General features: G+C 37.3%; 2 protein-coding genes across 4 annotated transcripts, besides 2 other annotated features; both read right to left on the bottom strand.

Moving 5' to 3' along the window:
- SERPINB4 (serpin family B member 4) lies at positions 6,476-13,473 on the bottom strand. 3 transcript variants are annotated; one of them, NM_175041.2, is made up of 8 exons: positions 13,426-13,473; positions 12,630-12,820; positions 12,378-12,434; positions 10,977-11,105; positions 10,091-10,208; positions 8,851-8,993; positions 8,402-8,494; positions 6,476-7,340 (listed from the first exon to the last, which is right to left on the bottom strand). In NM_175041.2, exons 2-8 carry the CDS (start codon positions 12,792-12,794, stop codon positions 6,936-6,938), a joined length of 1,110 nt encoding a protein of 369 aa, NP_778206.1. In that variant the 5' UTR covers positions 12,795-12,820; positions 13,426-13,473; the 3' UTR covers positions 6,476-6,935. The 3 variants fall into 3 exon arrangements, with proteins under 3 accessions (NP_778206.1, NP_002965.1, XP_011524440.1); NM_002974.4 differs by having other exon boundaries at positions 8,402-8,557; XM_011526138.2 differs by having other exon boundaries at positions 8,402-8,557; positions 12,630-12,839.
- Positions 10,003-11,202: an enhancer, noted in NCBI's record as "MED14-independent group 3 enhancer chr18:61308020-61309219 (GRCh37/hg19 assembly coordinates)". NCBI's record gives its function as "activates an origin of replication core promoter dependent on BRD2, BRD4, P300/CBP and CDK7 cofactors, and independent of MED14, by STARR-seq in HCT116 cells {active_cell/tissue: HCT116}" and the evidence as "EXISTENCE:reporter gene assay evidence [ECO:0000049][PMID:35650434]".
- Positions 24,414-31,110, bottom strand: SERPINB3 (serpin family B member 3). Its single transcript, NM_006919.3, has 8 exons — positions 31,063-31,110; positions 30,269-30,459; positions 30,017-30,073; positions 28,616-28,744; positions 27,730-27,847; positions 26,487-26,629; positions 26,048-26,203; positions 24,414-25,278 (listed from the first exon to the last, which is right to left on the bottom strand). Exons 2-8 carry the CDS (start codon positions 30,431-30,433, stop codon positions 24,874-24,876), a joined length of 1,173 nt encoding a protein of 390 aa, NP_008850.1. The 5' UTR covers positions 30,434-30,459; positions 31,063-31,110; the 3' UTR covers positions 24,414-24,873.
- Positions 28,034-29,233: an enhancer, noted in NCBI's record as "CDK7 strongly-dependent group 2 enhancer chr18:61326051-61327250 (GRCh37/hg19 assembly coordinates)". NCBI's record gives its function as "activates an origin of replication core promoter dependent on BRD2, BRD4, P300/CBP, MED14 and CDK7 cofactors, with strong dependence on CDK7, by STARR-seq in HCT116 cells {active_cell/tissue: HCT116}" and the evidence as "EXISTENCE:reporter gene assay evidence [ECO:0000049][PMID:35650434]".
- Positions 31,111-66,805: the final 35,695 nt, after the last annotated feature.

A 66,805-nucleotide genomic window follows, 5' to 3' on the forward strand; every position in this document is an offset into this window, starting at 1 on the left:
ATGTGGGGACATAGATTAAAAGTGCAGAGGTTTTCAATGCAGACAGAGTTAAACTGTTATCAGCTTAAAATAGCCTAATGTAAATATAAAATATTTTCTATAATCCTCATTGTAAATACAAAGCAAAAACTTAGAGTAGATACACAAAGGAAAAAAAGTAAAGAATCAAAGCATGTGACTACAGAAAATCATTCACAAAGGAAGACAGCAAAAGAGGAAGAAAGGAATGAAAGATCTACAAACAACTGAAAACCAATTAACAAAATAGTGGTAATAAGTCTTTATTGATTAATAGTTACCTTGAATATAAATGGATTACATTTTCTAATCATAGACATAGATTGACTGAATGGATAAAAATAAACAAGATCTAACTATATGCTGTCTACAAGAGACTCACTTCACCTTTAAGGACATAGACTGAAAGTGAAGGGATGGGGAAAGTTATTGCATGCAAATGGAAACCAAAAGAGAGCATGAATAGCTATACTTATATCACATAAAATAGGCTTTGAGTCAAAAGCTGTAAAAAGAGATGAGGAAGGTTATTCTATAATGATAAAAGGATCAATTTATGAAGAAGATATAACAATTATAAACATATGCATCCAATGTCAGAGCACCTAAATATATAAATATGAACAAATCTGAAGGGAGAGATAGACAGTAATACAATAATATTAGAAGACTTCAGTACCCCACTTTCCTCCATACAGAAAATCAATAAGGAAACAGAATTAAACTAAATCTTAGATCAAATGGACCATTCAGAACATCCCATCCTCCAGTTACAGAATACATATTTTTCTCAGGCATAGAAATTTGAGAACATTGAAATCATAGTAAGTATCTTTACCAACCACAATACTTGAAACTGTAATTCAGTAACAGGAGGAATTTTGGAAAATGCCCAAATATTTTAAAATTAACCGACATACTCCTAAACACTCAAGAGATCAATGAAAAAAATTTATTAAGAAGTATGTTGAGGCAAACAAAAATAGAAAAAAAAACATAACAAAACTAATGTATGGGATGCATATAAAAAGCACTTCTAAGAGTAATTTTTCTTTTTGAGACAGGGTCTCACTCTGTCACCCAGGCTGAAGTGTAGTAGCACAATTATGGCTCACTGCAGCCTCAACTTCCAGGGATTAAGGAATTTTCTCACCTCAGCCTCCTAAGTAGCTGGAACCACAGGTGTACACCACCAAGCCTAGCTACTTTTTCATTTTTTCTGTGTAGAGATGGGGTTTCCCTATGTTGCCTGGACTGGTCTTGAACTCCTGGGTACAAGCAATCCTCTCATTTTGGCCTCTCAAAGTGCTGGGATTACAGGCATAAGCCACTGCACTTGGCCAAGAGTGAAGTTTATAGCAATAAACACCTACATCAAAAAAGAAGAAAGCTCTCAAATAAACACCCTAATGTAATATCGCAAAGAACTAAAAAGACAAGAACAAAGCTAAGCCCAAAATTAATAGAAGGAAGGAAATAATAATAATCAGAGCAGAAATAAATGAAATAGAGATTAGAAAACAATAGAAAAGATCAACAAAAGTTAGAATTGCTTTTAAAAAATTATACACAAATGATAAACCTTTAAAGGCTTAGAAAAAAGTGGAAAGATGCAAATAAAATCAGAAATGAAAGAGATTTTACAACTGATACCACAGAAATACAATGCATCATAAGATACTGCTAAGACCAATTATAGACCAACAAATTGGATAACCTAGAAAAAAACTGATAAATTTCTAGATACGTATAATCTACCAGGATAAATCTACGATGAAGAAACAGAAAATCTGAACAGACCAATGGTGAGTTAGGAGATTGAATTAGTAATAACAATTCTTTTATCAAAGAAAAGCCCAGAACCCAGTGGCTCTACAGCTGAATTCTACCAAATATATAAGGAAGGACTACTACCAATTCTTCTCATACTTCCAAAAAAACTGAAGTGGAGGAAATACTTTCAAACTCATTTTAGGAGGCCAGGATATGGAAATACTAAAGCCACACAAGACCACTACAAGAAAAAAAATTATAGATGAATATCCTTGATGAGCATAGATGCAAAAATCCTCAAAAATTACTAGCAGACTGAATTCAATAGCACATGTAGTTGATCAATTGACATAATGAAATAGGATTTATCACAGGGATGCAAGGATGGTTTAATATATGAAAATCCATAAATATGATAAATTTTATTATCAGAATAAAGGACAATGATATGATTATCTCAAGAGATGCAGAAAAAGCGTTTGAATAAATTCAACCTGATTTCATGATAAAATTTCTCAATAAATTAGGTACAGGACTGTATTTTAACATAATAAAAGCCATCTATGACCAACCCACAGCTAAAATCATATGCAATTATGAAAATTTAAAACTTTTCCTCTAAGAATAAGACAAAAATGCCCACTCTTTTATTCAGTTTGGTACTAGAATTCCTCGTCAGAGCAATTATGCAATAGAAAAATGTAAAAGCCTTCAAAATCAGAAAGAAACAACTTAAATAGTCTCGTTTGCAAGTGACATGATATTTTATATAGAAAACCCTAAAGATTCCACAAAAAAATCTGTTAGAACTAATGACTTCAGCATAGTTGCAGAATACAAAATCAACATACAAAGTATTAGTAGTGCTTCTATGTACTTACAAGCAACCACCTGAAAAAGAAATCGAGGAAACAATTTCATTTACAATAGTTCAAAATATACTTAGGAATGAATTTAACTAAGGATGTGAAAGACATTGAAAAAAATTGAAGTAGACAGAAAGCAATGGAAGGATGTACCATTTTCATGGATTGGGAGAATTAATATTGTTAAAATATTCATACTTCCCAAATTTATCTATGGTTTCAATTCAATACCTACCAAAATTTCTTTAAAAATCCTAAAATATGTATAGAACCACAAAAAACCTAGAATAGTCAAGCAATTTTGAACAAAGAGAACAAAGCAGGAGGCATCACACTACTTAACTTCAAAATATCTTAAGAATCAATATTAATCAAAATGGCATGGTACTGGCATAAAAACAGGCACATAAAGAAGTAGAAGAGAATACAGTCCAGAAATAGATCCAGATATTTATGGCCAAATAGCTTTTAACAAAGGGCCAAGAACATTTAATGGGAAAAGGACAGTCTCTTTAATAAATTGTTTTAAGAAACCACATACACATGCAGAAAAATGAAATTAGAACCATATCTTACACCATATGAAAAATCAATTCCAAATAGATTACAGGTAAGACTTAAAACTGTAAAACAACTAGTAGAAAACAGAGGGGAAAAGTTTCATGATATTGGTTTGGGCAATAATTTTTTGGTTATGAAATCAAAGGCAACAAAAGCTAAATTAGACAAATGAGACCATATGGAATTAAAAAGCTTCGCACAAATGAGAATCACCAGAGTGAAGAGACAAATGGGAGAAAATATCTGTAAAGCATACATCTGAAAACGGATTAATATCCAAAATATATAAGGAACTGAAAAACTGAATAACAATAAAACAAATAACCCAATTAAAAATAGGCCAATGATCTGAATAGACATTTGTCAATAGAAAACATGCAATATCAATAATCATTTGAGAAATGCCAACTAAAACCACAATGAGCTATCACCTCACTCCTGTTAGAATGGCTTTTTGTCAAAAACGCAAATGATAACAAGTGTTGACAAGAACGTTGCAGAAAAAGGCTTATTTTACTCTGTTGGTTGGATTATAAATTAGCATAGACATTATGGAAAACATCATAAAGATTCTTCAGAAAATTAAATACAGTACTGCCATATGATTTAGTAATTCCAGTTTTGAGTATATTTCCAAAGGAAATAAAAGCAGTTATGTTGGAAAGATATCTTTATTCCCACGTTCATTGCAGCATTATTCACAATAATCAAAATACGGAATCAACCCATCTATGTAATAATGAATGACTGGATGAGGAAAACGTGCTATATACATGCACAGTAGAAAACTTACTATTCAGCCTTTAAAAGGAAGGAAACTCTGTCATTTATGACAGCATGGTAAACCTGGAGAACGTTATGTTGAGTGAAATAAGCCATGCAGAGAAAGACAAATATTGCATGATCTCTCTTATATGTGGAATCTAGAAAAGTTGAACTCATATAAATAAAGAGTAAAATGGTGGTTACCAGGAGCCGGGATGTGAGAGGGAGTTGAGGAGATGTTGGTCAAAGGATACAAATTTCAGTTAAACAGGAGACATGAGTTCAGAAGGTCTATTTTACAACATGGTGACTATAGTTAATGCATTTTATTTTTGAAAATTGCTTTGCAGTGTTCTTACCACAAAAAATTATGTGAGGTAATGTATATATAAATTAGCTCTACTGACTCATTCCACTATGTATACATATTTCAAAACAACATGTTTTACAACATAAATGTATACAGTTTTTATTAATTAAAAATACATTTAAAAACAACATTTAATGAAGAAGATTTTTTCACCTAAAGATGTGTGTTTTGGACAATTCTCTTTTTCCTCTTTTGAGTCAACTTTATAGAGGCATAATTAATTAAAATAAAATGTAAGTGTGTAGTTCAGTGATTTAAGACTGTTTTCCAACATGGTTGCACCTTTTGTATTTCCATCAGCAGTTTGTGAGAGTTCCAGTTGCTTCACATTCTTTTCAAAACTTGCAATGGCCCAGTATTATAAGTTTTAATTTTGGCCATCATAATTGGTACAAAGTGGTATTCCATGAGGAGGAGTTTTGAAAGCACTTAAATTTTGCATTTCTTATGAAACTTTTAATTTAGTCATTTATTTTATATGAGCAGGGACTCGTATTCTGTTTTACTCAATAGATTTTAATTCATTATTTAAAAAATCAAGACAAAAAATTTGGCTTTCCCTTCAGTGTCTCTTGCAGATGGCTACAATGCAGGGGCAACTGGTTTTCTGGTGGGCCTAGAATGTATGTAAATATTTCAATTCTCCTAACAAAATATCAACTATGCCCTCTCCTCTATAAGAATCTAATGCTTATGAGCTTTGTCTTAACATTTTCATTATTAAAAAGTACCTTCTTTTAAACCCAGAAAAATTAATAATAGTTGAAGGATATGGTCTAAAGTGATTCTAACAATCAGTTCTTCAAAACTATCCACTCTACCATTTTCAGCTTCATTGAATCATTAGAAATTAATCCTCACCTATTGGACAGAATTTGAGCTTTATAATTCCTTACAATTTATCATTTTAAAGCATACTTCAAAATCATAGGTCCTGGCCCAAACTTCTGACCTCTTCATCTTTCTCATAAACTCAATACCATCCTTATTTGACCTCAGTAAGTATTGTAATGCACATGTGTTCTTCAAGACTATTACATCCTTCTTTGCTTTCTTTCCCCAGCTGTATTCACTGAACAGATTGTTGATGTTATACACTCTCTGGCTAGTCTGTCAATTCCCTCGACAACTTGACCAAGTCTCATAGTTAAGTGGTGAAACATTTGTTTCCTCTGCCTTCATCTTGGACTGCTGAATCTTGCTGAAGAAAACTTCAACCTTGTTCAAATTCTCTAAAACTTATGTTTTATGAAACCAGGTGGGATTCAGTACTGACTGGGAAGAATCTATGGGAGTAAATATGGAACCCTAAGAAAAGCTACTTTCTGGAAAATAAAAATGATCAATTCCTGATCTTTACACATGCTGATATACTTCAAGGTCAATTCTAGATTCTTCTTTCTTCTAACTTTATCCTTTCTCCCTAGTATCTTATTTTTGCTTTTAGCTACAACTACCATATTTATCCCAATGACTCTAAAGTATTTATATTGAATATCACAAATTTAGAGCTTCAGATCATATTCTGTTTCTGAGATTTAGACTAATATCTTCAAGTGCCTGCCAGGCAAATCCATTTGAATATTAAAAGTACCTTAATTCATCAAGTACAAATTTAAACCCAAAGTCTTTTTTTCTCTCAGAAACAAGATATTCTTCCATCCATCCAGTCAGATAGGTCAGCAACTTAGATGTCTTTCTGTAACTATTATTTCCTAAATAATTCCCCCAGGCTCTTTCTTTCTCTCCATTTCCACTCCCAATACTCTAATGATTTCCTAATTTATATATGGTAACCACACTGTTCTTTCCTCGCATCCATTGATATCAGCGTAGCCAGAGATGTATTTTCTAGATGTGGATATGATAATTTTATGCCCCTCTTTGACAAACAACCATCAAAGCCTGTAATGAGTTTCTTATCCCTTTAGCATAAAATAGGAAGTTCCTATGTGGTTTACAAGGCTCCTCCTGTTCTGGGATATGCCTTCTACTCCAGGCTCATCATGAACTACTCTGTTTTTAATTTTCCTTTATATATGATTAATATATCTCTAAATTATCTTTCCTATGTGTAACTGGACACTTGCCCTTTCCAGAGAGAAAACAGGTAAAGCAAAAATGATTTTATGTCATTATTTTATTGATGATGTGTTTTATAGAATCACAAAATTTAGAAACATAAGAAGGATTTAGGTATCACCTAAATTCAAAGAAATGTGTGTTTCTAGGTTGCTAAATTTGAAGAGAAAGTATGATTTGGTTTGGTTCATTTAAAACAGGTCAGAAACAGAATTATATTTCAAATTTAGAAGACACGGTATTAAATGATTCATCTTATCTTGGACATTTTTCCTCAAGGGAAATTTTTCTGGAAGGAAAAGTACATTTATATGTGGGCTTATTAAGAGAAAGAGAGAAAGGCATGCTATTTTAATCATTAAATTCTTGATGATGACTATCATCATCAAGATGAGATAGAAAAGAAATATGAGCCAAGAGAATCTGTTGTTGCCAGCAATCAGTTTACCAGAACACCTCTAGGTGAACATTTTCTAAATGGAGTGACAGACTAATTGCATCTATGGGGATGAGAATCTGCCATAGAAGAGGATGCTGTTGGTCTTATTTTGCCTTATGAAGAATAGGAAAGGGTGATTACAACAGAACTCTTCATTAGTTGAAGGAGATGATAATTCGACTACTACTACAGCGGTGGCAGCTGCAGCTTCCACTCCCTCCTCAGTGACCTCCACAAAGGCCTTGTGTAGGACTTTAGATACTGAGAGACCGTGGCTCCAGGTCATGCCTGAGAGGTCTGCATCCCCATTGAAGATATTCACCATTCCCATGGTTCTCAACGTGTCCTTGAGGTCATAGCTCTCTTCCATTTTGAACCGAGGTAAGTGTAAATCGACACATGTCTCTCTCATATTCTGCAAACTTGTCCATTCCATCAATTTCTCAGCAGTGAGTTTCTCTTCAAGCTATACAAATGGAAAAAAGAAACTGATATGACTAACTGTCGATCTCTAATACACCTTAACAATGAATTGACTATGTGGAGATTCGTTATTTTGGCAATAAATGTGAAATACAGAAGGTTCACTTTAATAGACATTATTATTCTAATAGGTAAAATATGAGTCCTGAATATATAAATACATTGGGTTATATGTGTATATGTATATACATGTATGTAAAAACAGAATCATGTTTTTACGTATATGTATATGTGTACATATGTATGTATACAACTGTATGATACACATGTAAAATATGATTACATTATTTTGTACACAATGAACTGTATGTATCACTATTTCTTGTGCCAACAGCCTACTACATGTGTCAATTTTTAATAGGCTCATCATATTTTTCTGTATACATTATTTAGTACACATTGCAATTATTAAATTGTAATTCCCTAAATTCCTAAATTTGTATTCCCTTTTCTACTCGGCCTATTTGTAAACTTTCCTCACATTGGTATATATTTCTCCCAGTCAAGTTTAAATTGCTGCATAATAATATCATCAAATTGATATCCAATGCATGTAACTCTAATAAATTAATCATTAACTAAGCCATAGATGGAATTAAATCATAGATGGGAATTGAACAATGAGAACACTTGGACACAGGAAGGTAACATCACACTCTGAGGACTGTTGTGGGGTGGGGGGAGGGGGGAGGGATAGCATTAGGAGATATACCTAACGCTAAATGACGAGTTAATGGGTGCAGCACACCAGCATGGCACATGTATACATATGTAACTAACCTGCACATTGTGCACATGTACCCTAAAGCTTAAAGTATTATAATAATAATAATAAAAACAAACAAACAAACAAAAACTAAGCTTTCAGTTTGTGTCAGGCCCTATGCTCAAATATTTGTAATATGAAGGTGAGTCATCATTCCTCATTTAGAATTTTTCATCATTTTGAGGCAACTCGGTCATAAGCTTTTACCTTGTTTAAACTTGGTATCTTTGGAAAAATGTCCGGCAGTAGAAGGAAGAGTTGTAGATGCAAGTTCTTACCTTCTGCAGACCATCGATTTCATTTGGCAGCAGCACAATCATGCTTAGATCTTTGCCTTTGTATGGTATTTCCAGGACCTTGGCCTGTACATCCTCCAGCAAGGCAAAATTAAAGGAATTGTATTGCCTCATCATCTGTACAGATTTGTATGTATTCTGCAATAAATCAATGTGTCCAACAAATAACACGTGAAACACAAGACAAAAAAGATAATATTATTGAGATAGCAACACATCCTTCTTCTTCTAAGAAATAACCCAGGAATTCCATGAGTTAGAAACAATAGTTTTTCAGGTATTCCTAACTAAATAAAGTTATAAGAGTAAAACAACAAAATAACAGACATGAACAATTTTTATTTTTTACTTATCATGTTACATTCCATCAGAAATGTTTAACATTCCATGTATTAACATATTACACTATATAAATAAAATATAGACAATACCTTGTTTGGCCAAAATTTTTCCTCTTTAGTGTTTTCTTTTTTAAATTTATTCTCCCACTGCCCTTTGAAATAGATTGCGTTCACAAGAACCAGTGTCGTATCATTGCCAATAGTCCCATCAGGAAATAGGTTTTTAATTTTTTCTGCAAGGGAAAGAATAAAAGAGTCTTTTACACAAGCTACAAATGGCTTGTCTGGAAGATGCTTTGCAAATGTTCGTGACTGATCGTTAATTATTGACCCAAATCCCTGCTTGAGACTCACTGACTTTGATCTTTGAATTGTTAGACTCACTGACCAGTGGTTCACCAGATGCAGCTTTCTTCAAGGCTCCAGTCGTATAAAGTTACCCTTGATGGAGACATCACTTCTTGTGATAGAGAAGGAGTTCACGTTCTCTGTGTATGAATGTCTCCAATCATCTGATTTGGAATACTGATAAACTGATTTTGTCTACTCTTCCAACATGTGTCTTTCCTTTCTCCCTCCCTCCTCTTCCTACTTTTATTTTTTTTTAACTACGGGGTCCCCATTCAGAGGAAGGAGGCCCTGATTGCATTTTAGGATGAGTGACTTGAGCTCTGTAATATGAAACGCATGTCCTGTGCTGTCAGACACTACTTCCGGGGGTATCTTCCTATTCACTCTCATGTTGAGTTGCTGTAAGTTTGGCCTGTAATGAGAGGTGGGAGGTAAGAAAGATGTCTGTAGAATGGAGACTTTGTCAAGCTCTTTGCCCTTGATGGGGAAGAGAGCTGTGATAATCCCTGCAGAACACATTGGCTACAGATGTGATCCAGGCAGCTCCAGCTCAGAGACAAAAGGGTGATTTACCAGAGAGCTGCTTGTTTCCCAATTAGTAAAGGAGACGAGAGACGCTTTCTAATGTTTTCTATTAAATATTCATCATAAAAATTTGAGTCTGATTTAAAGTAAAGGATATGATCTCAAAATAGGCCTGAGCGGAGACAGGGGATCCACAAAGCTATTGTCATGCAGGGCCATAAGCAAATAATTCTCCAGATGTGTTTCCATCTAATTGGCTTCCTGTGATTTCCTCCTTGGCTCCCCTAGGCTCTCTTCATATTCATTTGGACAAATCCTTCATCTGGAGTGCCCTCTTCAGCCCTCCCTGCAAACCCATCTCAATCCCCACACCTGTTCCCCCATGCAGTGTCAAGCACAAGGCTCACTGGCATAGGTTTCTCAAAGGTGTTTCTATAATGGGTGGCTCTCCTACCATTCGTTTGACTTTCCACCCAGGAGTTAATCTTCTTTCGACTTTCTTCTGGAGCATTTGCAAAATCAGTAGATTCCACACTGGTCTGGTAAAATTTCTTGATGGCATCTAAATATTCCTTTGAGATATGAAGGAAGAAGTAGGAATTAGGAGTAATTTATGTAACTATATATTACCAAACTTACTTATTTGTAACAACAGTAAGCTGAATCCAGACCCTGAATAGATGCAGTATCTCCTGTCCATGGATATTTTTATACAGGTGTCATGTAGGCAATGCAAAAGGGGAATGTGGGCTGGCACAAGAAAGAGGTCACTGAAGGTCAATATCATCTTGGCAAAAGGCAGAAGCAGAAGAGGCTGTGGTTTGCAAACTGCAGAGCAGGCTTCCCTGAAGGAGATTCATTGCTTCTCAGACTTCTCTCCAGTAATTTTAACCATGATGTTTCTGATCTTTGTTTTTGTCTTTCATCCTGTGCATTCAATATTTCCTGGTACTTCCTCAACTATTCTCAGGAACTCACCCAAGCCTGCCCATTCCAATAATATCCCATTAGTCATACATTTCCCACCAAGATGTATCGTATGTGACTGAGTCAGTGCCAGTTTATCGATGGTATCTTATTACTTATTACTCTTACTCACTCTATTACACAACCTCCTCTTTTATCACAAGATTATCCCTAAATCCACACTTCAGTGATGTATCGTTGGGGTCTGGGACACTCCAGTGGGGGAGAGTTGTGGAAATGGAGCTAATGCACTCTGAGTAAATGCTCTCCACCTGAGTCGGCCAGGCTCATCTGCCTTGCTTTCTTCCATTTGGCCACTCAGAGACACAGACATCAGGATGCAAATGAAATGTGGGTAGGCCAGGTGAAATTACCTGTAAAAATTGATACGTCTTTTCTCCGAAGAGCTTGTTGGCGATCTTCAGCTCATATGCATCAGTGGATTTGTTGAATTCAGTCAGAAGCTTTTGAAACTGGTGATGAACATTTCCTGACCTATCAACCTTCAAACATCAAAAAGGGAGATCATTCAATTGCTGTATCAATGTAAATACTAAACCCATGCTAAGTCTGTTAGATCAGTCCCTAAATGCTGGTAGTCTCATTGAGGACCTTTGATGTTATTCCCTGATAATTGGTGTATTTCACCTCAAATACCCTTCAAAATCCACCTTATATTTGACTTCTTCCAGAAAATTCTTCTTGCTCTAACGTACTGCAATCTTTTCTCTTCTGAACTAAAGATGCAGCGCTGTCTACCAGTAGATTTTCTCCTTGTTGGTTTAAAGGGTTAGGTTTAGCTTCCCAGTTAAACTCTCAGCTCCTTATGGGCAAGGACCATATTTCACTTCTAACAGTCATCAAGGATACGAGTATGTTGAAGGTTGGATATTTTAAATAGATTATGCCAGGAAGCCCTGTTATACCTGTTGGTGCTATTATCTTGTAGGACACATTGACTGATCTGTGGCTCTTTCCTCATGATGGTCATTCTCTGCACGTAAGAAGAGTGTATGCCAGGTCCATGGCTAAGGACTTTACATGGGTAACTCTAAGTCTTTAGTTCAATTCAGATGAACACAAGAAAGCTCAGAGAATGGGGAAAAAAACCCTGTTTATAGAGACATAAATTAGAAGTGCCAAGTTTTGAACCTAAGCCTGTTTAAATCTAGAACTTTCTACCTTCCAGCAAAGCATTTTGCACTATTAAGGCTCTAAACCAATATATTCCATAGCAATCATTTTCCAAAATATACTTGGACTTGTGCTTATTCCTCTGAATCTCATTAATGACTCAATGAAAATTAAATTATTTTCACATTATTATGATTAGTATAATTATAGCTACTTTATAATAATAATAACATTTATTATGACTTTTATGGGCAAGGCACTGTTGTAAACATTTGCATGTATTTGCATGTATTGAGTCAGATTTTTTCTTACCCTTAGTTTTCTGGGATGAGGTCACTGGGACTCCGAGCAGTTGTGTCCTGCTCTTATTCATCATTTGTGAAGAGCAAAGCTGGAGTCTGAACCCAGCCTATCCTGATCCAGACCTATGCTCTGAGGTACAGTGCTGACTGTCTTTTAGTAACGCAGAAATGAGGAATAATAATTATGTGCCATGAAATGCCAACCCACTCTGTATGTCTCAATCTTTGTGTCCAAGATTTTCCCTAAAACTGGCCTTTTCTTAGTTTTTGTGAAGTTCCAGGTTTAAACTATGACCTGTTCAGGGATCTAAAGCTGAACCATAGTGCTCTGTGACTCACATGATATGTTGCAGCTTTTTCTGTGGTGTTCTCTGTGACTTGATCAAAGTGAAGAACCTGGAAGAGACATGAAGCGGGACAAGAAAACTTTACTCAAAAGATCTGTTTAAGTCAGTGGTCTCACAGTTATGGGAATTCCTGCACAGCCCCCTGTGCTACCCATCAGACCACCACATCTATTACCATCTGCGTGCTAGCCGACGGAACCAGAGAAAAACTGCAACAGGACAACGTAATGATGCTGATAGCTACCTTGCTAATTTGTTGTGCAGTGTTGTCTTTGGCTCCTAAGAGGACCATCCCTAATGCTGATGTGATGCTGATAGGGGAATAGAAGATGTTGTTCTCTTTTGATTTTCTGAACTGTTGGAACAGATCGAACATGAACTTGGTGTTGGCTTCACTGAGTGAATTCATGGTGAACTCGATGTGATCTGGAACTCCTGGAAAAGCATCAGATTCCTGTCAGAATGACTTTAATAAATGGAATGGTATTTTGTAGTACAATTTTCTTAAAGAAATGATATATCTGGGTTGTGAGATTTTGACATTTAAAGTTTTTCTCTTATTTTTAACGCTTCAATCTTTCTACAATGTGCATATATTAAATATATTAATGTCCTAATTAGAAGGCTTACAAAACTACGTTTTTAAAGACTATTGTAAATAAGTAATCGACCCTCTTTATCTTTCTTTCATTGCTGGTTACACTAGAGCTAGGTAGGATGGCTTTACAATGAATGCTAACAGGAGACCTCTGTGGATCACATCCAACCAGCTGTTAAGATGCGTCCCTGACATCTCCTTCAAGACTCTCTGGCTGCAAGGCACTCTCCCTCTGTGTTCCTAAAAGTGCCTTGGTTTACTTGGAACTAAGCAATTTAGATAAAGGACAAATCAGATGAAATAGGTATTTTAATTTTGCTCTGGCAGAATAAGTAAAATATAATCAGACAGAATGCAGGAGATGCATGATATAGAACACAGTATCATTATTATTCTCAAAAATAATTCATGTTATTAAGCTGGAGAGGCTTGAAGCTCTTACCTGTGTTCCTAGAGGAAGCAGAGGTGGGCAGAGAGGCTGTGTGTGTCTGTGGAATGAAGGGTGAGATCCTAAATTTATGCCTCTCCTCTTGCTGCCTTTCCCTCTGTGGTTAGTATTTGAAGTTACTCAACTTCAGATTTCACAAGCGGGCTAACACTCACCTTTATGAATATGAAAATTTATGACAAAGGACAGGATTACAGTTCTACCATTGTACCTCCTTTTTAATCTATAGGGAAAAAATAAGAATGCAAGTCAGCAGTCACCGGCTCATGTGAAATACATGTAGGTGCCTTTCTAATGCCAATGAGAATAAGTTTAGAATTCCAATTTCCTCTCATTTGTTTCAACTCCATCCCTTTGTATTCTACTCCAGCTGTAAAACAAAAACAAAAACAAACAAACAAAAACCCCACCATTCTTTTCTTGGATTTTGCATTGTCTTTTAGGCATACTTCGAATACCAAAGAACTAAAAAGCTTACATTTCCTGTTTTTCAGTTCTGAAAGTTTTTGTCATCCTATGAATTTCCTTAGTAATTTTTCTGTATAACAAGGAATGTAGTGCTAATTCTAAGTCCAAAGAGATAGTGAAGAAGTGTACTTCAGTATCTTATAGCATACTATGGAGAATAGGATTCTATTGCCTTCTCCTGAGTGCTCAGCTTTGGCAGTGATCCTACCAGTCACTTCCTGTGCCCCTTACAACCATCCCAGATGGTTTTCTGTTGCATAGGCTCAGTGAGAAAGTTATCTGCCTTGCTGAGTGATATGGTTTGGCTGTGTTCCCACCCAAATCTCAACTTGAATTGTATCTACCAGAATTTCCACATGTTATTGGAGGGACCCAGGTAGAGGTAATTGAATCATGGGGGCCGGTCTTTCTTGTGCTATTCTCATGATAGTTAATAAGCCTCAGGAGATCCGATGGGTTTATCAGGGGTTTCTTCTTTTGCTTCTTCCTCATCTTCTCTTGCAGCCACCATGTAAGAATAACTTTTGCCTCCTACTGTGATTCTGAGGCCTCCCCAATCACGTGGAACTCTAAGCCCAATTAAACCTCTTTTTCTTGCCAGTCTCAGGTATGTTTTTATCAGCAGCATGAAAACAGACTAACACATTGAGTTAACAGGCTGACACTGAGAAGAGCAATTGAAACAGACGGGCCATTTTAAATGGCAGCTTTCTAATTTTACATTTAAAAATGAAGCCGAAAAATAAATTGCTTGACCTGTCAGGATCACAACATTTCTCAATGGTCCTTCTGTTTAGCACCTGGCTTCAGACTCATTCCAGTGTTTCCCCTGGAATATCTTGTAATCTGAAGAATGTCTGTGGCCAGGGAGAGGGGTTGTTGTCCAAGGCCATTTAATCCAATATCTCCCTGACAACCAGAGTGGGGGGCTGTTTGTTTTGTGGACCCCCTTTTTATTAACATATAATTTATATACCATAAATTCAACTGTACAATTCAATGATTTTATTATATTCACAAAGTTGTGCTATCATCATCATGATCTCATTCCACAACAATTTCACTACCTCCAAAAGAAATCTTGTACTTCATTCTTCCCTTCCTGGAGACCCTGGAAACCAGGAATCTACCTCCTGTTTCTATGGATTTGCCTATTCCAAACATTTCAGGTAAATGGAATCATACAGTAAGTCCTTTTGTGACTGGCTTCTTTAATCTAGTGTTATTTTCATGGTTTGTCCACATCATTGCATGGATCAGTACATCATTCCTTTTTGTGGTCGAATAATATTCCATTCTATGAATAGACCAGATTTTCTTTAATCATAAGTTGATGGACATTTGTGTTGTTTCCATCCTTTTACTATTATGAATAATGATGTTGTGACCTTTCATGTACATTTTTTTGCATGGCATATTTCTTCATTTCTTTTGAGTATAAACCTATGAATGAAATCGCTGGGTCATATGGTAAATCCAGGTTAACATTTTGAGGAAATGCCAGACTCTTCTCCATAGAATTCTGCACAAGTGTGCATTCCAACCGACCGTGAATAGAGTTCTGATTTCTCCACATTCTCCCCAACACTTGGTATTGTCATGGGCCCTTTTTAACACCAGCCGTGAGTTTGTTTTCTCAGCACATCACAAAGTCAAGGGAGATTTATCTACAACAAGGTGCCAGAAACACATAGGCTGAAAGTAGGGGCTGGATGGGAGAAAGGAAGCTGTGTTTCCAATCTGGAAATTTCTCACCTGCCTGTTTCCTCAACCCCCAAGACATGCTCTTCTTAGGTCTCCTGTATCAATATATATGTTTTGAGTCTCTGAATGAGTTTAAGAGGTATAAGTTCCCTGATTGAAGTCGGGGAATAGACTAATGGGGCGTTGATGGACTAAAAATCCAAAGATAGAAGAAAAAGAAAGAAGAGGAAATATCTGAGATAAAGAATTCCAAAAATGAATAATGGTCTTCTCAGCTGAGTCTGCATCCAGCGCTATAAGACAAAAATGGACCTTCCTCTATTGGAGTAGGATGGATTTACTCGGGTACCAAAGAAAAGGAATCTAATGTCTCATAGGACAGAAGCAACAAGCTCATCCTGGGAATGGAGGGAAGAAAAAAACAGGATAACAAGCTGAGACAAACCGGGGTTACAGGGGACCAATCTATGGAAGAGAATTTCAGACTATGGCTAAACGTCCTGAGGCACGGAGGTTTGCCCTGAAGGTTGAACTTAAGGAAAGGTACTAACTGAAAATGACCAGGAGTTTGCTTAAATTTAGAGAAAGCTTGGATGAGTTCAAATGAGAAATCATTTCAGGCATTTTTTTCTGTTCCTAAATAGTTCTCCTAGCATGTGATAGACAGGCTAGAAAGGACATATCCTGGTGTGTGAGACTGGACATATCCTGATGTCATATATTGCCACAGAGAACTCAGAAATTCCAAGAAGTTTTTGCATATGAACACTTGCCAACTTATGTCTCTTGATATTTCATAAACATACACCAACTTCATTGGCTCCAGGAATCCAGAAATTAAAAACAAATCCTCAATGGGAAATTACACTTTCAGGAAATATCCTGTCATTACTAATGCCTTTATAGATTGGTTAAGAAATATCTCCTAGATTTTCCTGGACCTCACTTCCTTATGAAGGCTGTAAAGTTTTCTCAGCATTGTTAAGTAACAAAGTCAAGAGAACATTTTATTTATTGTTTCTTATTATGTGCTTGTGGCAATCTATAGGGAAACTGGTTAGTGGAGGAGATTTTTCAAGCATCAAATAACAGAATATATGTCAATTACTGTATTCCCAAGGATTCTGTCTACAGATATAGATATGTATACATTGAACAACCTCAGAACAAGACTAACTAGCTTTCCTTTCTTGGTTTTCATGAGGGAAAACAACTCCAGTAAGGTTTGAAAAGCAGAGAGGGAAATAGTCTCATATGTAAGTACAGTTGGAGCACAGAGAAAATGATATTATCTCTTGCCTCCCTTCCTCCTTCCTACTCTGCCAACACTGCCAGGGACAGACATCATATTTACTGTATGCTTTCAAACCAAACCAAATCTAACCCTGTCCCCTTGCTGATCTCTTATAACTCTCTCCCTAATTCCTCTTGGCCTTCTTTTTCTATTGCTAAGAAACATCCTATATTGATGTTCTCCCTTTTACTAGAACTGTCCTTCTTCTTCCTCCTTGCTTTATCTGCACTATGGATTTTCCCCGATGGCTGCATGCTCCTTGATCTTTTCTCATGGATGTCTACTCACTCCCCCATTCTCATGCCATGAAGCCAGGAAGCATGATCTTCTCTTTTATTCCTACTGCCTTTTCTAGCCATTGTTTTTCTCTGTCTTCAATGGCCTATTTTAATTTCTTTGGCTATGCAAGTATACCATGTACTTCTTGTGGGAAAGAGAGTTTCTGGGGTGCCAGTTGAGTTGGTCTCCCCTGTGTGAGACACCCATGCGTAGCCATGGGCAGCCTCTGAGGAGAAAAGTCTCCTTATGCCTTCATGTCTTTATGCCCCGAGAGCATAACAGCTCAGCGGTATTCCACAGGTTGCTCAGGGAGATAACAGTCCCTTGAAGCAGGGGAGTATAATCAAACGTCTTGGCTCCTCCTGAAACCCGCTCCCGCCCATTTCAGTCCCTATAAGTTAAAGATCTTACGTAGTTTAGACACATGCCTTTGCTCAAAGAAATTCCCAGAAACCGCTACTGCTCTACATCTTATTGAATGACTCATGAGTTCTCTTTCACTGATTAATCCTTTTCCTCATCCCTTCCTCCTGCTCTCATCTGCCTTAGGAACAAAGAGCTTATAAACCAATAAATTAGGCGGAGCCTGAGAGCTCCACATTTTCTTTATCTAGTCTGTCATTGATGGGCATTTGTGTTGGTTCCATGTCTTTGTTATTGTAAATGATACTAACTATTCTTAAATACATAGGATTAGTGAGATGTGGACAAATAAAAATGACAAAAATGCTGTTGCAAATGTTTACTGGTACAACTATTTTGGAAAAACTTGGCCATATCTAGTTATTTTAGCAATTCTATGTTTAAATATATACCCTAGGCTAGGTGCGGTGGCTCATGCCTGTAATCCCAGCAATTTAGAAGATTGAGGGGGAGCAGATCATTTGAGGTGAGGAGTTCAAGACCTGCCTGAGTAAAATGGTGAAACCCTGTCTCTACTAAGATTACAAAAAAATAAAAATAGGGCCAGGCATGGTGGCTCACGCCTGTAATGCCAGCACTTTGGGATGCCGAGGCAGGTGGATCAGAAGGTCAGGAGTTCAAGATAAGCCTGGCCAATATGGTGTAACTCTGTGTCTACTAAATATACAAAAATCAGCCGGGCGTGGTGGCAGGCAATTATAATCCCAGCTACTCGGGAGGCTGAGGGGCAGAAGAATCGCTCTAACCAGGGAGGCAGAGGTTGCAGTGAGCTGAGATTGAGCCACTGCACTCCAGCCTGGGGACGGAGCGAGACTCCATTTCAAATAAAATAAAATAAACAAAATAAATAAATAAAAATTAGCCTGGTGTGGTGGTTCATGTAATCCTAGCTACTTGGGAGGCTGAGGTGGGGGGATTTCTTGAAGCCAGGAGGTAGAGGTTGCAGTGAGCTGAAATTTTACCACTGCACTCCAGCCTGAGTGACTGAGTGAGACTCTGTCAAAAAAAAAACAAAAAAACCTCTCTCCTTCTCTCTATATATAGCCTAGATGAACCCATGTACTATGTTGCACAAGACACATACAAAGGCATGAATTGCAGCATTCTTGTTAATGGTGAAGAATTAGAAACAACTTAAATATATATCAAAAGAAGAATAAGGAAAAAATTAAGCTAGTTTCATACAGCTGAGTATTCTACAGCAGTGAATGTAAATGAACTGGATAATCATTTGTTAAGAAGAATAAATCTCTAGACATAATCGCAAGGAACAGGAAAACAAACGAAAAAGAATGTATAAATATGACTTAGGTAAAACATTTTAAAAGCACCTATAACATTATATCTGTCATGAATTATATTTTAACATAGGAATGACAATATATTAACTTTTGTCAAATTGAGGTAGTAGGCATATGAAGTTCTTAAATTGTTTTCAGAAACTGTTTTACAGTTAATTTTTTTAAAAAATGGTAAGTAAAAATTGTATTTATTAATGGTATGTAACATAATGTTTTGATATATGTACACGTTGTTGAATGGCTAAATTAAGCTAATTAGCATATCCATTACCTCATATAATTATTCTTTTTTAGAACCAGAACATTAAAATTTCCTCTCTCAGCAATTTTCAAGTATACAATATTGGTATTAAATATAGTCATGATAAGATACCTTAAACTTATTCCTCTTGTTTAACTGAAATTTCATATCCTTTACCAACATCTTCCCAACTCTTCCACCCTACCAGCCTCTTGTAGCCAGCATTCTACTATCTGTTTCTATGAGTTCAACATTTTTAGATTGCACATATAATTGAGGTTGTGTAGTATTAGTCTTTCTGTGTCTAGCTTACTTCACTTAACATAATATCCTCCAGGTTCATCCATGTTGTTGCAAATGACAGAACTGTCTTTTTTATGGTGGAATAGTATTTCATTGTGTATATATATCATATTTTCTTTATTTATTCATTTGTTGGTGGACACAGGCTGATTTCATGTCTTGGCTATTGTGAATAATGCTGTAATGAACATGAGATACAAATAATTCTTTGACATGCGTATTTCATACCCTTTGGATGTATTCCAAGAAGTGGGATTGCTGAATCATATGTTAGTTCTGTTGTTAATTTTCTGAGGCATCTCCATAAGGTTTTCTAAATGGCTGTACAAATTTTATTCCCACCAGCAGTGTACCAGGGTTCCCTTTTCTCCAGCTCCTCAACAACACTTGTTATCTTTTGACTCTTTGATAATAGCCATCCTATCGGGTGTAAGACGATATCTCATTGTGTTTCTGATTTGCATTTCCCTGAGGATTAGTGATGTTAAGTATTTTTCTATGTAACTGCTGGCCACTCGTATGTCTTCTTTTGAAAAATGTCTATTCAGGTTCTTTGTACATTTTAAAAGTTTTTTTTTTTTTTTTTTTTTGCTGTTGAGTTTTATCAGATCCCTTTACATTTTGAAGAAGAATACTTTATCAGCGATATAGTTTACAAAAACTTTTTCTCATTTGGTAGATCATCTTATCTCTCTGTTGATTGTGAATTCTTCACTCCTTTGCTGTGAAGAAGTTTCAGTTTTATGTAATCACATTTGTCTATTTTTACTTTTGTGGCCTGTGCTTTTGGAATCATATCTAAAGGCCAGACCAATGTCATGAAGCTTTTCCTCTATATTTTCTTCTGATAGTTTTACATTTTCAGTCGTTACATTTAAGCCTTCAATCGGTTTTCAGTTGATTTTTGTATATGGTGTGGGATGAGGATCTAATTTCCTTTTTCTCCATATGGATATCCAATTTTTTTCAACACTCCTTATTGAAGAGACTGTCCTTTCCTGATTGTGTGTCCTTGGCATCTTTGTCAAAAATCAACATTTTTAGATTCCACATATAATTGAGGTTATGTAGTATTAGTCTTTCTGTATCTAGCTTACTTCACTTAACATAATGTCCTCCAGGTTCATCCATGTTGTTGCAAATGACAGAACTGTCTTTTTTTTTATGGTGGAATAGTATTTCATTGTGTATATATATCATATTTTCTTTATTTATTCATTTGTTGTTGGACACAGGCTGATTTCATGTCTTGGCTATTGTGAATAATGCTGTAATGAAAATGAGATACACGCCTGGGAGGCGGAGCTTGCAGTGAGCAGAGATTGAGCCACTGCACTCCAGCTGGGTGACAGAGCGAGACTCCAACTCCAACTCCAACTCCAACTCCAAAAAAAAAAAAAAATCCTAAAATATGTATAGAACCACAAAAATCCTAGAATAGTCAAGCAATTTTGAACAAAGAGAAGAAAACAGGAGGCATCACACTACTTAACTTCAAAATAACTTATGAATCAATATTAATCAAAATGGCATCGTACTGGCATAAAAACAGGCACATAAACAAGTATAATACAGTCCAGAAACAGATGCAGATATTTATGGCCAATTAGTTTTTTAAAATGCGCCAAGAACATATAATGGGGAAAAGACAGTCTCTTTAATAAATGGTTTTAAAAAACCGTATTCACATAGAGAAGAAAGAAATTAGAACCATATCTTACACCATATAAAAAATCAATTCCAAATAGATTACAGGTAAGACTTAAAAGTATAAAACAACTAGTAGAAAACATATGAGAAAAGCTTCATGATATTGGTCTGGGCAATAATTTTTTGGATATGAAATCAAAGGCAAAAAAAGCAAAATTAGACAAATGAGACCATGAAAAAGCTTCTGCACAAATGAGAATCAGCACAGTGAAGAGATAAATGGGAGAAAAAATATCTGTAAAGCATGCATCTCAAAAGGGATTAATATCCAAAATATATAAGGAACTGAAACAACTGAATAACAATAAAACAAATAACCCAATTAAAAATAGGCCAATGATCTGAATAATCATTTGTCAATAGAAAACATGCAATATCAATAATCATTTGAGAAATGCCAACTAAACCATAATTAAATATCACCTCACTCCTGTTAGGATGGCTTTTGTCAAAAACATAAATGATAACAAGTGTTGACAAGAACATTGCAGAAGCAGACTTATTTTACTCTGTTGGTTGGATTATAAATTAGCATAGACATTATGGAAAACATCATAAAGATTCTTCAGAAAAGTAAATACAGAACGATGATATGATTTAATAATTCCACTTTTGGGTATATTTCCAAAGGAAATAAAAGCAGTTACGTTGAACAGATATCTTTATTCACATGTTCATTGCAGCATTATTCACAATAATCAAAATACGGAATCAACCCATCTATGTAATAATGAGTGACTGGATGAGGAAAATGTGTTATATACATGCACAGTAGAATACTTACTATTCAGCCTTTAAAAGGAAGGAAATCCTGTCATTTATGACAACAGGGTAAACCTGGAGAACATTATATTGAGTGAAATAAGTCATGCAGAGAAAGACAAATATTGCATGGTCTCTCTTATATGTGGAATCTAGAAAAGTTGAACTCATATAAATAAAGAGTAAAATGGTGGTTACCAGGAGCCGGGATGTGAGAGGGAGTTGAGGAGATGTTGGTCAAAGGATACAAATTTCAGTTAAACAGGAGACATGAGTTCAGAAGGTCTGTTTTACAACATGGTGACTATGGTTAATACATTTTATTTTTGAAAATTGCTAAGAGAACAGACTTGCAGTGTTCTTACCGCAAAAAATTATGTGAGGTAATGTATATATAAATTAGCTCCACTGACTCATTCCACTATGTATACATATTTCAAAACAACATGTTTTACAACATAAATGTATACAGTTTTTATTAATTAAAATACATTTAAAAACAACATTTAATGAAGAAGATTTTTTCACCTAAAGATGTGTGTTTTGGACAATTCTCTTTTTCCTCTTTTGAGTCAACTTTATAGAGGCATAATTAATTAAAATAAAATGTAAGTGTGTAGTTCAGTGATTTAAGACTGTTTTCCAACATGGTTGCACCTTTTGTATTTCCATCAGCAGTTTGTGAGAGTTCCAGTTGCTTCACATTCTTTTCAAAACTTGCAATGGCCCAGTATTATAAGTTTTAATTTTGGCCATCATAATTGGTACAAAGTGGTATTCCATGAGGAGGAGTTTTGAAAGCACTTAAATTTTGCATTTCTTATGAAACTTTTAATTTAGTCATTTATTTTATATGAGCAGGGACTCATATTCTGTTTTACTCAATAGATTTTAATTCATTATTTAAAAAATCAAGACAAAAACTTTGGCTTTCCCTTCAGTGTCTCTTGCAGATGGCTACAATGCAGGGGCAACTGGTTTTCTGGTGGGCCTAGAATGTATGTAAATATTTCAATTCTCCTAACAAAATATCAACTATGCCCTCTCCTCTATAAGAATCTAATGCTTATGAGCTTTGTCTTAACATTTTCATTATTAAAAAGTACCTTCTTTTAAACCCAGAAAAATTAATAATAGTTGAAGGATATGGTCTAAAGTGATTCTAACAATCAGTTCTTCAAAACTATCCACTCTACCATTTTCAGCTTCATTGAATCATTAGAAATTAATCCTCACCTATTGGACAGAATTTGGGCTTTATAATTCCTTACAATTTATCATTTTAAAGCATATTTCAAAATCATAGGTCCTGGCCCAAACTTCTGACCTCTTCATCTTTCTCATAAACTCAATACCATCCTTATTTGACCTCAGTAAGTATTGTAATGCACATGTGTTCTTCAAGACTATTACATCCTTCTTTGCTTTCTTTCCCCAGCTGTATTCACTGAACAGATTGTTGATGTTATACACTCTCTGGCTAGTCTGTCAATTCCCTCGACAACTTGACCAAGTCTCACAGTTAAGTGGTGAAACATTTGTTTCCTCTGCCTTCATCCTGGACTGCTGAATCTTGCTGAAGAAAACTTCAACCTTGTTCAAATTCTCTAAAACTTATGTTTTATGAAACCAGGTGGGATTCAGTACTGACTGGGAAGAATCTATGGGAGTAAATATGGAACCCTAAGAAAAGCTACTTTCTGGAAAATAAAAATGATCAGTTCATGATCTTTACACATATTGATATACTTCAAGGTCAATTCCAGATTCTTCTTTCTTCTAACTTTATCCTTCCTCCCTAGGATCTTATCTTTGCTTCTAGCTACAATTACCATGTTTATCCCAATAACTCTAAAGTATTTATGTTGAATATCACAAATTTAGAGCTTCAGATCATATTCTGTTTCTGAGATTTAGATCAATATCTTCAAGTACCTGCCAGGCAAATTCATTTGAATATTAAAAGTACCTCAATTCATCAAGTACAAATTTAAACCCATGGTCTTTTTTTTCTCTCAAAAACAACATTTTCTTCCATCCTTCCAGTCAGATAGCTCAGAAACTTAGATGTCTTTTTTTAACTATTACTTCCTAAATAATTCTGCCAGGCTGTTTCTTTCTCTTCATTTCCACCCCCAATACTCTAATGATTTCCTGATTTATATATGGTAACCACACTGTTCTTTCCTCTCATCCATTGATATCAGAGTAACCAGAGATGTATTTTCAAGATGAAGATATGATAATTTTATGCCCCTCTTTGACAAACAACCATCAAAGCCTGTAATGAGTTTCTTATCCCTTTAGCATAAAATAGGAAGTTCCTAATGTGGTTTACAAGGCTCCTCCTGTTCTGGGATATGCCTTCTACTCCAGGCTCATCATGAACTACTCTGTTTTTAATTTTCCTTTGTTTGTGATTAATATATCTCTAAATTGTCTTTCCTGTGTGTAACTGGACACTTTCCCTTTCCAGAGAGAAAATGTAAAGCAAAAATGATTTTATGTCACTATTTTATTGATGATGTGTTTTATAGAATCACAAAATTTAGAAACATAAGAAGGATTTAGGTATCACCTAAATTCAAAGAAATGTGTGTTTCTAGGTTGCTAAATTCAAAGAAAAAGTATGATTTGGTTTGGTTCATTTAAAACAGGTCACAAACAGAATTATATTTCAAATTTAGAAGATACGGTATTAAGTGATTCATCTTATTTTGGACATTTTTCCTCAAGGAGAATTTTTCTGGAAGAAAAAGTACATTTATATGTGGGCTTATTAAGAGAAAGAGAGAAAGGCATGCTATTTTAATCATTAAATTCTTGATGATGACGATCATCATCAAGATGAGAAAGAAAAGAAATATGAGCCAAGAGAATCTGTTGTTGCCAGCAATCAGTTTACCAGAACATCTGCAGGTGAACATTTTCCAAATGGAGTGACAGACTAATTGCATCTACGGGGATGAGAATCTGCCATAGAAGAGGATGCTGTTGGTCTTATTTTGCCTTATGAAGAATAGGAAAGGGTGATTACAATGGAACTCTTCATTAGTTGAAGTAGGTGATGATCCGAATCCTACTACAGCGGTGGCAGCTGCAGCTTCTGCTCCCTCCTCTGTAACCTCCACAAAGGCCTTGTGTAGGACTCCAGATAGCACGAGACCGCGGCTCCCGGTCATGCCTGAGAGGTCTGCATCCCCATTGAAGATATCCACCATTCCCATGGTTCTCAACGTGTCCTTGAGGTCATAGCTCTCTTCCACTTTGAACCGAGGTAAGTGTAAATCGACACGTGTCTCTCTCATATTCTGCAAACTTGTCCATTCCATCAATTTCTCAGCAGTGAGTTTCTCTTCAAGCTATACAAATGGAAAAAAGAAACTGATATGACTAACTGTTGATTTCTAATACACCTTAACAATGAATTGACTATGTGGAGAATCCTTATTTTGGCAACAAATGTGAAATACAGAAGGTTCACTTTATTAGATATTATTATTCTAATAGGCAAAATATGAGTCCTGGATATATAAATACATTGGGTTATATGTGTATGTGTATAAACAGAATCAAGTTTTTATGTATATGTAATGTGTACATATGTATGTATACAACTGTATGATACACATGTAAAAATATGATTACATTATTTTGTACACAATGAACTATATATATCACTATTTCTTGTGCCAACAGCCTACTACATGTGTCAATTTTTAATAGGCTCATCTTATTTTTCTGTATACATTATTTAGTACACATTGCAATTATTAAATTGCAATTCCCCAAATTCCTAAATTTCTATTCCCTTTTTTACTTGGTGTATTCGTAAACTTTCCTCACATTGCTATATATTTCTCCCAGTCAAGTTTAAATTGCTGCATAATAATATCATTAAATTGATATCCAATGCATGTAACTCTAATAAATTAATCATTAACTATGCCTTCAGTTTGTGTCAGGCCCTATGCTTAAATCTTTGTAATATGAAGGTGAGTCATCATTCCTCATTTAGAATTTTTCATTATTTTGAGGCAACTCGGTCACCAGCTTTTACCTTGTTTAAACTTGGTATCTTTGGAAAAATGTCAGGCAGTAGAAGGAAGAGTTGTAGATGCAAGTTCTTACCTTCTGGAGACCATCGATTTCATTTGGCAGCAACACAATCATGCTTAGATCTTTGCCTTTGTATGGTATTTCCAGGACCTTGGCCTGTACATCCTCCAGCGAGGCAAAATGAAAAGATGTGTATTGCCTCATCATCTGTATGGACTTGTATGTATTCTACAATAAATCAATGTGTCCAACAAATACCAAGTGAGACACAAGGCAAAAAGATAATATTATTGAGATATCAACACATCCTTCTTTTAAGAAATAATCCAAGAATGTAATGAGTTAGAGACAATAGCTTCTTCAGGAATTCCTAACTAAATAAAGTTATAAGACTAAAACAACAAAAAAACAGACATGAACAATTTTATTTTTTACTTGTCATGGTACATTCCATCAGAAATGTTTAAATTTATTAACATATTACATTATATAAATAAAATATAGACAATACCTTGTTTGGCCAAAATTTTTCCTCTTTAGTATCTTCTTTATTAAATTTCTTCTCCCACTGCCCTTTGAAATAGATTGCGTTCACAAGAACCAATGTGGTATTGCTGCCAATATTACCTTCAGGAATTAGGTTTTTAATTTTTTCTGCAAGGGAAAGAATAAAAGAGTCTTTTACACAAGCTACAAATGGCTTGTCTGGAAGATGCTTTGCAAATGTTCGTGACTGATCGTTAATTATTGACCCAAATCCCTACTTGAGACTCACTGACTTTGATCTTTGAATTGTTAGACTCACTGACCAGTGGTTCACCAGATGCAGCTTTCTTCAAGGCTCCAGTCGTATAAAGTTGCCCTTAATGGAGACATCACTTCTTGTGATAGAGAAGGAGTTCACGTTCTCTGTGTATGAATGAGTCCATTCATCTGATTTGGAATACTGATAAACTGATTTTGTCTACTCTTTCAACATGTGTCTTTCCTTTCTCCCTCCCTCCTCTTCCTACTTTTTTTTTTTTTTTTTTAACTACGGGGTCCCCATTCAGAGGAAGTAGGCCCTGACTGCTTTTTAGGACAAGTGACATGAGCTCTGTAATATGAAACGCATGTCCTGTGCTGTCAGACACTACTTCCGGGGGTATCTTCCTATTCACTCTCATGTTGAGTTGCTGTAAGTTTGGCCTGTAATGAGAGGTGGGAGGTAGGATAGATGTCTATAGAATGGAGAATTTGTTAAGCTCTTGCCCTTGATGGGGAAGAGAGCTGTGATAATCCCTGCAGAACTTGTGGCTAGAGATGTGATCCAGGCAGCTCTAGTTCAGATGGCAAAAGGGTGATTTACCAGAGAGCTGCTTGTTTCCCAATTAGTAAAGGGGAAGGGAGATGCTTTCTAATGTTTCCTTTTAAATATTCATCATAAAATATTGGTTCTGATTTAAAGTAAAGGACATGATCTCAAATTGGACCTGAGTGGAGACAAGGGATCCACAAAGCTATTGTCATCCAGGAACATGAGCAAAGAATCCTCCGGCTATGTTTTCTTCTAATTGGCTTCCTGTGATTTCCTCCTTGGCTCCCCTAGGCTCTCTTCATAATCATTTGGAAAAACTCTTCATCTGGAGTGCCCTCTTCTTCCCTCCCTGCAAAGCCATCTCAATTCCCACCCATGGTCCCCCATGCAGTTTCAGGCATAGGGCTCACTCGCATAGATTTCTCAAAGGTGTTTCTATAATGGGTGGCTCTCCTACCATTCGTTTGACTTTCCACCCAGGAGTTAATCTTCTTTCGACTTTCTTCTGGAGCATTTGCAAAATCAACAGATTCCACACTGGTCTGGTAAAATTTCTTGATGGCATCTAAATATTCCTTTGAGATATGAAGGAAGAAAGTAGGAAGTAAGAGTAATTTATGTAACTATATATTACCAAATTTAGTTATTTATAATTATAGTAAGCTGAATCCAGACCCTGAATAGATGCAGTATCTCCTGTCCATGCATATTTTTATACTGGTGCCATGTAGGCAATGCAAAAGCGGAGTGCGGGCTGGCGCAAGAAAGAGGTCACCGAAGGTCAATATCATCTGGCAAAAGGCAGAAGCAGAAGAGGCTGTGGTTTGCAAACTGCAGAGCAGGCTTCCCTGAAGGAGATTCATTGCTTCTCAGACCTCTTTCCAGTAATTTCAACCATGATGTTTCTGATCTTTGTTTTTATCTTTCATCCTGTGCATTCAGTATTTCCTGGTACTTCCTCAACTATTCTCAGGAACTCACCCAAGCCTGCCCATTCCAATAATATCCCATTAGTCATACATTTCCCACCAAGATGTATCGTATGTGACTGAGTCAGTGCCAGTTTATCGATGGTATCTTATTACTTATTACTCTTACTCACTCTATTACCCAACCTCCTCTTTTATTACAAGATTATCCCTAAATCCACACTTCAGTGATGTATTGTTAGGGTCTGGGACACTCCAGTGGGGGAGAGTTGTGGAAACGGAGCTATTGCACTCTGAGTAAATGCTCTCCACCTGGATCGGTCAGGCTCATCTGCCTTGCTTTCTTCCATTTGGCCACTCAGAGACACAGACATCAGGATGCAAATGAAATGTGGGTAGGCCAGGTGAAATTACCTGTAAAAATAGATACGTTTTTTCTCCGAAGAGCTTGTTGGCGATCTTCAGCTCATATGCATCAGTGGATTTGTTGAATTCAGTCAGAAGCTTTTGAAACTGGTGATGAACATTTCCTGACCTATCAACCTTCAAACATCAAAAAAGGAGATCATTCAATTGCTGTATCAATGTAAATACTAAACCCATGCTAAGTCTGTTAGATCAGTCCCTAATGGCTGGTAGTCTCAATGAGGACCTTTGAGCTTATTCCCTGATACTTGGTGTATTTCACCTCAAATACCCTTCAAAATCCACCTTATGTTTCACTTCTTCCAGGAAATTCTTCTTGCTCTAATGTACTGCAATCTTTTCTCTTCTGAACTATAGATGCAGCACTGTCTACCACTGGATTTTGTCCTTGTTGGTTTAAAGGGTTAGGTTTAGCTTCCCAGTTAAACTCTCAGCTCCTTAAAGGCAAGGACCATATTTCACTTCTAACAGTCATCAAGGATATGAGTATGTTGAAGGTTGGATATTTTAAATAGATTATGCCAGGAAGCCCTGTTATACCTGTTGGTGCTGTTATCTTGTAGGACACATTGACTGATCTGTGACTGTTTCCTCATGATGGTCATTCTCTGCACGTAAGAAGAGTGTGTGCCAGGTACATGGCTAAGGACTTTACATGGGTAACTTTAAGTCTTTAGTTCAATTCAGGTGAAAACAAGAAAGCTCAGAGAATGGAAAGTAAACCTCTTCATAGAGACATAAATTAGAAGTGCCACGTTTTGAACCTAAGCCTGTTTAAATCTAGAAACTTCTACTTTCCAGCAAAGCATTTTGCACTATTAAGGCTCTAAACCAATATATTCCATAGCAATCATTTTCCAAAATATAGTTGGACTTGTGCTTATTCCTCTTTATCTCATTAATGACTCAATGAAAATTAAATATTTTGCAACATTATTGTGATTAGTATAATTATAGCTATTTTATAATAATAATAACATTTATTATGACATTTTATGGGCAAGGCAATGTTGTAAACATTTGCATGTATTTGCATGTATTGAGTCAGATTTCTTATTACCCTTAGTTTTCTGGGATGAGGTCACTGGGACTCTGAGCAGTTGTGTCCTGCTCATGTTCACCATTTGTGAAGAGCAAAGCTGGAGTCTGAACCTAGCCTATCCTGATCCAGACCTATGCTCTGAGGTACAGTGCTGACTGTCTTTCAGTAACGAAGAAAGGAGGAATAATAATTATGTGCCATGAAATGCCAACCCACTCTGTATGTCTCAATCTTTGTGTCCAAGATTTTCCCTAAAAATGGCCTTTTCTTAGTTTCTGTGAAGTTCCAGGTTCAAACTATGACCTGTTCGGGGATCTAAAGCTGAACCATAGTGCTCTGTGACTCACATGATATGTTGCAGCTTTTCCTGTGGTGTTCTCTGTGACTTGATCAAAGTGAAGAACCTGGAAGAGACATGAAGCGGGACAAGAAAACTTTACTCAAAAGATCTGTTTAAGTCAGTGGTCTCACAGTTACGGGAATTCCTGCTCAGCCCCCTGTGCTACCCATCAGACCACCACATCTATTACCATCTGCGTGCTAGCCGACGGAACCAGAGAAAAACTGCAACAGGACAACATAATGATGCTGATAGCTACCTTCTTAATCTGTTGTGCAGTGTTGTCTTTGGCTCCTAAGAGGACCATCCCTAATGCTGATGTGATGCTGATAGGGGAATAGAAGATGTTGTTCTCTTTTGATTTTCTGAACTGTTGGAACAGGTCGAACATGAACTTGGTGTTGGCTTCACTGAGTGAATTCATGGTGAACTCGATGTGATCTGGAACTCCTGGAAAAGCATCAGATTCCTGTCAGAATGACTTTAATAAATGGAATGGTATTTTGTAGTACAATTTTCTTAAAGAAATTATATATCTGTGTTGTGAGATTTTGACATTTAAAGTTTTCCTCATCTTATTTTTAACGTTTCAATCTTTCTACAATGTGCATATATTAAATATATTAATGTCTTAATTAGAAGCCTCACAAAATTAGTGTTTTTAAAGACTACTGTAAATAAGTAATAGACCCTCTTTCCTTCATTGCTGGCTACACTAGGGCTAGGTAGGAAGGCTTTACAATGAATGCTAACAGGAGACCTCTGTGGATCACATCCAACCAGCTGTTAAGATGCGTCCCTGACATCTCCTTCAAGACTCTCTGGCTGCAAGGCACTCTCCCTCTGTGTTCCTAAAAGTGCCTTGGTTTACTTGGAACTAAGCAATTTAGATAAAGGACAAATCAGATGAAATAGGTATTTTAATTTTGCTCTGGCAGAATAAGTAAAATATAATCAGACAGAATGCAGGAGATGCATGATATAGAACACAGTATCATTATTATTCTCAAAAATAATTCATGTTATTAAGCTGGAGAGGCTTGAAGCTCTTACCTGTGTTCCTAGAGGAAGCAGAGGTGGGCAGAGAGGCTATGTGTGTCTGTGGAATGAAGGGTGAGATCCTGAATTTATGCCTCTCCTCTTGCTGCCTCTCCCTCTGTGGTTAGTATTTGAAGTTACTCAACTTCAGATTTCACAAGCGGGCTAACACTCACCTTTATGAATACGAAAATTTATGACAAAGGACAGGATTACAGTTCTACCATTGTACCTCCTTTTTAATCTATAGGGAAAAAATAAGAATGCAAGTCAGCAGTCACCGGCTCATGTGAAATACATGTAGGTGCCTTTCTAATGCCAATGAGAATAAGTTTAGAATTCCAATTTCCTCTCATTTGTTTCAACTCCATCCCTTTGTATTCTACTCCAGCTGTAAAACAAAAACAAAAACAAACAAACAAAAACCCCACCATTCTTTTCTTGGATTTTGCATTGTCTTTTAGGCATACTTCGAATACCAAAGAACTAAAAAGCTTACATTTCCTGTTTTTCAGTTCTGAAAGTTTTTGTCATCCTATGAATTTCCTTAGTAATTTTTCTGTATAACAAGGAATATAGTGCTAATTCTAAGTCCAAAGAGATAGTGAAGAAGTGTACTTCAGTATCTTATAGCATACTATGGAGAATAGGATTCTATTGCCTTCTCCTGAATGCTCAGCTTTGGCAGTGATCCTACCAGTCACTTCCTGTGCCCCTTACAACCATCCCAGATGGTTTTCTGTTGCATAGGCTCAGTGAGAAAGTTATCTGCCTTGCTGAGTGATATGGTTTGGCTGTGTTCCCACCCAAATCTCAACTTGAATTGTATCTACCAGAATTTCCACATGTTGTTGGAGGGACCCAGGTAGAGGTAATTGAATCATGGGGGCCGGTCTTTCTTGTGCTATTCTCATGATAGTTAATAAGTCTCAGGAGATCCAATGGGTTTATTAGGGGTTTCTTCTTTTGCTTCTTCCTCATTTTCTCTTGCAGCCACCATGTAAGAATAACTTTTGCCTCCTACCGTGATTCTGAGGCCTCCCCAATCACGTGGAACTCTAAGTCCAATTAAACCTCTTTTACTTCCTAATCTCAGGTATGTCTTTATCAGCAGCATGAAAACAGACTAACACATTGAGTTAACAGGCTGACACTGAGAAGAGCAATTGAAACAGACGGGCCATTTTGAATGTCAGCTTTCTAATTTTTCATTTAAAAATTAAGCAGAAAAAGAAGTTGCTTGACCTGTCAGGATCACAACGTTTCTTGGTGGTCCTTCCATTTAGCACCTGGCTTCAGACTCATTCCAGTGTTTCCTCTGGAATATCTTGTAATCTGAAGAATGTCTGTGGCCAGGGAGAGGGTTGTTGTCCAAGGCCATTTAATCCAATATCTCCCTGACAACCAGAGTGGGGGGCTGTTTGTTTTGTGGACCCCCTTTTTTAACATATAATTTATATGCCACAAATTCAACTGTACAATTCAATGATTTTATTATATTCACAAAGTTGTGCTATCACCATCATGATCTCGTTCCACAACAATTTCACTACCTCCAAAAGAAAACTTGTATCTCGTTCTTCCCTTACTCGAGACCCTGGAAACCAGTAATCTACCTCCTGTTTCTATGGATTTGCCTATTCTAAACATTTCACGTAAATCGAATCATACAGTAAGTCCTTTTGTGACTGGCTTCTTTCATCTAGTATTATCTTCAAGGTTTGTCCACGTCATTGCATGGATCAGTACATCATTCCTTTTTGTGGTCGAATAATATTCCATTCTATGAATAGACCACATTTTCTTTATTCATAAGTTGATGGACATTTGTGTTGTTTCCATCCATTTACTATTATGAATAATGATGTTTTGACTTTTCATGTACATTTTTTTGCATGGCATATTTCTTCATTTCTTTTGAGTATAAACCTATGAATGAAATCGCTGGGTCATATGGTAAATCCAGGTTAACATTTTGAGGAAATGCCAGACTCTTCTCCATAGAATTCTGCACAAGTGTGCATTCCAACCGACTGTGAATAGAGTTCTGATTTCTCCACATTCTCCCCAACACTTGGTATTGTCATGGGCCCTTTTTAACACCAGCCATGAGTTTGTTTTCTCAGCACATCATGAAGTCAAGGGAGATTCATCTACAACAAGGTTCCGGAAACAGATAGGATGAAGTAGGGGCTGGACGGGAGAAAGGAAGCTGTGTTTCCAATCTGGAAGTTTCTCACCTGCCTGTTTCCTCAACCCCCAAGACATGCTCTTCTTAGGTCTCCTGTATCAATATATATGTTTGGAGTCTCTGAATGAGTTTGGGAGGTATAAGTTCCCTGATTTAAGTTGGGTAATAGACTAATGGGGTGTTGATGATCTAAAAAGCTCAAAGATAGGAGAGAAAGAAACAAGAGGAAATATCCTAGATGAAGAATTCCAAAAATGAATAATGGTCTTCTTAGCTGAGTCTGCATCCAGGGCTGTAAGAGAAAAATGGACCTTCCTGTATATGGAGAAGGATGGGTTTACTTGGGTACCAAAGCGAAGGAATCTAACGTCTCATAGGACAGAAGCAAGAAGCTCAGCCTGGGAATAGAGGGGAATAAAAAGCAGGATAACAAGCTGAGGCAAACTGGGATTACAGGGGACCAGTCTATGGAAGAGAATTTCAGACTATGGCTAAATCTTCTGAGATGCTGAGGTTTGTCATGAAGGTTGAACTTGAGGAAAGGTACTAACTGAAAATGACCAGGAGTTTGCTTAAATTTAGAGAAAGCTTGGATGAGTTCAAATGAGAAACCATTTCAGACATTTTTTTCTGTTCCTAAAAAGTACTCCTGGCATGTGATAGACATTCTTGACAGGACATATCCTGATGTGCGAGATGGGACATATCCTGATGTCATATATTGCCACAGAGAGCTCAGGAATTCCAAGAAGTTTTTTGCATGTGAACACTTGCCAACTTATGTATCTTGGCATTTCATAAACCTATGCCAACTTCATTGGATCCAGGAATCCAGAAATTAAAAACAAATCCTCAATGGGAAATTACACTTTCAGGAAATATCCTGTCATTACTAATGTCTTTATAGGTTGGTTAACAAATATCTCCTAGATTTTCCTGGACCTCACTTCCTTATGAAGGCTGTAAAGTTTTCTCAGCATTGTGAAGTTACAAATTAAAGAGAACATTTATTTATTGTTTCTTACCTATGTGCTTGTGCCTATCTATAGGGAAACTGGTTAGTGGAAGAGATTTTTCAAGCATCAAATAACAGAATATATGCCAATTACTGTATTCCCAAGGATCTCTCTACAGATGTGAATATGTATATATTGAACAACCTCAGAATAAGATTAACTAGCTTTCCTTTCTTAGTTTTCATGAGGGAAAACAACTCCAGTAAGGTTTGAAAAGCAGAGCGGGAAATAGTCTCACATGTATGTTGCAGGAAGTCAGGGACCCTGAACCGAGGGACTGGCTGAAGCCATGGCAGAAGAACATAGATTATGAAGTTTTCATGGACATTTATTAGTTCCCCAAATTAATACTTTTATAATTTCTTATGCCTGTCTTTACTGCAATCTCTGAACATAAATTGTGAAGATTTCATGAACACTTATCACTTCCTCAATCAATACCCTTGTGATTTCCTATGCCTGTCTTTACTTTAATCTCTTAATCCCATCATCTTTGCAAGCTGAGGAGAATGTATGTGGTCCCAGGACCCTGTGATGATTGCATTAACTGCATAAATTATTTGTAGAGCATGTGTGTTTGAACAATATGAAATCTGGGCACCTTGAAAAAAGAACAGGATAACAGCAATGTTCAGGGAACATGAGTGATAACCTTAAACTCTGACCGCCGGTGAGCTGGGTGGAACAGAGCCATATTTCTCTTCTTTCAAAAGCAAATGGGAGAAATATCGCTGAATTCTTTTTCTCATCAAGGAACATCCCTGAGAAAGAGAATATGCCCCTGAGGGTAGGCCTTTAAAATGGCCGCTTTGGGGGGCAGCCGTCTTTTATGGTTGAAGCTGTAGGGATGAAATAAGCCCCAACCTCCCGTAGCGCTCCTAGGCTTATTAGGATGAGGAAAGTCCCATCTAATAAATTTTTGGTCAGACCGGTTGTCTGCTCTCAAACCCTGTCTCCTGATAAGATGTTATCAATGACAATGCGTGCCCGAAACTTCATTAGCAATTTTAATTTCACCCAGGTCCTGTGGTCCTGTGATCTCACCCTGCCTCCATTTGCCTTGTGATATTCTATCACCTTGTGAAGCACGTGATCTCTGTGACCCACACTCTATTCGTACACTCCCTCTCCTTTTGAAATCACTAATAAAAACTTGCTGGTTTTGTGGCTCAGGGGGTATCATGGAACCTGCCAAACTGTGATGTCTTCCCCAGACACCCAGCTTTAAAATTTCTCTCTTTTGTACTCTATCCCTTTATTTCTCAGACCAGCCGACACTTAGGGAAAATAGAAAAGAACCTACGTGAAATATCAGGGGTGAATTTTACCTGATATCTGGCTGAATTTCCCCTGATATATGTAATTACAGTAGCACAGACAAAATGATATTATCTCTTGCCTCCCTTCCTCCTTCCTACTCAACCAACACCACCAGGGACAGACATCATATTTACTGTATGCTTTCAAACCAAACCAAATCTAACCTGGTCCCCTTAGTCTTCTCTTATAACTCTCTCCCTGATTCCTCTTGGCCTTCTTTTTCTATTGCGAAGAAACATCCTATACTGATGTTCTCCCTTTTACTAGAACTGTCCTTCTTCCTCCTTGCTTTATCTGCACTATGGATTTTCCCTGATGGCTGCATGCCCCTTGATCTTTTCTCATGGGTATCTACTCACTCCTCCATTCTCATACCATGAAGCCAGGAAGCATGATCTTCTCTTTTATTCCTACTGCTTTTCTAGCCATCGTTTTTCTCTGTCTTCAATGTCCTATTTTAATTTTGTTGGCCATGCAGGTATACCATGTACCTCCTACCATCTTCTATGCTGCTCCTTCATATTCACTAAGTAATCTATCACATCTCCGCTCTTTATTCAAACTGCTTCAATTATTCTGAGTGACTTCAAAGCTTTCATTTGATTGGCAACAGACAGCCAATGTTATTTTACATCTCTTTTCTAGTTTAATTTCCTCTTTCGTGAATTGTCTTTCTTTTACCCTTTTGTTCATTGGAATCCTTGTGTTTCATGTACCTGAATATGGTTTTTTACATAAAAAATGTAACTATTGTTGATGCTTGTCTCTGGAGTACCAATGGAGATGTGAAGTTCTAGAGACATAAAGAAATTTGCCCTCATGGGAATGTGGCTGTGCTGGGTATCTTATTTTGCTTCTTCAGTTACACCTTTCATTCTTCTCTACCTCGTATGGGTTCCAAGAAGCTGAGTTGTACAGAGACATAATAAGGCTCCTGTGCCCTCTGGCATCCAGTTAGATTTGGTCAATGGCAGGCACCAAGAGTAGGTCAGCAACTAGGTGAAGACAGAGTGCTTAGCCAACTGGATCCCTCACTTTGAGGGTCAAAAGAGATGTTTGCGTTACTTTACCAAAGGCTACAGAGCTTATTGGGCAATGTTTTCCAAAGCTACATCTACTTTCTCTGGGGTTTGGTAATGACTTCACCATTTGCCCTTCTGGACTAGGGTTAGAATAGTCTCTTCGCTATTGCTAGATCTTGGATGTTTCACCATTCTTTGTTGCTTCCTCTTAGTCCGAATCATACTGTTGTAAATAGTCCCTCTATTTGATTACAGATTTGATGGTGCCCTTTGTTTTCTGTAGCGACCTTGATTAATAGCAAGTACTTGGTATCAGGAATAGCTCTAGAAAGCAGACCTCCAAATGGAATTCTGAGACTGAGTTGTTCACATGCTGAGAAACACACGGTGGAAGGAAAGGGACTTTGCTATATGGCATATGGTAGCATCAAAATATCACTGACGGAGACAAAACATGAAGCGCGAGTCTAAGTCAAGGTGTTGAGATTGTGGTGTTTAGCAGCTATAGTGACAAAAGTGATTACAAAGATTATGGGCTCAGCTGCTTCCTTTCATGTCTTGAGAAATTCACTCCTATTCAAAATCCCCAAGGCATTTTTCATAGACCTTGACAAGTAAATCCTGAAGCAATGTAGAAGTTTACAGTGGAAAGATTCTTACTCTTTTTAGGTGGGGAAAATGCATTTAAAACAACAGAGAGGTTCACACCAGTAATACTAACTATTCTTTTTTAAATTTTATTTTTAATTTTACTTTAAGTTCTGGGATACAAGTGCAGAACGTGTAGGTTTGTTACACAGGTATACATATGCCATGGTGGTTCGCTGCCCCGATCAACCCATCACCTAGGTTTTATGCCCTGCATGCATTAGCTATTTGTCCCAATGCTCTCCCTTCCCTTTTCCCCCATCCCCCTACTGGTCCCTGTGTGTGTTGTTCCCCTCCCTGTATCCATGTTCTCATTGTTCAATTCCCACTTATGAGTGAGATCATGTGATGTTTGGTTTTCTGTTAATGTGTTAGTTTGCTGAGGTTGATGGCTTCCAGCTTCATCCATGTCCCTGCAAAGGACATGATCTCATTCCTTTTTATGGCTGCATAGTATTCCATGGTGTATATGTACCACATTTTCTTTATCCAGTCTGTCATTGATGGGCATTTGGGTTGGTTCCATGTCTTTTTTATTGTAAATAATACTAACTATTCTTAGATATTTAGGGATGGAGTGATGTGGACAAGTAAAATTGATAAATATGTTGTTGAAAATGTTTATTGGTACAACTATTTTGGAAAAACTTGGCAATATCTGGTTATTTTGGTAATTCTATGTTTAAATATATACCCTAAGCCAGGTGTGGTGGCTCTGACCTGTAATCCCAGCAATTTGGGAGGCTGAGAGGGGCAGATCACTTGAGGTCAGGAATTTGAGACCAGCCTGGCCAACATGGTGAAACCCTGTCTCTACTAAAATTACAAAAAATAAAAATAAAAATAAATTAGCCAGGCATGGCGGTGCATGCCTGTAATCCTAGCTACTTGGGAGGCTGAGGTGGGAGGATCGCTTGAACCTGGGAGGTAGAGGTTGCAGTGGGCTGAGATTGTGCCACTGCTCTCCAGCCTGGCTGACTGAGTGAGACTCTGTCTCAAAGAAAAAAACCTGTCTCTTTCTTTCTATGTATAGCCTAGATGAACCCATGTACTATGTTGCACAAGATACATACAAAGGCATGAATTGCAGCATTCTTGCCAATGGCGAAGAATTAGAAACAGCTTAAATGCATATCAAAAGAAGAATAAGGAAAAATTAAGCTAGGTTTATACAGTGGACTATTCTACAGCAGTGAATATAAATGAAGTGGATAATCATGTGTCAAAAAGAATAAATCTCTAGACATAATAGCAAGGAACTGGAAATCAAATGGAAAAGAGTGTGTAAATATCACTTATGAAACATTTTAAAAGCACCTATAATATTATATCTGTAATGTATTATATTTTAACATAGGAATGACAATATATTAACTTATGTCAAATTTAGGTAGTAGGCATATGAAGTTCTTAATTTGTTTTCAGAACCTTTTTTTAACAGTTAATTTTTTTAAAAAATTGGTAAATAAAAATTGTATATATTAATGGTATACAACATGAAGTTTTGACATGCACACATTGTGGAATGGCTAAATTAAGCTAATTTGCATATCCATTACCTCATATAATTATCATTTTTGTAGCTAGAAGACTTAAAATCTATTCCCTCAGCAATTTTCAAGTATACAATATAATGGTATTAAACATAGTCATGATGATGTAAAATAGATGCCTTGAACTTATTCCTCATGTTTAATTGAAATTTCATATCCTTGAACAACATCTTCCCAACCCCTCCACCCCACCACCCTCATGTAGCCACCATTCTACTCTCTGTTTCTATGAGTTCAACGTTTTTAGATTCCACATATAATTGAAGTTATGTAGTATTTGTCTTTCTGTGTCTAGCTTACTTCACTTAACATAATATCCTCCAGGTTCATCCATGTTGTTGCAAATGACAGAACTGTCTTTTTTATGGTGGAAGAGTATTTCATTGTGTATATATATATCATATTTTCTTTATTTGTTCATTCGTTGGTGGACACAGGGTGATTTCATGTCTTGGCTATTGTGAATAATGCTGTAATGAACATGGGATACAAATAATTCTTTGACATATATATTTCATACCCTTTGTGTATATTCCAAGAAGTGGGATTGCTGAATCATATGTTAGATCTGTTCTTAAAATTCTGAGGAATCTCCATAAGGTTTTCTAAATGGCTGTACAAATTTTATTCCCACCAACAGTGTACAAGGGTTCCCTTTTCTCCACATCCTCACCAACACTTGTTATCTTTTGACTCTTTGATAATAGCCATCCTATCGGGTGTAAGATGGTATCTCACTGTGGTTCCGATTTGCATTTCCCTGAGGATTAGTGATGTTAAGCAGCTTTCTATGGAATTGTTGGCCATTTGTATATCTTCTTTTGAAAAATGTCTATTCAGGTCCTTTGACCATTTTAAATATATATGTATATATATATATATTTGCTGTTCCATATCGTTTTTTCCCATTTGGAATGTCATCTCATCTCTCTGTTGATTGTGAATTCTTCACTCCTTGGCTGTGCAGAAGCTTTTCAGTTTTATGTAATCACATTTGTCTATTTTCACTTTTGCGGCCTGTGCTTTTGGAATCATATCTAAAAAATCATTGCCTAGGCTAATGTCATGAAGCTTTTCCTCTATGTTTTCTTTTAGTAGTTCTACATTTTCAGTCCTTACGTTTAAGTCTTCAATCCATTTTCAGTCGATTTTTGTATATGGTGTGAGATGAGGATCTAATTTCCTTTTTCTCCATATGGATATCCAATTTTTTCAACACCCTTTATTGAAGAGACTTTCCTTTGTCCTTGGCATCTTTGTTAAAAACCAATTCACTGTATAAGCATGGATTTATTTCTGGGTCTTCTATTCTGTTTCATTGGTCTATATGTCTGCTTTTAGCCAGTACCATGCTATTTGATTCCTACAACTTTGTAGGATATTTTAAAGTCAGGTAGGGTGATGTCTCCCACATTGTTATTTTTCAAGGTTGCTTTGGCCATTGGGGGTCTTTTCTCATTCCATGCAAATTTTAGAATTTTTACTTATATTTCTGTAAAAATTGTCATTGGAATTTTGATAGGAATTGGATTGAAATGAATCTGTGGATCCCTTTTGGTGGTGTGGGCATGTTAACAATATTAATTCCTCCAAACCATGAACATGAGATATCTTTTATTTATCTGTGTTTTCTTCAGTTTCTTTCATCAATGTTTTGGTTTTCAGTGTACAGATATTTCACTTCATTTGTTAAATTTATTTCCAGGTATTTCACTTTTTAGTGGCCATTGCAAATGGGATTGTTTTCTTGATTTCTTTTTTGTATAGTTCATTGTTAGTACATAAAAACAGTAATAATTTTTGTATGTTGGTTTTGTAAACTGCAGCTTTGTAGAATTCATTTATTAGTTTCAACATATTTTTGGTAGCTGCTTTAGGGTTTTCTATACATAAGATCATGTCATCTCCAAACAGAGATTGTTTAATTCTTCCTTTCTGATTTGAATAGCTTTTATTTCTTTCTATTGTCTAATTGCTCTGGCTAGATCTTCCAGTGCTATGTTGAACAGAAGTGATGAGAGTAAGCATCCTTGTCTTGTTCCTGATCTTAGAGGAAAAAGTTTCAAATTCTCACCATTGAATATAATTTTAGCTGTGCATGGGGCTTTATTTTGTTGAGGTATGTATTTTTTGTGCCTAATTTCTTGCAAATTTTTATCATGAAAAAATGTTAAATGTTTTCAGATGCTGTTTCTGTATCTATTGAGATGATTATATGGTTTTTGTCCTTCATTCTGTTAATGTGGTGTATCAAATTTATTGATTTGCATATATTGAACCATCCTTGCATCCCTGGGATAAATTCCACTTCATGTTGAATGATTCTTTTGACATGCTGTTGAATTCGGTTTGCTAGTACTTGTTTGAAGATTTTTGCATCTATGTTCATCAGGGATATTGGCCTGTAATTTTCTTTTCTTGTAGTGTCCTTGTGTGGTTTTGGTATCATGGTAAGTCTCGCTTCCTAAAATAAGTTTGGAAGGATTCCTCACTCTTTGTTTATTTGGAAGAGTTTGAGAAGAATTGGTATTACTTCTTCTTTAAATGCTTAGCAGAATTAAGCTATGTTTGTGAACTAAAAGACAATATTGTTAAGATGACAATATTACCCAAAGCTACCTACAGATTTTTTTTTGCAAAGATAGAAAAACTCATCCTAAAATTAATATGGAATTTCAACACACCTTGAATTGCCAAAACAGTCTTGAAAAAAGAACAAAATTTGGAGGTTTCACATTTCCTGTTTTCAAAACCTATTAGAAAGTTACAGTAATCCAAATGATGTGGTATTGGCTAAAGACAGATATATAGACCAACGGAATAGAATAGAGACCCCATAAATAAACCCTTCTGTAAGTGGTCAAAAGATTTTGACAAGTGTTTCAAGACCATTCAATGGGGAAAATTACAGTCTTTTTAACAAATGATGCTGGAAAACCTGGATATCTACATGCCAGTGAATGAAGTTCGACCCTTACCTTAAAGCATATATAAAGGCTAACTCAAAAGTATTAAAGACCTAAGTGTTAGAGTCAAAATGATAACTTTAGAAAAAAAAGATAGGCAAGAGGCTTCATAACATTGGACTTAACAATGACTTCTTGGATATGACACCAAAAGCACCATAACCAAAAGAGAAAATAGATTAATTTGGCTTCATTAAGATTAATAACTTTTGTGCCTCAAAGGACACTATCAAGACATAGTTAAAAAGTAATGTACAGAATGAGAGAAAATACTTACAAATAATAATTTGATATATAATTCATATCCAAAATATATAAAGCACTCTTTCTACTCAACAACAACAAACAACCCAATTTAATAGTGAGAAAAGGGATTTTAACAGACAATTTTCCAAAGATACAGGTGGCCAATGATTACATGAAAAGATGCTGAACTTCAGAACCACATTGAGAATAAGAAAATAGCAAGTGGTGGTGATGATGTAGAGAAATTGGAACTCTAGCAATCGCATTGCTGGTGGAAATGTAAATTGGTGCAGTAGCTGTGGACATCAATAGAGCAGTTCCTCAAATAATTAAATACAGGATTAACGTATAATCCAGCAATCCTACTTCCAGGCGTATATACAAAATAATTGAAAACGGGGACTCGAATATATATTTGTACACCAATGTTCATTGTGGCGCTATTCAAAATAAACAAAAGGTGTAAACAACCCAAATGTCCATGGTATATATTATGGTATATACTGACAATGGAATACTATTCAGCCTTAAAAAGAAATAACATCCTGATACACGCTACAACAGAGACCAACCCTGAAAACGTTATGCTGAGTGAAATAAGCCGGAAACAGAAGGACACATATTGCCGGAAACAAAAGGACACATGATTCCACTTATGTGAGGGACCTAGAATAGAAAAATTCACAGAGACATAAAGTAAAATAGTGGTTATCATGGGCTGGGGGAATGGGAGAATAGGAAGATGCTGTGTAATGGATACAGAGATTCTTTTATTATTATTATTATTATTTTTACATAGAGACAGGGTTTCACTACAATGCCCAGGCTGGTCTCAAACTTGTGGCCTCAGGTGATCCTCCTGGCTCGGCCTTCCAAAGTGCTGAGATTACAGGTGTGAGCCACCACACCCAGATGATAGAGTTTCAGTTTGAGACAATAAAGAAGTTCAGGAGATGGATGATGGTGATGGTTACACAACATGTGGATGTACTTAAGACCACACTGAAAGTACACTTAAAAATGGTTAAAATGGTGAATTTTATGTTCTGCATATTTTACCAAAATTTTAAAAACTCATGAAAAACAATCTCTTTGGTGACTTACTAATAGCTTCCTGATAATAACTTCTGTGCATCAAAATTTATTGTCTCTCACTGAAATTTTGAACCTATTTGTCTCTGTTGACCCCTCTTCCTCGGAATTCTGTATTTTGTTCTCCGGTACATCTCTGACTTCCGGTCTTCAACTCCTTCTCCATTGCCACCCCTTACATGCAGACATTTCCCAGGCATCTATCCCAGACGTTCTTCTCTCATTCTCCTTGGGTGATCTAATGGATTCAACCTGGAAGTTCTGCCATCTGTTTCTCTCAACTTTGCGCTTTTCCCTTCCTTCTTTCCCAGCTCTGTGCGGTAACCCTTCTCTGACATCTGCCATCTCCACTCCCTTAATTCAAACTTTCTCTTCCATTTGGTTTGGATCGATATTTAACATTTTTAAAATTGATTGGTATTTAACATTATTTTTATCAGTCCTTAGTGAAAAATGTGTTCTGTAACTTTTTTATCATATCAGAACAATTACCCTGCTTCCTCTCCTTCTGTTACATGGCTCTGTGAATATTTCTGTAGAACAAGTGCTGTTCTTTGGAATGCCTTCACATAACCACAGCGCTACATTATCCTCTATGCAACAAGTCTGGCTGCAACCAGGAATCATTTTTGGCTGCTTGACATTTTGATCAATGCTTCTTGAGGACCAAATGGGATCCAGGGATGGTTACATACTATGTTTGATTGTCTATTTTTAAGGGTTCTTCAGTGATCTTTTCTTTATAAAATGGATTCTTAGTTATTGTCTATGCCTAAACGGTAGGCTAAGTGAGAAGTCTCTAGCGCCTTGCCTGAAGTAGGGACTTACTGACAAATGAGGTTTACCAAGGTCTATTTTAGGTGAGAGGTGACTTGTTAAGCGCCATCCTCTGAGCCAAATTTCTGAGCCAGTCACCTCATCACACTCTTCCCATCTCATCGCCTCTAGAACCAGCTTCTGCTTTCCTGGAAATGGTCCTGCCTTTAACATAACTTTCTCCAGGACTTCCAGGAACAGCCACCATTACCCCCTTCAGTCCCTCAGTTGCCCAGGCTGGATGAAACCTACTCCTATACTTATGAGTACTTCTCTGTTGCTGCATGAGAAAACTCCTGGCCTTGACCTTGTCCCAGGGGTGTCATCTCTAACATCATGTACATTAATTATAGTTTATGTTAAAAAATTGTTCCTGAAAACCACTGCATTAAATTGAATATTTGGTCAATATTTGTTTTGATTTATAATATTATTCCAGGGATGCTTAGCTTTGCTTCTTTAAAAGTTACTACTTTAAAAAAATTACCAAAATACTAGAAGCTTGCCATAGTAAACTAAAACTGCAGAAAAGTAGGTAGGAAAATGTGAGAGGGGACTCCTCTCCTACAGGGCAGTGGTGGGAGTAATGACAATTTTCCATTCATACCTCAGCCTCCTCCAATCCTTGACTTTTGTCAAATTGCATCCCTCTGCAAACCAAAGCAAAAGAACATCTACAAGAGCTACTGAATACTCTACCTGGTGTTTTTTTTTTTTTTTTTTTGCCAATGAATTTAAATGTGACAAATTCCTTTCTACTCTTCTTAATACTTAACCCTAGTATAAGAAAAATACCCAATCAGGTAAAGCAGTATATACTATGTGACTGATTATTTTAAATTTAACTGGGATGTTTTACTGAGTATATATTTTTAAGCTACGTTGAATAAAACCCATTACATTTTATAATTTCTTTCAAGAGTGCTGTGTATTATTTAATAAGTATATAAGAGCTATTTTATCAAATAAGATAGTTTTTATTTATTTATTTTTATTATTTTTATTTCACTTTAAGTTCTGGGCTACATGTACAGAACGTGCAGGTTTGTTACACAGGTATACATGTGCCATGGTGGTTTGCTGCACCTGTCAACCCGTCATCTAGGTTTTAAGACCTGCATGCACTAAGTATTTGTCCTAATGCTCAAGTAAGATGACAGTTTTTACCATGAAATGTTTACTCATATCACAGGCCATCTTTATTATATTTTATCTTATAAAATGATTAATGTTTTAATCTCCTATTATTAAGATCTAAGATGCTATCTAAGATGCAGAATCAATACATTTTAAAAAGTATTTTGCCTACCAAATTGTCCTGAATGAAAGACCACAGAAAAATTTTTGTTCTCATTCACTTCATTAAGAGATGCAACTACAGAAAAAATTAGCTTTTATGTTTAATAATTATTTATCAAAATTTAAATATATATATTTTCAATTGTACACTAACAACAAGTATAGTGATAACTGAATCCAGATGAAACTTTTTAAACATATAGAAAAATGACCATGGGTCATAAGAACATTTTGTATTTTAAATGCATGTACGTACTTTCATTTCAGAGAAATATGGCAAGGTTATCAATAAAATACTTTCAAATGTAAAAGTATATTAAATTAGAAGAAAATTCTTTGGAGGAAGTGAAGTGGAAATATAACACCGAGGTAAAAGGAATGATGTAAAATATCTGAATGTTCAAGAGGTTTTTCATGTGTATTTCATAGGTTTTTCATGTGTATTTATTAACGATGGTGGATCTCACATGGTTAGATTTCACTGCATGCATGTAAAGAATGATGGAACTGTTTTATTTTAAAACAACAGAACTCACAATTTGCCTGAATTAAATCATCTGCAATTATTTATATTATGGGCAACATTTTAGCTATCAGCTTGGAAATGTGCAAGGAATATATGCTTTTCATAAAAATAGAAAAAAGTTATAGCGTGTTCTTGGGCAAAGGTTTCAGAGATCACCTGTAACTTGGTGTGGTGCAGCACATTGCTGGCCACACCGCCTGTGACACCGTGTGGCAGTGGCTGCAATAGCACTTCAACAGCACAAGACTTCCTGGGGACAAGAAAGGGCTCTGGCTTTTTCACTTTAAGGCAACAGCAAGGCTGAAGATTCCTCTCCTCATCCCTAAAGTTATTAAGGGGGAGAAGATCATGGGAGAGAGAATAACATCGTTCCTCAATAGCATGGGGAAGGAAGCAATTTCATCTGATTATGAAAAAGAATGTGGACTTATTTAATGATATAGTTTTTGCTTAAGTTTACCCTGGTCTTTCCCATCAGAGATTCTCTGTGTGTGATCTGTGGATCCCTGAGAGTTTCTGAGACCACAAGAACACAACCAATTTTATAATAATACTAAAACACTTTTGCCTTTTCCACTGTGTTGTGATTTGTGCTGATGGTGCAAAAGTGATGGCTAGGACTACTGTAATTTAGCATGAGGTAGGGCATGTTGGCTCCAAACTGGGCTGGTAGCCATGGATTCCTCACTGCCACACATATATGAAAACGTCATTTTTCACTTCTGAATGTTCTTGATGAAGCAATAAGTATTGTAGATTTTATCAAAGTTCAACTCTTGAATACACATCTTCTAATATTTGGTGTGATAAAATGGGAAGTATCTATAAACATCTTTAAAAAACTTGGAAATACTTATAGGTTAGCAGGAAATTGCCAAAAAATGTATAAGGAAATTTTCTACCAGTTTCCCCCAATAACAATATTTTGCACAACTATAATACAAATAGAAAAACCAGGAACTGACATTCATGCAATCCAAAAGACTCTTCAGAGGAAGGGAAGAACTTCTCAGGGTTTAAAGGATGAATAGGAGCTCAACAAGTGGTTAAGTCTGAGATGGCATGCATTACAGCAAAGGGAGGAGACACGCAAATTGTGATGGGGAAAAGCAAATAATTCTGTTTTGCTAAAGCAAGAAATGCAGGAAGAGACACTCACAAGGGTGATGAGACTGGGAAGGAAAAATTGCCTAATAATGAAGGCTTCTTGTGTCATGATGAAAGACCTGAGTTTTTTTTCTGAAGGCCCTGGGGAGCTACTGAAGAGTTTTAAGCATGTGGGTGGTATGAATAGATCTGTATTTCAGGATAATAACTACAGACTTTTTTTTTTTTTTTTTTTTTTTGAGAAACGAGGGACCAGTAGTAACAGGGAGTAATAGGAAGCCCATTAGGAAGGTTTGCAATAATGTATCTAGGTCATGAGATTTTGAGCTAACGCAATCCACGGAAGGAGGAATATTTAAGAAGCAAAAACTACAGGGCTTGGTAGTGGATGAGGGAGGTAGGGGAAAAAGGAATCTAGGATGACTCACAGATCTCTGACTTACGTGGTAGGATTTAATGATGGTACCATTCACTCACATGCTCAGTTTGGGAATATTTGAGTTTAGCTTTTTAAGAAACATCAAGATGTAGGTAGCTGGTTTTGCTAGTACAGAGTATGGTAAAATAATCAGATTACAGATACATATTTGGATGTCATCTATTTGGGACGTTGTTAAAATAATGTGAGTGGTGGAGGTCACCCAGAGAGAGAGAAGACATAATATAATAATAAGGAAGCAAAGGATGAAAACTAGGGGAAAACTAGATGTTGGAAAGAGGAAAAGGAGTTGGAATGGTGCACTGAGGAAGATGAGAGAAGAGAAATGAAAGCTAGAAGAGAATGTTCAGCATACTAAATGCAGCAGAAATGTACAGTACAGCAGGTACCCAGACATTTTGGTTTCAGGACCCCTTTAAGCTCTTCAGAATTATTAAGGAAATCTCAAAGAACTTTTGTTTATGTGCATTTTTCTAATGATATTTACTCCATCAGAAATTTAAGCAGAAAAAGTTTAAATATAAACTTATAAAATAACATCTTAATATTAAAAAACATTACAACCATTGCATGTTAATGTAAATGACACATTTTTAATTTAAAAAGCTATGTTTTCCAGTATACAAAAAATAGTGGTAAAAAAGGCATTGTTTTACATTTTTACAAATCTCTTTAATGTTTGATTTAGTGTAATTATGTCTTGCTAGATTTATGTATCTGCATGTGCCTTCAATCTGTTGCAATATGTTGTTTTGGTTGAAGAATATATGGCTTCACAGAGATATGTGGTTTGAAAATAAAGGAGTTTTTTTTTTTTTTTTTTTTTTTTTTTGAGACAGAGTCTCACTCTGTTGCCAGGCTGGGGCACAGTGGCGCGATCTTGGCTCACTGCAACCTCCGCCTCCCAGGTTCAAGCAATTCTCCTGCCTCAGCCTCCTGAATAGCTGGGACTACAGGCACGTGCCACCACGCCCAGCTAATTTTTGTATTTTTAGTAGAGATGAGGTTTCACCATGTTGGCCAGCATGGTCTCAATCTCTTGTCCTTGTGATCCGCCTGCCTCAGCCTCCCAAAATGCTGTGATTACAGGTGTGAGCCACTGCGCCGGGCCTAAAGGAGAATTTTCATAAAAGCCTTTTCAATTAACCGTGATATTTCCTTCTTTCTTTCTTTTTTTTTTTTTTTTTTTTTTTTTTTTCGCAGAGTCTCACTCTGGTGCCCAGGCTGGAGTGCAGTAGTGTGATCTGGGCTCACTGCAATCTCTGCCTCCTGGGCTCAAGTGATCCGCCCACCTCAGCCTTGATCTGCCCACCTCAGCCTCCTGAGTAGCTGGGACTACAGGTGTGCACCACCACATCCAGCTAATTTTTGTATTATTATTATTTGTAGAGACAGGGTTTCACTATGTTACCAGGCTGGTCTCTAACTTCTGGGCTTAAGTGATCCACCTGCTTCAGCCTCCCAAAGTGCTGGGATTACAGGTGTAAGCCACTGTGCCTTACAGATATTTCTTTTTTATACTACACCAACATTCAAAAAGTGGTCTATGAAGCCAATTGTTGGAACAGAGAAACGGCATCATACTGGAGCCTTTAATGAGCAACATGCTTGGTGAAATGTTGGATTAGGAAAATAATTTAACCACATGGAAGAAAGATTTAAAGGGCACACTATTATCTTGGCCTGACCTTTAAATTAATAATAATAATAATAATAAAAATAATAAAAAATTATATCCATGGGACTGTAATACCATAGTTTTGAATTTATATTACTGAGTTAATTTGAGAACTGTCAAGCTAAGAAACTGACATAAAAAACAATATGATATACCCCCCGAGTTCCTGACAAAAACAAAGACAAAACTCCTCCGAAGAGCATTTCCTCAGCCTGGATTGCACAGAATTCTTCCTCTGAAGATAAGCTTCCAAATGTAATACTGCAAAACACTGGAGGAGGTGATCTCCCAAGACTTGCGTCAGTGAACAGAGCAAACAGAAAGATTCAACTTTCCAACAGCTTCAGATAAGAGAATATGATATTTTCATTCATGTAATTAATAGGGCTAAACAAAATGATTAAACATATAAAAGACATTAATGATTAAGTAATTAAATATATACAAGGTAGAATCAAAGCCACAAGAAACTCCAAGACTGGGTAGCAGGAAGCACAGTGATGGATGCCCAGCAAAGAGGAGACTGAAGGTGAAAGGCAAGCAGGAGGGGGAGCCGGTAGGTAATTTACCCTATCGAATCCTCAGCTGTGTGAGAACCAGCAGCAGATGAGAGGGCAAAGGTGCCTCACTGCACATGGCCCCATGAGTCTTAACTGTGCTTGAGAGTGCATGGACAGTCTAGTCCAGACTTAGTCAACAGTTTATCTGTATCCAACAGAAAATATCCTTCCTGGGACTTGTCCTTCCCATCCTGAGTCAGCCTGTCTTTATACAGCTATTGAAAGTGGAGGTAGTATATTCTCTGAAGAGCAGTCTTAAACAAAAATATTCAAAAGCTTGAGTTAAGAAAAGATCAGCTTGCAATATCAGAACATACTGAAATATACCTGATTGTTTGAATGATGGATGAGAAGAAGCTTCTGAGTCACCTCCTTTGAAGTTTTCCAAATGAAGAAAGCATTCAGGTTTGAGTGCAAGAAAAGCCAGGAGGGAAGGCTTATGTAACACTCTTTTCATTTGTGTTAGTTAAAATTTTTGTTTTGATGAGTACTTGTCCAAAAGAAGGAAATCAGTGCATCAAAGAGACACCTACACTCCCATGTTATTGCAGCACTATTCACAATAGCTAAGACGTATAATCACCCTAATCGTCCATCAACAGATGAATGGATAAAGAAAATGTGGTAACTGTGCACAATGGAATACTATTCAGCCTTAAAAAAGAATAAAATCCTGTTATTCACAGCAACATGGATGAGCCTGGAGGATGTTATGTTAAGCGAAATAAGTCAGGCACAGAAAGACAAATGCAGCATGTTTTCACTTGTGTGTGAGAGCTAAAAAAAATGGAGGTCAGTGAAGTAGAGAGTAGAATTGTGGTTATTAGAGGCTGAGAAGGATAAAGGTAGGGGAGGATAGAGAGAGGTTGGTTAACAGGTACAAAGTATTAGCTAGATGGGTAGAATAAGTCTAGTGTTCTATAGCACTGTAGGGTGAATATGGTCACCAATAATTTAGTGCATATTTTTAAAAAGCTAGAGGAGAGGATTTTGAATGTTCCTAACACACAGAAATGACCAAGGCTTGAGGTGACGAATGTTAGCCAGAATGGATCACTACACATTGTACACATGTATTAAAATATCACTAATTAATCAAGTCTGTTTTGTACACTACTCTATACCAGTATAGTCCTAGGGTATGTAAAAGATGAAAAGTAAAATGAGACCAGAGTCCATGCTCATGGTGCTCAGCCACTCATTTGGTAATATCTGCCCATGAATACACATTAAATAAGTAAATAAGTAACTTGAGAGGCCAAGACATCAAATGTGTTTAGTCAATGTGCAAATATATCAACATTGATTCTGTGTGAAGGTGCCCAGGAAATCTGAGACCATTATTTAAACACAATAAATCTAAAAACCTTGGCAGTCTTTGCACTATTTTGCCTTCATTGGCAAGTTCCAGTGATTCCGTGAGCTTTTGTTCTTTAATAAGTTGAGCAAATATGAACTACAAATGGTGTCATCTTGTCTCTATTCATTGTGTTATGTAATTGGAAGAAGAAATTCTGTTTGTTTCTTGCCTGTAAAACAGACAGGCAAAAGACCAGTCTTCTGGCATTTGTACCTGGGTCAGTTACAGAATCTCATGATTCAATGCTTTATAGACTCTCTTGCTTGCTTAATAGCACAGTATCTCATTTCCTGGAGTCTATGGGCTGACATTAAAAGCTGTGAGAATCAGGTAATCAGATAGCTGTTGGTTCCAGAATCATAGACTCTTGGACCCAAAAAGGACCTCAGAAGAAAAAGCAGCAAGCGTAAATTACAAAACATACTTTGAGGGAGAAAAAAATACAAGCTAATTAATGATTTAGCAGAACAAACAGCAGTATAAGTGCTTTCATGGGTCTGCTGAACTTTGGCCACTCACAGGGCCACCTTTAGGCCTCAGAGATGGGGCAAGACCAGGTCAGAGAAGTGACTCCAGCAAAGCATTAGATACAACTGCCTTGATTTGCAGCTGAAAAATATGAGGCCAGAGGATTTTCCCAAGATTGCCTGGAAAACAGGACTAGTGGTCTGGCCTCGATGAAATCAATCATGGAGGACAAGTTTGATCTCCCACAACCCTGCTCCTACTGGAGCCTGTTGTTTGACACACTTTTTCTTTCCCGTTAGCTCTGGCATCTTCCTTTCTTCTGCCTTCGTCCTTCTCCTCCCTCACTGCCCATCTCTTTATGCCTCCATTTTGATCCCTCCACAATGACTTCTAGCTCCTTTCACTCTTCCTTCTTTGGTATATTATATACATTTTTAGTATTTCTATGTTTATTAAATCAAGTACTCTGTTTTGAATTATTTTTATGAGTGGATTTGTTAAATATTTTATATTTATCTCTCTAAACAAGATTACACTAATTAAATTGTTGTGTGACCCAGCATTTACTCTGTGATCTGGATACCACCTCCCTATCCCAACAAAATAAGAACTAACAAAAACCAACAACATTTTTTTTCCCTCCCTGTTCCAGATTCTCCCTTTTGGATCTCAGCACTGAAAAAGTCCTCCTTCCCTCCCTCCCTCCCTCCCTTCCTTCCTTCCTGCCTGCCTGCCTGTCTTCCTGCCTGCCTTCCTGCCTGCCTTCCTGCCTGCCTTCCTCCCTTCCTCCCTCCCTCTCTCCCTTCCTTCCTCCTCTCCCTGCCTACTTCCTTCCCTCCTTCTTTTTCTTTCTTTCTTCTTTCTTTTTCTTTCTCTCTTTCTCTCTCTTTCTTTCTTCCTTTTCTCTCTCTCTTTCTTTCCTTTCTTTCTTTCATTCTTTCTTTTCCTTCTCTCTTCCCTTTTTTCTTTCTTCTTTCTCTCTCTTTTCTTTTTCTCTCAATAAATTCTCAGATAAGACTCTATTGTACACACAAACCTCGGATAACAGCAACATATCATGTTCACTATTTACTGTTCTCAGCATTATTCAGTACACAGGTTGTAAAAACAACAAGGCAAATGGATAGGAACTCCCAACAGTTGATCTGTGTATTCTCTGAGTAAGCCTTTCTTTGAGAAGCTGAACCTTGCCTCTCCACCCCATTAACGCAAGCACTGTGGAATGCAGTCTTTAAGGAGCATGGGAACACAGAGGGTGGTGACAGGCTAGGGTGGAGGGGTGGTGATTTTTTGTAAGATTGAGAAATGCAGGAAGCTGATCAGCCTTAGTAAGTCAAACCAGCAATACTGTTTTAAAACCCAGGATCTGTGGCCATTAGAGGAGGAGTCTAATGGGGTTCCATTTATCAGAGATGCCTAATTTGGGCACATGGGCTTTCCATTTCATTACAGACTCAATCTCCTGCTGCTCTAGCCAATATATAGGCAAAAAGGCAGCTGAGTGAGAAACTATGTTTTCCGGACAGAAGCTTCAGGGTCTGTAGGTGACAAGAGAATGGTTTCCTAGGACAAAGGGTAACTAGCCGCAGAGATTGGACAGCTGTGGAAGAAATCACTCAGCTTTCAAGACAGTTGAGGAAGACACTATATTAAAAATCTGAATTGCAGATGGAAACTCAGAATTTTCTATAATAAACGAGTAACATGGACTTCTCAATTTTAATTTTTATTATTTAGTTATTTTTATAACAGCAGCATTAGGACCCCTCTGAAACTGTGGCAAAAGAGGGTTTATAAAGCCTGCATGTCACAAAATCGATCTGATCCAGCCCAGCCCAGCCCAGCCCATCCCACCACTTCCTACATGATCCGTGCAGGGAAGATCCCAAAGGTGGGGAATTTGCTGTATTCCTTGCTGTATGCATCATGCTAGTGCAAAGCAGTCACTCACTGCTTGCAGAGTGCAGCGCACAAGAATGAGGTCTGGTATAAAGAACGTGATTTTCTATTCCAAAGCTAGCTTAGGGGAAGAAGTATAGGCTTCCTGCCTTAAGGGTACTGCTTCACTTTTGGAGCAGAAAGCAGGGGATTTTAAGAGGGAATGTGGCATGAATGGCACGCAGGGAGGGAGTGAGCTGGTGGGGAGTCCATGTGACTTGTTTTGGTATTTGACCTACTGGGTGGTTGAGCTGGCACCATCATGGTCAGAACTAGATTGTAGAGTGGTCTTGTCTCCAGATTCTCTCCAGGTGGGAGAGAATTTTGTAGCAGGCATACTTTTGGTTATAAATTGACTATTGTCTCTCAAGGCAATCTCCTGGTGGGAGATATTTCTGCCCTGGAGCTTTTAAGTAAGCACATGGTTAGATAATTTTGCCTGTTGAAGGGAAGGTAAATGGTTTTAACTGCATTTCTAAAGAGCTAAGTAAGAAGTGGGGGAATTGGGGAAAGGGAGGAAAGAGAAAAGAAGAGAAAAAAACCTCATTCTATATCTCTTAGAAAAATTGGGATAACTCAGTTACACTAGAACAGTACCTTGCATGTTATAGATGATCAATTAATATTTGTTGGATACCCAACTAAGGCTTTTGATGAATTTACAGTGAGAAAGAATTAGGAATGAAGGCTGAAAACCACTATATATCATCCCTTCTTTGTTGTGCACAGGTATGTTGTCAACTAAACATGCTCATTCCACAGAATGAGATCAGCTAATCCTTGATTTCCCTCATAAAGTTCTGATGTAGGATTTTTCTTCTTGCTTGCTTTGCAAGCTGAAGATCTCTGGCTGGCAATGCCCCACCTGGGCCCCACTCAGCCATGCTGGCATGCCCCAACTTGCCTGTGTTATAGCTTGTACCCACATTCAGCGATCCCTGAGCTCTTGTACCATACTCAAGAAGAAAGAGGATACGCAGGACACTGAAGAGTGAGGAGGATGGAAAAGAATTTTATTGAGCGATGAAACAGCTTTCAGTGGAGAGGGAACATGGGAGTGGTCCCCCTACCTGAAGGTGTGAAAGTCCCTCTGTGGCTGGGTCCAGGGTCTTTCATGGACTCAGAATGGGGAATGCATGCTGATTGGTTTGTGAGTAGCAAAAAAGTTTAAAGTGAAGACACCACTCAAAGGTGGGCATGACAATGTAGAAAACCAATTAGGAAAGGGTAGGTATATGTAAAATAGGTTAAGGGTGGGGACCAATCAGAGGAAAGCATGCCAAATAGGAAAACAAGTTCTCAATCTGGTCTGAGGATTTAACTTGTAGCTTGGCTTTCAGGCTTTAAACTGTCTTTGGCTTGGAGGTGGGGTTTCACCGGGGACCCGTCCCTATCTGCCTAGGCATTTGGCTGCCTCCTGCCACCCTCTGTTCCATATTAAAGGATTTTATAAGAGTAGTTATCTCAACTAGGTACACCTTTCCTAATGACTTCAGCTAAAGTTCTGGTAGAATGGACAGAACACGAAAGCACACTCTTTTTTCCACTTGCATAGAGCCAAACATTATAGGGAAGAGAAACAAAAGGAAATATCAGCTTTTCTTGAACATTGTTAAAAATTTCCTTGGTGTTTCACGTACCTGCTGCTGCATAATAAACAATCTTAAAACTAAGTGGCTTAATATAACGACCATTTTACTTGTATGCAATTCTGTGAGTCAGGGATTCAAACAGAACAGTGGAGATGGCTTGTTTCTGCTCTGCGTTGTGTCTGCTAGGGCTAGAAGGTCCAAGAAAGCTCCTTCACTCACTCACATGCCTGGTACCTCTGCTAGAATTTCTGGAATAGTTCGAGGCTGGCTGCAATGGCTCAACTGGGAAAACGAGCAGGCTGTGCTTCTCCCGATTGACTTGTTTCTTTGATTCTTCTCTGTTGTTTCAGGACCTCTTCCTTTCCACTTGCTCCCTCCTTGTGGTTTTTTCACATGCTTTCTCCAGCAAGACTCAAATGGTGACTATAGACTCCTAAGAGCATGAATTGAAATGATCAGGTCTTCTTAAGACTTAGGCTCAGATGGCCAGACGTGGTGGCTCACACCTGTAATCCCAGCACTTTGGGAGGCTGAGGCAGGCAGATCACCTGAGGTCAGGAGTTTGAGACCAATCTAACCAACATGGTGAAACCCTATCTCTACTGAAAATACAAAGATTAGCCAGGTGTGGTGGTGCATGCCTGTAGTCCCGGCTACTTGAGAGGCTGAGGCAGAAGAATCGCTTGAACCTGGGAGGTGTAAGCCGCAGTGAGCTGAGATCCCGCCACTGCACTCCAGCCTGGGCGACAAAGAAAGACGCTGTTTCAAAAATAAAAAAAGAAAAAAACAAGAAAAAAACTTAAGCCCAGAAAAAAGCACAACATCATTATTATTATTTTTAAACTAAGCTGTTTAAGTTTATAGAACAGTGGAATAGAAAGTACGGAGGTTTCCTATACAATGCCTCCACCCTGCCCAGTCACAGTTTTCTCTATTATTAACATCTTGCATTATTGTGGTACATTTGTTACATCTGATGAATCCATATGATATCTGATTATTAACTAAAGTCCATAGTTTACATTAAATTCACTCTGTGTCACATAGTCCTGTGGGCTTTGACAAGTGTATAATGACTTCTATCCACCATTAATTATAGAGTCACACAGAAAAGTTTCACTGCCCTAAATGTTCCCTGTGCTCCACCTATTTACCCCTTCCCAATCCATTTCCATGACTTTGTGAAAGTTGCAGATACTAGGAAGAAATCACTTTTGTCAGACCCAGACAAATCAGGTCTGGGAAGACCCAAAGGAGAGGAGACTCATGCTGACACGTCTGAGAGAAGAACTGTTTCAAAGGACTTTCTAAAACCTCTTTCTCATCCTTGATGCATCTCCTGCTTTGATAAGGTTTATTACCAGAAATTCTTTATGATGCACTAATTCAGACAAGATGTTCTTAGAGGAACAATTTCCCAGCATCTCCAACAATGAACTAACAACAACTCCAGCTTTGAACCTCTGGAACAGATGAACCCAATCTCTAAGTGGCTTATGTAAATCTCTTTTTGCTAAAAAGCTTCCCTTAACCTTCCCTCTTTGAATGCACTCGTGGCTTGCCATTCCATGCATTCCAGGCTATAACATATTTAAAGAATAACTTTCTCTAGTGTGTGCATGTTTCTTTTTTAGGCTGACACCTTAAACCCTTGGCAACTACTGATCTTTGTATGCTCTCTATAGTTTTGTCTTTTCCAAAATGTAACATAGTTTGAATCACACAGTATGTAGCCATAGGTTGTCTTCTTTCACTTAACAATATGCATTTAAAGTTTCTCCATATCTTTTCATGGTTTGACGGATCTTTTTTTAAGTGCCGAATAATACTCCATTGTGTGGATGTACCACAGTTTGTTTACCCATTCAACTATTAAAGGACATTTTTGTTAGTTCCAATTTTTGACAATAAGTAAAGCTTCCATAAACACTTGTGTGCAGGTATTTGTGTGGCATAAATTTAAGCTTATTTGGGTGGATATAAATTTCAACCTATTCAGGTAAATACCTAGGAATGCAATTGCTGGATTGCATGGTAACACTATGGTTGGGTTTGTTAAAGAGATTGGCAAGCTGGGGCCAATTTGGCTGAATAGAAACAGCTCTGGCCTTCAGCTCCCAGCAAGACCAATGCAGAATGTGGGTGACTTCTGCATTTCCAACTGAGGTACACAGTTCATCTCATCAGGATTGGCTAGGCGGTGGGTGCAATCCACTGAGAGCAAGCCCAAGCAGGTTGGAACATCGCTTCACCTGGGAAGTGCACGGAGTTGGGGGCCTTGCTCCCCCAGCCAAGGGAAGCGGTGAGGGACTGTGCTACCCATCAGGGGTACAACGCTTTTCCCATGGATTTTTGCAATCTATGAATCAGGAGATTCCCTCATGAGCCTACACCACTAGGGCCCTGGGTTTCAAGCACAAAACTGGGTGGCTGGGCAGGCACTGAGCTGCAGGAGTTTTTACATACTCTAGTGGTGCCTAGAACTCCAGTGAGAAAGGAGAACAGTCCACTCGCATGGAAAGGGGGCTGAAGCCAGGGAGCCAAGCAGTCTCGCTCAGTGGATCCCAGTCCCATGGAGCCCAGCAAGCTAAGCACCCTGGCTTGAAATCCCCATGATCAGCACAGTAGTCTGGAATCTTCCTGGGATGATCGAGTTCCCAGAGGGTTGGGGAGGGGGGAGGGCTGACCACTATTACTGTGGCTTTAGTAGGCAGTTTTCCCCTGACATTGCTAAGGGGACTGGGAGGTTTGGACTTGATGGAATTCCCCACAGTGTAGCAAAGTGGCTGTGGCCAGACTGCTTCTCTAGATCCCTCCTCACCAGGCAGGGCTTCCCTGCAGGAAGTCCACCAGCTCCAATAAGGAGCTTATAGACAGAACTCTCATCTCCCTAGGACAGAGCACCTGTGGGGAGGGGTGGCCATGGTCCCAGGTTCAGCAGACTTAATCTTTCCTGCCTGCTGGCTCTGAAGAGATAGGCTGAATCTGACGAGGGGGGACTCCTCTAGCACAGAACACCAGCTCTGCTAAGGGACAGACTGCTTCCTCAAGAGGGTCCCTGACCCCATGCCTCCTGTCTGGGTGAGACCTCCCAACAGGGGTTGGCAGACACCTCATACAAGATAGCTCTGGCTGGCTTCGGGTCGGTGCCTGTCTGGGATGAAGCTTCCAGAGGAAGGAGCAGGCAGGAATCTTTGCCATTCTGAAAACTCTGCTGGTGATAGCCAGGCCAACAGGGTCTGGAGTGGACCCCCAGCAAACTGCAGCAGACCTGCAGAAGACGGGTCTGACTGTTAGAAGAAAAACAAACAGAAAGCAACAACAACAACATCAACAAAAAAGACCCCACAAAAGCCCCATCCAAAGGTCATCAGCCTCAAAGATCAAAGGCAGATAAATCCATGGAGATGAGGAAAAACCAGCACAAAAACAATGAAAATCCCAAACCAGAATGCCTCTTCTCCTCCAAATGATTGCAACACATCTCCAGCAGGTACAGAGAACAGGCCTGAAGCTGAGATGGAGGAACTGACAGAAGCAGGATTTAGAAAGTGTGTAATAATTGGGTAATAATGAATTTCACTGAGCTAAAGGATTATGTTCTAACCCAATGCAAAAAAGCTAAGAACCATGGTAAAAGGTTACAGGAGTTGGTTAACCAGAATAACCAGCCTAGAGAGGAACATAAACGACCTCATGGAACTGAAAAACACAGCATAAGAACTTCATGATGCAAACACGAAGTATCAACAGCCAAATCAACCAAGTAGGAGAGAGAATATCAGTGCTTGAAGACTATAAGCACTGATAATTCTCTTGCTGAAATAAGGCAGGCAGAAAAGATTAGAGAAAAAAGAATGAAAAAGAATGAACAAAACCTCCAAGAATTATGAGACTATGTAGAAAGACCAAAGCTGTGACTGATTGGAGTACCTGAAAGATGGGGAGAATGGAACCAAATTGGAAAACACACTTCAGGATATCATCCAGGAGAATTTCCCCAACCTAGAAAGACAGGCCAATATTCAAATTCAGAAAATCCAGAGAACCCCAGTAAGATACTCCATGAAAAGATCTACCCCAAGACACATAATCATCAGATTCTCCAAGGTTGAAATGAAGGAAAAAATGTTAAAGGGGGGCAAGAGAGAAAGGCCAGGTCATCTACAAAGGGAAGCCCATCAGACTAACAGTGGACCTCTCAGTAGAAACTCTGCAAGTCAGAAGAGATTGGGGACTAATGTTCAACATTCTTAAATAAAATAAATTCCAACCCAGAATTTCGTATCTGGCCAAACTGAGCTTCATAAATGAAGGAGAAATAAAATATTTTTCAGACAAGCAAATGCTGAGGGATTTTGTCACCACCAGGCCTGCCTTGCAAGAGCTCCTGAAGCAATCACTAAACATGGATAGGAAAAACTGTTACCAGCCACTACAAAAACACACTGAAGTACACAGACCAATGACACTATGAAGCAACTACATTAACAAGTCTGTAAAATTAACTGGCCAGCATCATGATGACAGGATCAAATTCACACATAACAATATGAACTTTAAATGTAAATGGACTAAATGCCCCAATTAAAGGACACAGAATGGCAAGCTGGACACAAAGACAAGACCCGTTGGTGTGCTGTATTCAAGAGACACATCTCATGTGCAAAGATGCACATAGATTCAAATAAAGGGTTGGAGGCAAATTTACCAAGCAAATGGAAAGCAGAAAAAAGCAGGGGTTGCAATCCTAGTTTCTGACAAAATAGACTTTAAACCAACAAAGGTCAAAAAAGACAAAGAAGGGTCTTACATAATGTTAAAAGGTTCAATTCAACAAGAAAAGCTAACTATTCTTAATATATATGCACCTAATACAGGAACACCCAGATTCATAAAACAAGTTCTTAGAGACCTACAAAGAGACTTAGACTCCCACACAATAATAGTGGAAGACTTTAATACCCCATTGCCAGTATTAGACAAATCATTGAGAGAGAAAGTTAGCAAATATATTCAGGACTTGAGCTTAGTTCTAGACCAAGTGGACCTGATAGATACATACAGAACTCTCCACCCCAAAACAATAGAATATACATTTTTTTGGTGCCACATGACACTTACTCTAAAATTGATCACATAATTGGAAGTAAAACACTCCTCAGCAAATGCAAAAGAACTGAAATCTTAACAGTCTCTCAGACCACAGTGCAATCAAATTAGAACTCAAGATTTAAAAGCCCACTCAAAACCACACAACTACATGGAAATTGAACAACCTGCTCCTGAATGACTCCTGGGTAAATGGTGAAATTAAGGCAGAAATCAAGAAGTTCTTTGAAACCAATGAAAACAAAAAGATAATGTATCAGAATCTCTGGGATGCAGCTAACACAGTGCTAAGAGGGAAATTTATAGCACTAAATACCCACATCAAAAAGCTAGAAAGATCTCAAATCGACACATTAACATCACAAGTAAAAGAACTGGAGAACCAAGAGTAAACAAACCCCAGAGCTAGCAGAAGACAGGAAATAATCAAGGTCAGAATGGAACTGAAGGAGATAGAGACACGAGTAACCCTTCAAAAAATCAATGAATCCAGAAGCTGGTTTTTTGAAAAATCAATAAAATAGACCTTTAGCAAGACTAATAAAGAAGAAAAGAGAGAGGATTCAAATAAACACAGTCAGAAACCAGAAGGGGGATACTGCCACTAACCCCACAGAAATACAAACCATCAGAGAATACTATAAACACATCTATGCAAATAAACTGAAAAATCTAGAAGAAATGGAAAAATTCCTGGACAAATACACCCTCCCAAGACTGAACCAGGAAGAAGTTGAATCCCTGAATAGACCAGTAACAAGTTCTGAAATTGAGGCAGAAGTCAAGAAGCCTACCAACCAAAAAAAGCTCAGGTCCAGATGGATTTATCACTGTGTTCTACCAGAGGTACAAAGAGGAGCTGGTACCATCTCTTCTGAAACTATTCCAAACAATTGAAAAGGAGGGACTCCTCTCTAACTCATTTTATGAGGCCAGCGTCATCCTGACACCAAAACCTGGCAGAGATACAACAATAAAAAAGAAAACTTCAGGCCAATATCTCTGATGAACATCAATGCAAAAATCCTCAATAAAATACTGGCAAACTGAATCCAGCGGCACATCAAAAAGCTTATCCACCGTGATCAAGTTTGCTTCATCCCCGGGATGCAAGGCTTGTTCAACATATGCAAATGTAATTCATCACGTAAGCAGACCTAAAGACAAAAATCAAATGATTATCAATAGATGCAGAAAAAGCCTTTGATAAAATTCAACATCCCTTCATGTTAAAAACTCTCAATATACTAGCTATTGAAGGAACATACCTCAAAATAATAAGAGCCTTTTATGACAAACCCAGAGCCAATATCATACTGAATGGGCAAAAGCTGGAGGCAAGCCCCTTGAAAACTGGCACAAGACAAGGATGCCTTCTTACCACTTTTAGTCAACGTATTGTCAGAAGTTCTGGCCAAGGCAATCAGGAAAGAGAAATAAATAAAGGTTATTCAAATAGGAAGAGAGGAAGTCAAATTGTCTTTGTTTGCAGATGACATGATCCTATATCTAGAAAACCCCATTATCTCAGCCCAAAAGCTTCTTAAGCTGATAAGCAACTTTAGCAAAGTCTCAGGATACAAAATCAATGTGCAGAAATCACAAGCATTCCTATACACCAACAACAGACAAGCAGAAACCGAAATCATGAATGAACTCCCATTCACAATTGCCACAAAGAGAATAAAATACCTAGGAATACAGATAACAAGGGAAGTGAAGGACCTCTTTAAGGAGAAATATAAACCACTGCTCAAGGAAGTCAGAGAGGACACAAGGAGATTAAAAAACATTCCATGGTCATGGATAGGAAGAATCAATATTGTGAAAATAGTCATACTGCCCAAAGCAATTTATAGATTCAATGCTATTCCCATCAAACTACCACTGACATTCTTCACAGAATTAGAAAAAACTATTTTAAAGTTTATATGAAACCAAAAAAGACCTTGCATAGCCAAGACAATCCTAAGAGAATGAACAAAGCTGGAGCTCATAGTACCTGACTTCAAACTGTACTACAAGGCCACAGTAACCCAAACAGCATGGTACTGGTACAAAAACAGCCACATAGACCAATGGAACAAAATCGAGAACTCAGAAATAAAACTGCACATCTGCAAACATCTGATCTTCAATAAACCCGAAAAAAACAAGCAGTGTGGAAAAGATTCCCTATTTAATAAATGGTACTGGGAGAACTGGTTAGCTATATGCAGAAAATTGAAACTGGATCCCTTTCTTACACCTTATACAAAAATTCACTCAAGATAGATTAAAGACTTAAATGTAAAACCCAAAACTATAAAATCCTGGAAGAAAATCTAGGCAATACTATTCAGGACATAGGCATGGGTGAAGACTTTATGATGAAATCACCAAAAGCAATAGCAACAAAAGCAAAACAAGACGAATGGGATCAAATCAAACTAAAGAGCTTCTGCACAACAAACAAAACTATCAGCAGAGTGAACAGACAACCTACGAGAGGGGAGAAGATTTTTGCAACCTGTCCATCTGACAAAGGTCTAATATCCAGAATCTATGAGGAACTTAAGCAAATTTATAAGAAAAAAACAAACAACCCCATTAAAAAGTGGGCAAAACATATGAACAGACACTTCTCAAAAAAAAAAAAAAAAAAAGACATACATGTGGTCAACAAACACAAAAATAGCTCAACATCACTGATCATTAGAGAAATGCAAATCAAAAACCACAATAAGAAACCATCTCACGTCAGTCAGAATAGCAATTATTAAAAAGTCAGAAAACAACAGATGCTGGCAAGGTTGTGGAGAAATAGGAACGCTTTTACACTGTTGGTGGTAATGTAAATTAGTTCAACCATTGTGGAAGACAGGGTGGTGATTCCTCAAAGATTTAGAACCATAAATACCATTTGACCCAGCAATCCCATTACTGGATATATACCCAAAGGAATATAAATCATTCTATTATGAAGATTCATGCACACATATGTTCACTGCAGCACTATTCACAATAGCAAAGACATGGAATCAACCCAAATACCCATCAATGATAGGCTGGATAAAGAAAATGTGGTGCATATACACCATGGAATACTATGCAACCATAAAAAGGAATGAGATCATTTCCTTTTCGGGGACATGGTTGAAGTTGGAAGCTGTCATCCTCAGCAAATTAACACAGGAACAGAAAACCAAAGACCTCATGTTTTCACTTATAAGTGGGAGCTGAACAGTGAGAACACATGGACACAAGGAGGGGAACAACACTTACTGGAGCCTGTTGGGGGAGGGCAGGAGTGGGAGAACATTAGGGAAAAAAGCTGATACATGCTGGGCTTAATACCTAGCTGATAGGTTGATAGGTTTAGCAAACCACATGGCATACGTTTACCTATGTAACAAACCTGCACTTCCTGCACATATAACTCAGAACTAAAAGCCAATAAAAAATAAAAAAAAATTACATAAAAATGTAATAAAACATAAAAACCCAATAAACATAAAAATCCATTAAAAAACCAATAAAACATCAAGAAAACAATAAAACAAGAGATTGCCAAACTGTCTTTCAAAGTGGCAGTATTATTTTGCATCCCTCCCAATAACACCCCAATAATAAGTGAGAGTTCATGTTGCTCTGTATCTTCAGCAGCATTTGGTGTTGTCAGAGCTTTGGATTTTAGCCATTCAAATAGACATAATGGTATCTCAGTGTTGTCTTAATTTGAAACTCCCTAAGGATATATAATGTTTAACACCTTTTCATATGCTTATTTTCCATTCATATGTCTCTTTTGGTGAGGTGTCTGTTCAGATGTTTTGCTAACTTTTTTTTATTGGGTTGTTTGTTTTCTTATTGTTGAATTTTGAGTTTCTTGCTTGTTTTGGATACAAATCCTCTATGTGATGTGTATTGTGCAAATATTTTCTCCTAGTCTGTGGGATTGTCTTTTCATTCTCTTAACAGTGTCTTTTGTATCACAGAAGTTTCTAATTTTAATTAAGTCTAACATCAACTTTTTCTTTCTTGGATCATTCTTTGGGTATTGTATCTAAAAACTCATCAAGAAACCTAAAGTCACCTAGATTTTTTCACAGATCATTTTCTAGAAATTTTATAGCTTTGGATTTTACATTCAAGTCCATGGTCATTTTTGAGTTAATTTTTGTAAAAAGTATAAGGTTAGTGCCTAGATTGATTTTTTTTTTGGTATGTGGTTGTCCAGTTGTTCCAGAATTACTTGTTGAAAAGACTGTCCTTTCTCCAGTGAGTTTGCTCTTTGTCAAAGATCAGCTGACTATAGTTGTTTAGGTCTCGTATTAGTCTGTTCTCACACTGCTGTAAAGAACTACCTGAGACTAGGTAATTTATGAAGAAAAAAAGGCTTAAGTGGCTCACAATCCTGTGGACTGTACAGGAAACATGGCTGGGAGGCCTCAGGAAACTTCCGATCATGGTGGAAGGTGAAGGTGAAGTAAGCATGTCTTATCATGGCAGAGCAGGAGAGACAGAGCCAAGACAGAAGTGATACGTACTAAAAACAAACAAACAAACAAACAAACAAACAAACAAAAAAACAGATTTCATGAGAACTCTATCATGAGATAGCACTAGGGGAATAGTGCTAACCATTAGAAAACACCCCCACGATCCAATCACCTCCGGGGGATTACAGTTCAACATGAGATTTGGGTGGGGACACAGAGCCAAACCATATCAGGTCTATTTCTGGGATTTTTTTTCTATTCTATTGATCCATTTGTCCATTCCTTCACCAATAACACACATGTCTTGATTCATATAGCTTTATAGTATGTTTTGAAGTCAGGTAGTATCTGCCCTCTACCAAAAAATACTTTCCTTTTTTCTATAATATTATGTTGGTTAGTCCGAGTTTTTTGCCTTTCTATATAAATTTTAGAATTAGCTCTCAGATATCCACAAAGCAATTTGCTGGGACCCTGATTGGGAATATGTTGAATCTATAAACAAGTTGGAAAGAAATGACATCGTAACATGATTGAATGTTCTTATCCATGAACATAAAATATCATTCATTTATTTAGATCTTCTTTGATTTCTTTGATCAGAATTTTGCAGTTTTCTTCATCTAGGTCTTACACATACTTTGTTAGATTTGTATCTAAGTAGTTCTTTTTGGGGATGCTGATATAAACAGTGCTATGTTTTCAATTTCAAATTCCAGTTGTACATTGCTAGTATACAGGAAAGCAATTGACTTTTGTATATTGACAAAACATTATTTTTGACACATTCTAATGTTTAAAACAGGTAAGGACACTGCACAAGGTATAAATATTCAGAGGTTCATTGGGATCAACAAATGGAGGAGACCACCAAATTGGAGAGGTAATTTATACGCACAAAACTATTAAAGAACCACAAGAACCTCCTTCCATTCATTGTCTAACTGTGAGGTGCTGACTTCAGTCCTACAAGAAATATTTAAAGTAAATTTTAGTGTGAGCAGAGGGAGGCTTTGTGGATGACATCTAAAGAGACTAAGGCCAACCTCCAAATCCTCCCCATGCTCAGAGAGCTAAGACTTGCAAGCTTTACCCCAGGAGCTTCTTGACTGTGTATCTTGACTTTGTTAATGTCGATATCCTGGTTGTGACTATGTACTACAGCTTTGCAACATGTTACCATTGTGAGAAACTGACTAAACAGTACACAGCATCTCTATTAATTTTCACAATGGCACCTGAGCGCATCTTCAATTTTACCTCAAAATAAAAAGCTTAATTTAAAATAAAACATCTTTCTCCATAAGATCCTCTGGAAAAAAAAGGAAAAAAAAAACCCCGCCATACTGACATATAATTGATTGAAATGCTCAAATCAATCAGTTCAGTCAATTTTGACACTAACACATGCATGCATGTAACCCATTCCCCTACCAGAAAATGAAACATTTCTATTGCTACAGAAAGCTGCTTCTAACCATTTCCAGTCAACCCTCCCCGAAGAGCAACGACCACCAATCTGGTTTTCATATTCATGTATTATTTTTGCTAGAAACTGTCTACTTCTTTGTGTCCTGGCCTCTCTCACTCAGCATGACACTTTTTATATTTGTCTATGTTGTTGTGTGCATCAGTAGTTTGGGGCTTTTTAATGCTGTGTATGTTCCATTGTACGGATGCAACGGAGTTTATTCATGCTTTTTCCTCTTGATGGATATCCTTATGTCTATCATAATTCTTGTAGAAGGCTTATTGTGGACATGTGCCATTTCTCTTAGCCTGTGGCTTGCTTAGTTTCTTAACTGCATCTCTTGATGAGTTTTATAATTTTTTTTTTTTTTAATAAATAGCCCTTTTTCTTTTAGTTTGTTTCAAGTAGCAGATTCCTCTTGACTTCCCTGAGGAAAATTCTCCAACTGTGTAGACAAAAGTAACGAGGCCTATGCAAGTCTTGAAGCATCCGCCCTTCCTGTACTTAGAATTGTTCATTGTAGTTGAAAGGCTCTTTGAAGGAATTGCTAGGTCATAGGGTAGATGTATATTTCACTTTTTAAGAATCTGGCAGTTTTCCAAAGTGGTTGAACATTGTAGTAGCATTCTGGTTGGTCCATATCTTTGTCTACATTTGGTGTAGTCAATCTTTCTTCTTTCCTCATTCTAATGGTTGTGAAGTGGAATGTCTGTGTTTTTTTAATTTGCACATCTCTGCTGACTAATGATGTTGGACACATTGTTATGTGCTTATTGACCATTTATATGCATTCTTTAGTGAAGTGACTGTATAAATATTTTGCCTATTTGTATTTAACTTTTTGAGTCGTACTTTTT

Source organism: Homo sapiens, chromosome 18 (genome assembly GCF_000001405.40).
Source record: "Homo sapiens chromosome 18, GRCh38.p14 Primary Assembly".
NCBI lineage: Eukaryota > Metazoa > Chordata > Mammalia > Primates > Hominidae > Homo > Homo sapiens.

Bases quoted from the DNA above. Each gene is read 5' to 3' on its own strand.
- SERPINB4 (NM_002974.4), bottom strand. From the start codon at position 12,794: ATGAATTCACTCAGTGAAGCCAACACCAAGTTCATGTTCGATCTGTTC. The intron at 12,435-12,629 runs GTAGCTATCAGC...TGTCTCTTCCAG, and splicing joins CTGCACAACAAATTAGCAAG to GTTCTTCACTTTGATCAAGT. The intron at 8,994-10,090 runs GTAGGAGAGCCA...TTTCCCTTGCAG, and splicing joins GGTGGAAAGTCAAACGAATG to AAAAAATTAAAAACCTATTT.
- SERPINB3 (NM_006919.3), bottom strand. From the start codon at position 30,433: ATGAATTCACTCAGTGAAGCCAACACCAAGTTCATGTTCGACCTGTTC. The intron at 30,074-30,268 runs GTAGCTATCAGC...TGTCTCTTCCAG, and splicing joins CTGCACAACAGATTAAGAAG to GTTCTTCACTTTGATCAAGT. The intron at 27,848-28,615 runs GTAATTTCACCT...CATATCTCAAAG, and splicing joins AAACGTATCTATTTTTACAG to GAATATTTAGATGCCATCAA.